We start from the raw sequence: 71,790 nt of genomic DNA, 5'->3' as shown, positions 1-71,790 counted from the left end.
ATTCCCATTCTCTGGAAGACAGGTGTATGTACACCGCGAAATAATTTCTCTCCAGTTCACTGCATCCTCATCCTCTGGTAGATCAAGTTGCAAGTCTACTCTCACATACACATATTTAGACGTAAATTTTTTGGGTCTCTTTTACAGGATGTTTGTTCATATTTGTGTATGAAGTGTCTTTTCCTGTAGTAATTACAGAGATAATCATGTCAGCCAAACCAGACTCTGACCTCTCAGTCCCTTTTTCTACAGTGTATGCACTGCCTTTGCATTTTAGCTTTCCATGTCTGTTCAATGAGGACTTAAGTCTAAAGAGGTTACTGAATGTACATGCTTGCTGTAGTGATTAGCTGAAGAATCACAGGGTTTTTCTTTTCCTTTGGAACAGTAATGCTGCAGCCTTTTGACTATGACCCAAATGAGAAGAGTAAACACAAGTTTATGGTACAAACAACCTATGCACCACCAAATATTACAGATATGGAGGCAGTGGTAAGTAAAATTGGATTAAAATGGCTGATGTATTTTTTTCCTTAAAAAATTTGCCTTAACTATAAATGATTCACATTGTTGCAATTCCTTTTTGAAGAAGAATTGGGTTTTCTCTGAACAAATGTGACTTCAAATGTGATTCAGAGTTTTTAATATGAAATACAAGGTCAGTTCTTAGAACTTGCCTGTATTGATTAACATAGAGGTTACTGAATGGAAATAGGAGTGAGTCTAAGGTAAGGTCAGTTCAGTGTTAAAATATGGGCATATTATATCTTATATATGCAGCTAATTTAAAAGGGATAAACAGGTTGAATTTGAAGGAATCAAGAGTATATTCAAACAACAAGCCTGAAGCTGTATGTAAATGGGTTCATGTGGTATGAAAAGTGTTTAAGTGAAATGTTGAATGGGATTGTAATGAATTAAAACATTTTCAAGATGAAGATGTGTCTCCCTACAAGATACCAAGTCCTGGCTAAACACAGCACAAATGATAGATTTATTTTCTATTTTAATAGGGCATATTGTAGCTTCAGTTCTTAGGCTGGGTTGGTCTGATGCAAGATCCATAAAGAAGATATGTAGGTTTGTGCTTGTTCGTTCAGAAGTAAGGTGACTGTTTCTGATTTTACTGGCTGGCAGCAATGGGAATGAAGCCCTCAGTTGTCAGAACATGCCTTTTAGGGTGTATGTGGACTCATGTAAGTATGTCCTGAGGTGGAGGTCAACGTTGCACATGCTTCTGACTTTACAAACTATTTTAAGTAGTGCCTGGGTTCATACAGGTACAATTGGTGTACACTTAAGGCAGAGAAGGAGAGGGGAAACAAAGGATAAAGATGAGATTTTATAAATTGCTGAAATCCAAGAGACCTTTTGGGCTCTGTCCCCTTATATGAAGGCAGGGACTGCCATGATGACATCAATCACTGGAAGCAGTGGAAAACCTAGATTTTGTGAAGCTTTGGAGACATGAGTGTTAACATCTGTCTGCCTTTTTGAACTGGTTTGTTTTTCTTCATATGCTTTAGGAGCTCTTGGTTATGTTTGGTAAATGAAGCATGCCTATTTGGTGAGGATGTAAAAACCAACTTCAGAAATACCTTTCAAATAACTGCTTTCTTAGTCAGTTCAGGGTATACAGTACTGAGAAACAGATCTTGCAGAAAATTGCTAATTGTAGTTAAAAGTTACTATATAACTAATACTGCTGGGAAAAAAAAAAGGCATGTTATGAAAAACCTGAATATTTGAATCTGTAACACCTATAAGGTAACAGGAGGACCTTTTAGAAAAGTTGCTGCAGACTTCAGACCAGTGTCTGAGCCTAAGAATTTAAGGCAACTACATGAAGTGCATGCTTTGAAAGTTAATTGTCAGTTGAGTAGAGAGATTCCAGCATAGTTTAGTTATTTAAATATACTGAGAACCATTAAAATTTAAATGTTTTTTATAAACAGCTTTGAAAAATTCTCTAGGCCCAAATTGTCACATTATATGCAATAAAAGGAGAAGGCAGGTAAAAGTCTAAAATTTGAAGAACTAAAGAAATTTACTCTAGAACACATGTAGAGTCACTAAAAGGTGTCTTTCAGTCTTTTATTTAAAAATCAGTGCTTCCAAGATGTGATGCAAGAGGTACATTTACCAAGGCCATAATAGGGATAGAACTTTCTTCTCAAATTGACTCAGATGCTACTTTTCTCATTGTGTGTTAAGAAACCACTGTATTGTCTCCTCCCTGTTTCATACAAACCTCTGATGGATCCATCCTTGCATTCAGTTTACTCTTTTTCATTTCCAGTCTTGAATAACCATCTCTAGCTTTTGTTACTTCAGAGTCGTGTGTGTGAACAAAAAGCATTGTTCATAAGCAAGTCTGAAAATTGCAGGGAGGGTAAGCATGGTATTCAGCTGTATGGAAGGTCAGTGCTAAGAGCAAGCTCATGAACTGTTGAGATGTTTGCATAAGTCCAGCATGTTAAATAACTGTATTAATTGTTTTCTTAGTGGAAAGAAGCGAAACCTGATGAGTTGATGGACTCCAAATTGAGGTGTGTGTTTGAAATGCCCAACGAAAATGATAAACTGGTAAGTAAGGAATAAAAAACTGTCATACACTGACTGGTAGGATCTCACAGAAATTTCAGGGTTTTTTTTTAACTTACTTGATTTAATGACTAAATGAATCTATGGAATTTGTACTAAATTAGACAGGAGTGGTGTTCAGTATATAACTTTTTAAGGATTCATAGAATCATGGAACAGCCCAGGTTTAAAGGGACCTTGAAATACTGTCTGGTCCAAGATGTAGTCTGAAAGGGAGCACTCTCTCCAACCACATCTTAAAAAACTCCAGCAATGGAGAGCAGTGCCAAAAAACTATATTTTTTGTTATTTTTGTACTTTATAGTTTTCAGCTGCAGTTTTCAGATCTCAGTTTAATCTTGGAGGGAAGGGAATGTAGGGATTTCTTTGTGGTCAGGGTTTTTGGGGTTGGTTTATTGTTTTTTCTTTCTTTTTTGGAAAGGATAATTTGTGAGATGAAGGTGTAAGCTTCCTAAGTGTCTGTTAAACAGTAAAAGTGTAAAGGTTTTTTATTTATTATCATTTTTATAATATAATAAATATGTTATATTTATTAGCATTTATTATCAAGGCACTTAGTTGTCTACTTTCTAGCTTTAATTTTATAAAGTGTGTAATGTAGTGAGAGAAATGTAATGGGTTATACAAAATTTCCTCCTTTTGTGCTTCCTCCTAAGAAACTGTCCCTAGGGACAGAGGAGCTTGTTCTTTAATTAAAAAGTCATCTCTTTTACAGCCACTTTTAAGGGGCTTTAGGCCCTTCTAGGGCCCACTCCTTAAGGCCATTTTTCTTAGAATGCAAGAGCTCTCCATCCTCATGTGTAAGAAATCAAGGAAGGCAGGCTGGAAAATGGCATGGCTGAGCAAGGATCTGCTCCTTGCATTGAGTGAGGAGGCAGTTCACAGCCAGTGGAAGCTGGACTTGTGACTTGGGAAGTACAGGGATATGGTTTAGGGGTGTGTAGGAGTGGGATCAGGGAAACTAAGGCACAGATTAAATGGGATGTGACAAGGGATGTGAAGATAACAAGAAGGGACTCCATAAGTGTGTAGTGTGTTAGAAAACAAAGACAAGGAGAGTGAACCCCCCTGATAAACAAGGAGAAACTGGAGAGGAAGGAGAACTGGTGACAACAAATATGGAGGAGGCTGAGGTACTCACTGACTTCCTTGCCTCAATCTTCACTGGCAGTCAGGCTTGCCAGGTCTTGGGGGTTCTCATGGCTGAAAAGCTGGACATGAACCTACAGTTTGTGCTCACAGTCCAGGAAGCCAATTGCATCTGGGACTGCACCACAAGAAATGTGGCCAGCAGGTGAAGGGAAGAGATTGTCCCTCCTTCTACTCTGCCCTTACGAGACCCCATCTGAAGTCCTGAGTCCATCTCTGGGTTCCCCAGCATAAGAAGCATGTGGGCCGGCTGGAGCACCTCTCCTGTGAAGACAGGCAGAGAGAACTGTAGTTGTTCAGTCTGGAGAAGGCTCCATGGACACCTCATTGCAGCAACTTTTAACACAAGCAGATACTGATAGCCCAAGGGAGAATAATTTTCAACTAAAAGTGGAAAGATTTGGGTTAGATGTTTGGAGGAAATTCTTTGCTCAGGAGGTAGTGAGGCACTGGAACAGGTTTCCAGAGAAGTTGTGGATGTCCCATCCTTGAGGGTGTTCAAGGCTGTGTTGTATCAAGCTTTGAGCAATCTGGTCTGGTGAAAATTGTCCCTGCCTGTAGTGGCGGGGGGGAGGAGGTTGGAACTAGATCTTTGAGGTTCCTTCCCACCCAAACTATTCTATGATTGTGTGATTTTAGCAGAGCTGTGGGAATTAGATTGTTAATTTTAATATTGTTCTTTTCACAGCTTTTTGTGACTCCTCACAATTAGTAATATGTATTTCAGATGCTGTCAGACTTAATTTTCATGTTTGTGCAGCACTTTATTTTCCTTCACTAAAAGGTATTATAAGCACAAAACATTTGTGTCACACATACTTCATAGGAATTGGTGACATGACCTGTTCTGATTTTACTTCCTTTTGTTTCTTAATATTGCAGGATTACTTTCTTGCTTTTATTTCCCCCCCCCCCCCCAAGTTCAAATGCTCTTTGGTGTGTTTTATGCCCTCTTTTGGATGCCTTCTGGGCCAGTGTTAAGCAGCTAAAGTATTAATTTGTGTCTCAGTAGAGTGTAGTACCAGGTAAACAGTGCAATCTCCTCTTACTTTTTTAATACTTGAGCTAATCAGAATTGAACTGTCAGTGTGTCTGTTCAGTTTACTGTAAATATAAACCTCATTGAACTATATTTGTAGCTTCATTGTTTCACTTTTAAGCTGTGGATGATTTTTCTCTAGGTAAGTAAATTCTCAAATCGTTCTTAATGTTTGTAGAATGATATAGATGCAAGCAAATCCGCCCCAGTACTGAACACATCTAAGCAGGATGGACCGATGCCAAAACCACATAGTGTTTCACTTAATGATACTGAAACAAGGAAGCTCGTGGAGGAGTGCAAAAGACTTCAGGCAGAGATTATGAAGCTGACAGATGAAAATCGGCACCTGAGAGTAAGTTCTGTGTCCATGTTTATACTGAAGTTGCTTCACTCTTCTTGATTGAAAGGTCTGGTTTATAATTAGGGCAAAAGATGTATATTCCAGCAAGTAGATAAAGCTGTTAAATGTCAAGATTGATTCATGATATGAGTTTACTGTCCTGTACATAATGTATATTTTGAACTTGTCAGTGATTGAGACTTCGTGGTTGTCATGGAGGAGACATTGAAGCTGCATAATTTTCTTCTTAAATGAAGTGGTTCTATTTAAGGTGATCTTAGTTACTTTAAGTCTAAGTCAAAGCTATTGAATTAGTAGCTTTATAAAAGTGCTTTATTTTTCATTAATGATGAGTGAGATCTAGAGCAGTCACATTTTGTATTACAAACAGCTAGTGAACAAGAGCAATTGTTTGGCCGGAGGAGGTAAGCAAACACTACTTTCTTGTACCTTTATGTAAAGGGGTCATTTCAGTGACTGGTAACTAGTCAATACATGACTTTGTGTCTTTTCTATATATTTGCTTTTGGAAGAGTTCTGACAATTTCATTGGTCATGGTAGCCTTTTAGAGAATCATGAAATAATATATCTCCATGCCTGTTATTCTGATGACATTGGCACTAAACAAAGCAGATGTTTCTCCTTAGCAATAAGGAATTACTGCTATTTAATTTTGACACATATTAAGTAAGAGCAGAATGCTTCATTGGGCCTAGCAAGATTTTTGGTACATTTTTTAAGCAGAGAGACTAGTGAATTATGGTTCCTATTTAAAATATGGTTTTCTATGTTCATGTTTTGGATTTTGGTATGATGTAATGTTGTATGTGTTGAGGGTGTTTTTTAAACTTTATTTAAATACTTACCAGTAAATACGGCCTTTTGAGTTCAGCTTTTACTATCCTAGTGGTATATTTATGGTTTTTTTCCATCTGTGTTTTTTCTTCCCCTCAGGATGAAGGCTTGAGGCTCAGAAAGGTAGCGCACTCGGATAAATCTGGATCACCCACAGCTTTGGCCCTCAGAGATAATGGCTCTAATTCTCTTCCTTCACTTCTTGTTGTAATTGCAGCCATTTTCATTGGATTCTTTCTAGGGAAGTTCATCTTGTAGAAAGAAGGAGTCAGAGAAGCATGCAAAACTGCAGCTTCCTTTTTTTTTTTTTGTTTTGTTTTGTTTTTGTTTATTTTTGTTTTCTCTTGGCCAGAAAAAGGTTTGTTTACCTACCACATCATGGGGTAGTATGGCCCGAGTGGCCGTTCTTGTGTACAGCATCATAACAGGCTTTGCCTTTAATGATCTCGCACGGTTAGAAAACACAATCTGAGAAGACAAACTGTTCAGCTGCTGGACAAAATTGTACATTCAGTCATCAATAGCAGGTATCAGTTGCACAGTCAGTCCTTTATGAAAATTCATAAATAAAGAATTGTTCTTTCTTTCTGTGGTTTTAATAAGAATTCAGAAATTGTTCAGAGTCTTGTAAATGTTATTTTAATAATCCTTTAAAATTTTATCTGTTGCTGTTACCTCTTGACAAATGATTTATTAGATTGCTAATCCCACTCATTCAGGAATATGACAAGAGGTATTCTGGGGGAAATGGTGCCTCTTACTGTGTAAATTTTCTCCTTACCTTACTTTGCTAATATCATGGCAGAATTTCTTTCTTATTCCTTGTGAGGCATTGTTGAGAGTTCTTCATCCTTAACAGTCCTGTCCCATAATATTTAACATGACAAAAGAAATAAAATTGTTAACAGATTTTTCTGCTGGGTAGCCTGTTTGTGTGTGTCGTGCTTTTAGAGGGGATTCTTAACAAGTTCATTGTTCATGGTAATTTGCTACTTGTAACAAATGGCTATTTTGAAGTTTATTTGCTTAAGTCTCTGGCTTTGACTGTTGTACTTGAAGCTTGGGAAAGAAAAAAAAAAGGTTTCCATTCCATTTGTTTAAAAAAGTGGACTGTTTTCTGGCTGCTTTCAGCTACAAAGAGGATGGTTATCAAACTTGGGACAGAATCAATCTGTTTTGGGACAGAATAATTTGGAAATCCAGCAGGTGCAAATGCCAGACATGAATGTTTTCAATACATTAACAATTTGCTTGGATTGTGCAGGAGCGTAATAATCAACCTTCTGTTCCATCTTTGGATCTTCTGGGTGTCTTCCAGGAGTCAGCATTATTCTTTGATTTCTTAAGGGTACTTAATTCACATGTATTAACTTACTCAGTTTATAATTCTGTCTTAGCAGATACTAAAAAATGCAAGTCGAATCATTCAGACACCTGTACTGAATTCCATGATGCAGAAGAGTTGATATTTGCTGAGTTGCTCACCTTTGGCTCAGTTGCTCACCTTTGGGAAATAAAAATCATTTTATGCAACTCTTGGCAGATCTACCTGTTTTAACCATGTATAGCTAAGTTTTAAAAAATGCATTTCTGGGGTCTGAAATGCTTCCCTGCACTTAATCTTATGTCTTGCCTCATCTCTGAATATGTCATAAAAACAAACAGTAGTATTGAAACAAAATATTATCTGTACTTCTGAGTAAGCATAATCCAATACAGGGAATTACTTGTAAACTTGAAAAATTGTGGAAGAGGTATACTCCTGTAAGCAAAATTGTGTATGCTTTTGGACAGCTTGACTTGATGTGGTGCAGCTAAGTGTGTTAGACCTTGGTATATGCACACCTTATGTAGCTGAGAAAAATGTTCTGGGAAAGATGTACGTTATCTTGGTTGCCTTTGATTTCTGCTGCTTTTTTTTTTTTTTTTTTTTAATTCCATCATGTTCTGTCATAGCTCTCTGTGATAAACTTTTTTTATAAAATCTTGCACACGTACAAGGAAGATGATGGAGAAAATGCAAATACTGCTTATCTTTTCACTTAAGCATGCAAGCACTGATGTTTCCAGTTACATGTTCCAGTGTCTGCATTCAAGTCTCCTTCCATCCCAGTGACTGGAAAAAACTGTGTTAAGGTTTCAATTATTTTGGTTCCGCTGGTTCAGAATGGTGTATTTCTTCTGATTTTTTTCTCTAACAGAACATTTTCACATCAAACTTTCATAGCCTGTTCCAAACTGATTACGTGGAAAATAACGAAAGCAATATTGTGCAGGATGTAGTTTGCTTCAGATAGAGCAGTCATTCCTGCGTTGAAGGGAGAAAAAACCACACAAAACCCTCTGGAAGATCTTAAAATGTTTACAGCGTGGTGTGCGGAGGTTTTCAAAGGTGTTAGCACTTAGAGGACTTTAAACCAGAAAAAAAGTCATTGCTCAATGCAGCTGACTCAGGTTTTGATGTCTGGCAGCAGAAATATGGTAAAAGTAATGCTAAAATCAGAATGAAGTAACTTTTTTTCATAAATAAGAAAAAAGTTGATGGTAAAACTTTGGTTGTGGTTTAAGTGATGTTTTCAAGTGTACAGCACTCTTGTAACCCAAGTTCTCAGTAATGCTCTAAGGAGACTGTCTTGGTTTCCCGTAATCCCTTCATAGCTGTATATAAAATGTAATGCTAAAACTATTTTGCTCTCAGGAGTCCCTTTGGATGAGATCAGCTGTATTCAGTGAATTATGTAATATGGATTAAATTGTTTGTCTTTGTTCCTGAAATGGTTAGAACTTCTTGCTTTGTCTGCCTGCTTACTTGTGTATGTAAGCACAGGGATATACAGTCTCTCCACCTGCTCCTGGTGAGATGAGCAGACGGTGATGCCCCTAAAGTCGTGTCAGGGTAAATGCCTAATTTCAGTTAAATACACATTGCAGGTTGCTCTTCTGATTTCTCAAAAGGGCAAGATGATACAAGTATACAATATCAAAGTACTTATTTAAAATTTTCTATGAATATAGCACTTTAAAAAAAGAGTAGTATGGTTCAGGGGAAAAAAATAAACAGCAAACTAGAAGATACAGCTTCTGTAGTAATTCTGGGCACCAAATTTAACCCACTTAAATATATATATATATATATATAAAGTTCATTTAAGAAAAAGTTATTTGTATCAATGCACAAGTTATTTGTGTGTTTCTACTCATTCTCTAAAAGCTGTTGACAGACACTATTGCCCAGGCTTGCATGTTTCTGCTGCTATGTTTGAAGCCAACTTACTTAAAAGAAGCAACCAAACATTAGCTTGGAACTTCATTATCCTCCTGGGAGGAGGGAGGGTGGAGGGAGGAGTTGAAAGGTGACATTTTGCCAAAGGGGAGAAGACAAAGCCAATAAGCAAAACTTATCTTTCAGGCCTTCTTCAAAATTATTAAAGGTTGAAGTGTTAATAAACTATTAAAAATGTAGCGGTGTCCTTTTTATTTTGGAACTTCTCCCTGACTCCATTCTGTGGACTGCTGCTAGAGAAGAGGTGTATCTGGTCCCATGGGCGGTGTTACTGCCCTGCTCTAGGTTCTGCTGGTAAAGGCAAGAGACTGTCTTGGATGAAGAGTCGGTGTTGGAATGAAGAACAGGTGCCTCGATCCAGGCAGCACTGGGGATGCTGATGGGTCTGTCAGATTTATAAGAATCATCTTGACAAATTTTGTTTTTGGGAGTCCACTGGTTTTTACGTGTGAACTGACTTGCTGGAGCAAACACTTGTTTCAGTCTGTAGCAAAAGATGGAATGAGAGCTACGCAGTTATAGAGCAACCCTAATAAATATTGGCTGTAACACTGCAACGCCCTCCAAGTTTGCAGGCGGGATTGAAATTCCGTAGCCTGTCTTTTTAGCTGCATTGCTGTGAAGGTAATAGTTCACTGCCTTGCCTGCTACTCTGGTTCCTGTGGAATGGCTTTGTGGGGGGTGTCCTGGAAGGCCCATCTGTGTGTAGCACTCACGCCTGCTGCACTCACCCAGTAGGGAGCCTCTGTCCTTGCTGATCCTGGGCCTCTGTGGTAGCTTTAGAGTGGTGGCACATTGGAGTGTTGGACAAGAGGGGGAGCTAAGTGCAGGAGTCAGTTTTCACAAGGGTTTGAGCTCCTTCCTGTGGGAAGTACTGAAACTAATGATGATAAAATGAAGTAGGTTATTTCTGGTCCAAATATGTTTCCCAGGGACACTCAAATAGTGTAACCAAGTGTCTGACTGAAATTGGTGTGTTGTGTTTTTCTGTTTCAATGTGTGTTATGTTTGTTGAGGAATTGCTGATTCTGACAGGGCTGCATAAGCAGAGGTAGTGCTGGCGTTGTCGCCTCTTATTTATTTGCCCAGTATGTGACAAGTGATCATGTAGAACAGAGGTCTTGTGCAAAGACAAAACAGTTGATTCTTATCTTTTATCTGGCATTGTCATTACTGCCAGGGGATGGTAAGGTCAGTGTCTGTGCCTCATTTGTTGGAAGAAGGGTTTATGTGTTTGTGTGGTGAACTAGATCTGGAAACTGCTTCGGATGAAATTACTGTTTCATCCACTAGAAATTATGTTTTAACTGAATCCTGGTATAAGCATCTCCACCACAATGCAGTGCCATTTTATTTAAAACTTGGTACCAGTGTATGTAGTGTTGGTAACACTGCCAGCAGGGTATTGAATCCCTGTTAGTACTGCAGCTACTCTCTTGCTGGCAGTGGTGGAAGGCTGATGTTCTCCCTCTTCCTTAGAAAAGACTTAAAAGGATGTTTGTGGTAGCCAGGCAGAGAGTTGTGAGGCAGACAGCGATAATTACAGCAAAGCAGTCTGAGCTCAAGTACTTCAAATAAGTGAAACAGTGATTGAAGGGTGGCTGAAATAGTTATTGTTACCTTTTGAATTGGTTGATAAGAAAAAAAAAAACATTGTAAGTTGTTTTATGTAGTTGTGGTGGTTTGTTTTTTTTTTTTTTTTAAGTTAGGCTGCTGATCATCCAAGTTCTGCAGGGGAAAAAAAACCCTACAAACAACCAACCAACCAATTGCCATAGTCTAGGAGTAATTATTTCAGGATTTTATGGAAAGTTTTTACTAATATTGGTGCAGGCTCACATGCAGAGATGAATTTGGAGAGACTGTTACTGGGGATCAGTATCTAGGCTTTTCTCACGGTGGGTAGTAGTTAAATAGCAGTCTTTGTGAGTGTCTTGGTCTGCCTTGTTAAGGATGGTTGGTTATCCTGGCTTTTGAGATAGGGAAACTGAGGCATGAATGTTGAGGCAAATGACTAGGTAGTTTAAGCACAGCCCTTTTTCTCTAGCATACATTCTGCCCTGCTTCTCATCAAGTATTCCTTGAGCCACATCCAAGTCTTTTTTTTGTTTGTTGGATTTCAAAAATGCTGCTCCATGTTGCTTAGACATCTGTAACAGTATTTTGAAGCAGCTTCCTAAAGACTTAGCTGCTGCTTTGTCTGCTCCTGAAGCCAAGTGTTGAACGGACAGAAAATATAACTGTTAGGTGTTTAGAAGTGGAATGTGCTCACTTGAATTATAATGCCTGACCTCAGCCAAAGATAGTCGAGGGGGGAAAAAAGGAGAAAAATATGCTAAGCATTTGGGTGTGTTGCGTTTGTAGTCATGAAACATAAAAATCAGTCTGTGTTGCAAAAAACTTCTGTGGACCCAGTTCTGTTTGCACTTAACAAGTAAAAGAAAGCAAACTGTCCTAAATGTGTACAGCTGCCCTGTTAGTGGAGGAGTATATGTCATTGAATTGGGTTTCTGTGGCAAGGCTTTGGTAGTGGGGGGGCTGCAGGGGTGGCTTCTGTGAGAAGCTGCCAGAAGCTTCCTGGTGTCCTACAGAGCCAACGCCAGCTGGCTACAAGACGGACCTAGCACTGGTGAGTCTATCAGTGGTGGTGGTGGTGACTCTGGGGTGACATGGCTATGAAGGGGAAAAGGTACTGCACAGGAGCAGATTGCAGCCAGAGTGGAGAATATGTGCGAGAAAGAGCCTTGCAGACGCCAGTGCGTCAGTGCAGAAGGAGGGGGAGGAACTGCTCCAGGCACCAGTGCTGACTCCCCTGCAGCCCGTGGGGCAGCCCCTGGTGCGGCAGCTGTGCCCCTGCAGCCCATGGGGATTCACGGGGGTGCAGAAATCCACCTGCAGCCCATGGAGGACTGGAGCAGGACTGCCACGCTGGAGCAGATGGATGCTTGAAGAGGCTGTGACCTTGACCTTGTGGGAGCCCTGAAGTGGAGCATGCTCCTGGCAGGACCTATGGACCCATGGAGAGAGGAGCCAGTGCTGAAGGTTTTCTGGCAGCACTTGTGACCATGCTGGCGTGGTCTGCTTCTGGAGGACTACACCCTGTGGAAGGGGCTCATGTTGGAGTAGTTTGTGAAGAACTGCAGCCCATGGGAAGGACACATTAGAGAAGTTTGTGAAGGACTGTCTCATGTGAGGGACCCCATGCTGGAACAGGGAAAGAGTCTGTGAGTCCTTCCTTGAAGGAGTGGCAGAGACAATGTGTGATGAACTGATCACAACTTCCATTCCCCATCCCCCTGCGCTGTTTGGAGGGAGAGAATCAGGAATAAAATCAAGCCTGAGGAGAAGAGAGGGGTGGAGGGAAGGTGTTCTAAAATTTGGTTTTCTTTTTCATTATCCTACACTGATATGGTTGGCAATAAAGTAATTTGCCTAAATAGTCTGTTTTGCCCATGATGGTAATTGGTGTGTGACCTCTACCTGTCTTTATCTCAACTTATGAGCCTTTCATTGTACTTTCTCTCTGAGGGGAGTGATAGTGCAGCTTTGGTCAGCATCTGGCATCCTGCCTTGGTCAACTCACCACAGTTGCTCTTCCTATGGAAGTGGAGAAGTATTTTTCCTTTGCTGCTTTGATAGCCCAAACACAGATGATACAGACTGTTACCGTTATATTTTTTTGAAAAATCCCTTCACCAGGATTTCTTCTTCTGGGAAGCTGAGAAACCTCAGAGAAAAATGAAAACAATAATTATCTCATTTGCTTCTCCTGTGTTTTGCTGCTTTGGAATGTGTTTAGACATTGTTTACCAGCAGGTGGTTGCTTCATTGGTTTAATGTGAATTGGTTTTACTTATTGGCTAATCACGGCCAAGCTGTGTTAAGACTCTGAAGAGAGAGTCATGAGTTTTTCATTAGTATCTTTTAGTTTTCTGTATCCTTTCTGTATTCTTTAGTATAGTTTAGTATAGTATTCTTTAATATAATACAGTATCATAAAATGATAAATTAGCCTTCTAAAAACATAGAATCAATTTCATCCTTCCTTCTTCTGGGAACCCCACAAATACAAGAACAGGCAGCTACTTCTGATACTTCAGCACTTCTTTTTTTTTTTTAAAAAAAGCACTTCTTTTTTTAAAAACTAAACATGGTTGACTCTTGCAAGCAAAGAGGCTCCAGAATCCATCTGACTCAGAGGTTAAGCCCACTGATGTGTTTTCTATCACAATTAGTAAATGTTGCTACTGCTGTTTTCAGACTGCAGTAGATTTCTGCACTAGTATGAAGGTTGGTCTGAGGAATATTAGTAATGAGAGTAATTATCTCTGTTTCTTAATGGTTGAGAGACATTACTTAAAATCCTTGTGTAGTTTATGGAACCATGTTGTGGAAAGTCTTACGAAGAAAGTCTACAGAAAACAAAACCTGAACCTTGGGTCCAGCCCTCTGGAACTGCAATCAGAAGTACTAAGAGTGCAGCTTTGATAATGAAGTGAGTGGTTCTTAGAAGAAGAATCTTACGTAGTGGCTATTTTTCACTGCTTGCCTTAATCTCCTCTGGTTAGTTTAAAATTTTGAAGTGATAAATGTGAGCTACGTGTCCCACACCTCGGGAGTGGTTGGTGTCAAGTGAAGAAAATGAGAGTATGGTAGGAGGAGATGGTCATGACGAAAGTGAGGTGGGCTGCATCAGCAGTGGCTTTGTGGCTTTGTGATGGCTTTGTAGTCTCAGGATGCCTGGACTGTTAGAAAGGTCTGTATGTGCTGCCTTCTCTACAGACATACGCTGGAAACTGCCCTGCCTTCTCCAGGCATGGGAATTTCTGTCCAATTTTAGGGTGTAAAGCCTCAAACATGGTGGTTGCCCTTGTAAACAGGAGAATGCCAGGAGAAGGATTTTCATTTTATTCATGCCCAGGATTGTCTAACCTCAGATTTCCTCTGCAGCCTTCAGCTTCATGGCAGTGCTTTCTGACTGCACGGAATACCTTGAAATACTTTAGCCCTTGGGCCTCTCATTTCACATCCCAGCTTCAAGAAAATGAGAACAGATTGCCTTCCTGATTAGATGAAATAATCTCTTCATCCTGCCTCCACAGGAGCCAGGTTACAATGGCAAAGGAAGGTCAGCGTATTTGTGGAAAAACCTGACTTAAAAGAGACAAGATTTATGTGATTGCATCATTTTTATGCTGCTGTTCCCTATGTGAATTTGAAATCTAGTTCAAGCCACATTTGATAGAGAGGTGTATGTTTCACAGATACCAATTACCTCCAATTAAAGGAAGATTAGAGCTCGGATGAAAGACATTTAAATTGAGTCTCCCAGCCTGGGCAAGCCTGCATGGCAAGCTGGAAAGATACCTGCTCTTCTTGCTGCTGTTGGCATCCTTGCCAAGCTGTGGGCACGGGCACAGATCAAACACCCTGGCAGCTGCTGCAGCGGCCCCGCTCTTGTCAGCAGTGGGGTGAGAGATGAGTGGACTACAAGGGAGCAGGTTGGCAGGAGCAATGGGAGCTGTCACCAGACTAAGCTCATGGATGGGGTGTGGAGGTGAGACTGCTTGATCTACCAGGGAGTGGGAATGGGTGACCCAAGAAACCTGTAAAAAACCTGAAAAATGCTAAAAAATGGAAGAAAGTATAATCCTGCATGTTATGCATCCTCACTGCTCTGCTCAGGCACTTCAGGAACACTAATGGTTCAGTGATTGCAAACAGATCAGAGGAGTCTGCTGTTCAGAGTAGCAAAAACCGAGCTCAAAGCTTCTTGTAGATCAGAGCTTTTTTATAAATCGTGGGTTTCTAAATCCACTTAGTGAGGTGTGTAAACGTTGCATTTGTGGAAGTAGAGGTTTAGAAATGAAGCAGCTAATCAAAAGTAAACCAGCAGCATATGGAAGGGATCTCCTGATTTCCTTGGCTACTGCTCAGGGAGAGCAGCAGGGAAGAGTAGGGTGTGACCAGAGTCCTCTGGTGCTCTGCACACACAACACAGCACACACCAGCATTAGCTGCCCTGTGGGCAGGGATGACAAGGGGGTTATGCAAAACCATTTTTTGTGTTTGTGTACATATTTACATCCAAGCTGTGAACACCAATCTTTCTGTATGTGGGCTGGTGGTTGCAGCAGACTGGCTTTCTAGAGGGCTTTGCATTGTATCATACATTTGTAATTGCTTCAGTTACCTCTAATCAATTTTCTTCCTTCAGCTGCTCCTAATTTTTGAGTTGCTTTAGTAGTGCTGATTTTGAGGGTGGCCGCGTGCAAACACACTTCCTTCCTTCTTGCCAGATTGGAGCCATTTCATCTGAAACCCCTCTGAAGTGCAGTCTGAGCCTCTGCCAGTGTTGAGACCTTCAAAGAGAAACATGAGGCTTAAGCAGGAGAAGGTTCACACAAGGTGGATTTCCAACATCCAGGAGCAATTGCTACTGTTTTTTGTAGTGCACAGGTCTCTGCTGTAAATGCAAAAACAATTTTATATTTAAGTAATTTAAATATAGGTTTTTTTACAGGAGATCCTTCCTGGTCTCACGCCTGATGGCCCCTAAGTCCTGTATACTCCCTTCTGTGTCACTATACATGGATTATTATATCCTCATCATGGAAACTAAAGCACTTACTTTTATAACAGGGTGAGACAATAATAATGTAAGATTTAAAATTATAGTGCATCTGTCAAAATTCTGTAATTTCCCCCCATATTTAGTGTATTTGAGAGTTTATGTAGCTCTTAGTTTTAGTTGAGTGTGTGATACTTCTCATTAAAAATTTCAGTAATTCCCTGGATAAAGTACTTTCACATTCGCTGTGTATGTATCATTACAATTTTCAGTTGCTACTTATATATACATTTCTGGACAGATTTTGAATATGGACAGATGGTCATATGTTGAGGCAATGCAAGACTGCCAGTTTAGTAACAATATTTTCCTCCTATGGAAAATGCATAAATGCAGAACTGATTGGTACAGCTTAGACCATGTAACCATTTCCCCTGTATTCCCTTGCAGAGTGTAGAGAAGGGGATTGTTTAGGGCATAGGTTCAGCAAGTTTTGCCCTGATCATATGGCACTGGGCATGCAAAGGGGATTCAATGAAGGCTGCAGGGGCAAAGCTTCATTCTGGCATTTCCTAGCTTTTGAAAGCGTATCTTCACATTTTTCTGAGTGTAATTCCTGATTTCTTTTATCACTACTGCTTTCATGGATGGTGCGCCCCTCCGGTAAGGCGACAGCATCATGCGTCATGTGGAATGAAATTGTAGCGTTAGTCTGAGCCTCAGGGAAAACTTGTGAGCTGGCTTTAAAAGATGGATGCTTTATTTGCTGTACGCTAAAACCTTGGCCTCCGTAGAGAAACTGGCTTTGTTACTCATTCAAGCTTTTTGTGGTTTTTTTTTTGTTTTTGTTTTTGTTTTTGTTTTGCTCCATGTGCTCGATAAAGCGGACAGAGCCGGACGGCTTGAGCTCCCCTCTCCCTCTCTCTCCTCTCCCTCGCCGTGTTGCCGCTGGATTTTGGCGGGATTGACGCTGGGAGGGGAACCGGTGTTCCGCAGGCTCCCGCCGCCAGGTGGCGCTGTGCCCCCGGCCCGCGCCGCTCCCGGGCGGATCCAGAGCCCCGCTCCCGCCTCCCGCCAGCCCGGCCCGGGCGGATCCAAAGCCCCGCTCCCGCCTCCCGCCGGCCCGGCCAGGGCGGATCCAGAGCCCCGCTCCCGCCAGCCCGGCCCGGGCGCTCCTCCTCACCCAGCTCCCGCCAGCCCGGCCCGGGAGGATCCAGAGCCCAGCTCCCGCCAGCCCGGCTCGGGCGCTCCTCCTCACCCCGCTCTCGCCCTCCCAGAAAACGGCGGGGGTCTGGGGGCTTGGGTGTCTCTTGTTTGTAGTGTTTGTTGGAAGATGCAATTGTTTCCAGAAATGGCTTGGAGAATCCTAGAATGGCTTGGGGTGGAGGGGACCTTAAAAATCATCTTCTTCCAGGTTGCTCAAAGCCCTGTTCAGCCTGGCCTTGAACGCTTCCAGGAACGGGGCATCCTCAGATTGTCACACAACCTGTTGCCAGAGTGCAACAGGTGCCTCACCACTCTCACAGTAAAAAACTTCTTCCTAATATCCAATCTAAAATCGACCCTCCTTCAGCTTAAAGCCTTTGGCCCTTTCCCTATTGCAGCAAGCCTTGCTAAAAAGTGTGTACCTGTCTTTCTGATAGACCTCTTTTAGGTATTGAAACGCAGTAATAACGTGTCCCTGGAGTCTTCTCTGAAGGCCAAATCTCTCAGCCTTTCCTCACAAGAGAAGTGCTCCAGCTCTGATCATCTTCATGGCTCTTGCCTGGACCTGCTCCAACAAGTCCATATCTTTCTTGTGCTGAGGACTCTGGTGCTAGATGCAGCGCTCCAGGTGCAGGGGGGCTCTCATATTGAGCAGTTAATAAAGCTGATGCCCGTACATAATTTAGATTATTTTTTTGGTCTTTGGTTGGCGCTAAGAGCAAAGGGATTCAGTAGTTGGGCAGTTATTTAAATAAATTAATAATGCATGTGTCTGTCCAGCAAGCACCTGTCCTTTGAATGAAAGTACATATGTCTGATGCTGTTATTTTTACTGTGTGTTAATCTAGGAGGTATAATGCTCAACATTTCCAAGTATAAACTTTTTCTCCCAGCATTTTTCATTTATTTATTTGAAGACAGCATTACCCTGTGCAGCTTGCTTTCTCATTTTCCAACAGACCATCTTGGAAACGGCGGCGGACAAGGAGCACTGTGGTTCTCATGGGAAAGGATGTCTGCCTGCTTTAAGGTGGTGATCATGGGCAGTTCCCATTATTGGATGACATACAGGAATTAATTGCTGTCCTCAGGGCTTGGTAGTACCTTAGTTAGAATCCATCCCGTGGACTGGTCCTGTACCCTGGAACAGACTTGTGAAGAAGATAGATGGGCAGAGGGTGCCTGATAAATAATTGCTCAGGCCAACAGCACTGCTGCCTTGGCTGTTAAGGGTACCCATGGTATGGTTTCTCAGAACTGTGTTTGTCTCTGCCTGATTCAGAAGTGGAGTCTCTTATTATTATTTATTGCTGGTAGAAAACGGGAATGAAAAAATCCAAAGTGATTGCACCAGAGAAGACTAAAAGGATGAAAGTACTTGTAGAAAGAGTAAAAATTATGGAAAATTAATGAAACAGAATGAACCAGAATGAGTGGTGCTGGTTTTTTGTTCCCTGTACTTCCCCGTTCTGTCAGGACTGAGTAAATTATGCCAAGTAGAATTGTGCAGAATTTTGCAATAAATTGCCTGAATTCATCCATACTTACTGCTTTGTGAGGAAGGGAGGCTACTTCAGAGGCTGTGGCTACTGCACTTGGAGTACCTTATAATTTTGGGCACATTTCCTGAAAACAGAACTCATCTTTCAAGGATCTCCTGAGTCACTTTGAAAAACTCGGGAACCAGTAAACTCCAAAGCTTTTGATCATGGTGGTGGAAAGCCCAAAGACTGCATTTTGCCTTTGTGCGTGAGGCAGGAAGGAGTGAAACTGCAGAGCACTGAGCAAAGGTACTTCAGTTATCCCGTGTCTTGCTTTCCCTTTATGGTTTGTTTCAGGTTTTCCTTTCTTTTCAAGAAGTGTCTCTTCCCTCCCTGCTCCTTGCCCTTAAAGCATCTGGGATGCAATAGCAGAGTAGCAATAGTGGTTTGTTTCTCATCTCACTTAGGAAAAACACTTGGTTTCTGTTGAACCATACCCTTTGTCCTGACACAGCTGTTCTCACCACACCCTCTCGTTACTCACTGGGCACCTCCAGCCACGATTTTATTCAGAAAACCTGAAGATGTGCTGTGACCCCCAAATCCCATATCTGTATCCAACAGAACTGCTCCTAGTGACAGATGTGTTCTGAAACAAAAAAAATGTATATGTAGTAAAATATGAGCTTTTCTGTGCACAAGTTACTCAACTTAGTCAGGTTTTTGGCTGTTTCTGTTAGACACCTAACATTTTTTTTACACTTAGAGAGTCAAAAGAACAGGAAACTAACATGTAGAGGAGGCAAAGAATCCTTAATTTTACAGTTAGGCTTTTTTTTTTTTTTATTTCAATCAATAGTTTAACAAGTGCTTAAACTTCCCCAGCAGTTTAATCTGGAACATAGTTGAGAAGAAAAATATCTTCTATAACTTTACAAAAATAAAAAGATTTTTTTTTCTTTTAAAATCCTGCACTTTAGGCAAGCACGCTCCGACTCAAGCAAGATTGACATTATATCCTAAAATACAGACTTCTGTTCATAGAAATGACATTCTACCCCAGGACAGCAGGCACAATATGTAAATGGCATAGAAACAGAGCAAGAACACTTGTTATGACTTTTCTGATCCCTTTTGTCCTATTTCTTGAATAGAGCCTCTTAAAACAATTTGCCTAAGAATTTCTTTAGGTTGCCATTTCTTCTGTCAGGTGGGTCCTTGAGTAGGATATTACTGAGGGAAAAGCTTTCACCTGTCTTGGCAACATTGGTAGCAGCTGAAGATATCAACATTAATGGATTCTTTTTTGTTTTTTTTTTTTTTTTTAACCTTCTGCATTTCAGCAAGGGACAAATCACCCAGCTTGCAGGTCTTCCACTGCTAAACCACTTGCAGCTTAACTTCTTCAGCAGCCAGGGCTGCCAGCACATGAGGTCAGGTTGGAGAAATAAAATGAATGGAATATATTGTGTCACATATGTATGTGGTGCTGTGCAGCACTTAATTTAGTGAGTGATGAAACCAAAAGAGGGGGTTAGCTTAGCTCCTCGTTCTATGCCTGCAAGCAAGGAGAAGCCTCACAGAAAATACAGACTAGCACATAAACTATGCACTCTGAAGACTTACAGCTTTGTCCAACTTGACTTGTATTGGCTAAAAGAAAAAAACATATAGGCACATGGAGGTAAGCTGGTGCAGCAAATGCTAAGAACCCAGATAATAAAATTGTTTCTGTCAACACTACAAATAAACTACAGAAGTCCCCAATCAGATTTCATGTAATGCATTGTGAAGACCTTTTAAAAATACTTCCTTTTTAAGTGTCTTTAAACAACAGGGGGAAAAAGAACATTTATTGTACAATTTGTACAGTGAGTTACGTTTCCATGTATTCTAACCATAAACCTTTTTAAACCTAGACCTTTGCAAGTCTGTGATTCAAAACAGCCGAGACATAAATGTGCTTTTAGAGGTTCTAACCAGACAGATCTTTCTCTTGAAACTGTTGCAACATTTTTGACATTAGACAATTTACAAAGGAGCCACAAGGCACTAACAAACTGTAGATGATTGCCCCAATGAGTATAGAAAATCATGCTGTGGAACAGCTCCTTTGGTCTTTGCTTTCATCCTGCATCACAAGCATGTGCAGATGTCAGCTGGGATCGAGTGTGTGTGGCACTTGCACAGGCAAGTGACATAGTCTGACAACTTCTAACCATGGATATTTTTTCAGAGATAGGACCACATGGGAATGGTTGATGGTGGTAAAAGCAGCTTGTCTTGTGTGATCCAAGGAATGCCACACAGTACCCATCCTTTTAAATAAAAACTAGTGTGAATTCACTCCTGCTGCTAGATCTCAAATAGAAGTCAGAAATGAAGCAGGTACTTCAGGGACTTGTTTGACTGTAACAGCTCAGTAACCCAGTTAGAGATATGCTGGTGGCACTCTGCTGACTACAAAACTCAATCTAGAGAAAACCAAACTCCATGCTGGTTTGTAACTACTCTGTCAGGGGCATCCTGTCTCCTTCTTGACCCTCTAGTTAAAACTGTGCCCCCCACCAGCAACTGATCCAGAGCTGGCTCTTCAAGTAGGTTTCACTGCATGGAGCAAAAAATACATCAAGAAATGCTGATCAGAACTGCTGTTGTTCATAGGGCTCAATTCACCATGGTGACTTGGCTTTCAGATCCTTCCAACAGGCTGAAGGAGGATCTGACATCAAATGGATGGATAAACACTTTCTCTGGTGACTACTGAGCCAACCAGAGCTCCATTCCTGACTCTTAAGTATCAGTTTTCTGTGACTTTTCATTTTTCTGAGGAAAAAATACGAAAGATGTGGTCTGACTCAGCAGCACATCTATCTATGATACTGCTCCTTCCTTCTGTCTTCCTGCTGTCTCAAAACTAGGTGAACTCATTCTGTTCCAACTCTGAGGAAATTCACATCCATGTTTGCAAGGAATGCTTTTGCTATAGTAGTCAGTATGAGGACTCACTATGTAAAGATTTTCATTCAAAACATACTTTTCCTAGGATACTGAAAATAATACATTAAAGGTTCTTTTTCTGACACAATACTGGGCTGGGCAGCTAGCAGCTGCTTATGCTGTGAAGAAACACTACAATTTTCTCCTTATGTTTTTTACAGATGTTCCTGCTCTTCCTGTGAGCCAAAATGTGTACATGAGTAAAAGCCACAGCCCAAACACAAGATTGTGCTCTAAGTTCACTCCCCATTAAAGCTGAGGAGCATGGTTCATCTATGAACTTCAAACTCCTTGCTGGTCTTAAACATCTCCCCTACTGCTTCCAGAGTCTGCTCTGATTTGCATCAGGGCACAAAAGGATATATTCACCACTGAGGGAAACCTGAGAGTTTCCAGGGCAGGCTCTAGTTGACAAATGCTCTCTGAGGGCTGTGTCTCTCCACCTTCCCAGCAGTGTCTCCCCAAAACAATGCTGATTTAAGATTTATGAAACTGTGGCATGTATTGGGACACTTCAGCAAGGAGGAAAGGAAGGACATGGTTGCATTAGTGCATCTCTTGCTCCTCCCTCTCTAAGACTGGGCCAATGTTCCTCCATCTGAGGGCGTTTCCAGCTGCTTTCTTGCTCTACCAGGAGCCACACCATGCTTGCTGCTGTAACCCTTTTCCCTGTTCTTACACGAGGTCACATGACTAACAAAATTCTGCTGAATAGGGCTGCAGAACACATGAGATCCCATTTGCTTTACTCTGCCCACCCAGCTGACCCAAGCACTGCATGTGGAGTATGTAAGGCCTCAGGAATACGGAAAGAGAAGTCTTTCCTGCAGCCTACTATTGGCAGCTTACCTGCACTCTGTGCATCCGACAGGAAAATTGCTGCTGCTGGCTGGCTTTGAGGGGGCTTCGTTGTAACTACTCTCTAGATACAAAGGGAGGCCTCGAAGCAATTACACAGCTAAGTTAATTGAATGAGAAAATACTAAACCACTGGTTATTTTTACAACTTAATGATTGTAAAAATAGCTTAAATTACTCTGAGTATTTTTTTTTTAATTAGGGGTATCAACCATTTAGCACTTTTTGAACAGAGGGCTGTTGATTTGCTGATTCTTTCTGTATTATGAGCTGTGAGATAATGGCAAGATAAATCTTTGTGGGTTTCCTCCTTATATACATATCTACATCAGAGCTGTGAAGTCAGAGGGGGAAGCTGCTATCACAGTACTGGCACAACACCGAGCCCTTCCCCAGAGCTAAATTCTGATGAGAAATCAGGCTTTGGGGATAAGAGTACCACAACAGTAAGAAGGCAGAGATGACTGAAGCAGGATCATAGAGTTCATCCCGGCAGTTAAAAAAAATAAAAAAAAGGGAGACCCCCTCCCTCCCCCCAGAAGTCTGCAGTCCTAAAGTGCAATTACTTTTGTGCAGTCGTGTCAGGCCAGGGATCAGACTGGATGAAGTTCAAAGCACAAACATCAAACGAGTGCCGTTCAGGATTCGAGGAGGAAGAGGGAAGTAAGGAAAAGAACAACAGTTCTCAGGCATTCAAGTGCATCAAGAAAATAAATGTCCTTTTCTGTCTGAAGAAAAACAACCCCCAGTCTGGTGGAATCCTGGCTTTGTAGTCATGAAAAATAAGTTTTCCTCGCTTCTAGCTGAGAATGTCCCAATATGACACAGTACAAATAAACAACAAAGCAAGAGCTGGGGTGCTGGGATATTTTTCCGGTGCCCTGCTGCTATACAGCCTGATTTTATTCTCCTCGGGTGACTCTTCAGATCTGGGTACTGATGAGGCACACTGAATTAAAGGCATCTGGTAGGAAGTGGCTCTTTTCTCGGGTCGGTCGGGGCTGGAGCCGTCGCTCGGTCTCTGGCCATTGTAGAGCAGGTACCTGCCCCAGGCATCCTGCTCCATCTTGAAGATTTCGTACTCGGTGTGAGGTAGGCGGATGCCGAGCGCGATGCAGCCGTTCGTGTGGGTGACGTCCTGCTGAACCCCAACCTGCCAGGATCCCTGTGCTCCACACTCATTCCCGTTGAAGACATTGAGCAGCGAGGCTGTGGATATATCCATGGGAGTGACCTTCATGTGATTCACTGTGAGAGAGGAAGAGGGGAGCTGTTAGCAGAGGGACAAAAAGAAAAGCAAAGCCAACATGCAGATTGGGGCACACCTCTTAAATCAAAAATGTCTCCCCTTGTTCCTTCTTAGACTAGTTTTTCACATTACAGGTGTGGCCAGCAAATCTAGGAGTATCATTTTATGTCTTTGTCTGTGCAAAACTTGCTTTTTGCAAAGAAAAACCCCCCTCCAACTCAGTTGAAGAAAACCTGATGGCCACGTATCTCAGCCAGAGATTAAGCAGAGCTTTTCATAAATTCCAGACAATCCTTTACAGATAAAGCCTAGTTGGTTATACTAGGAGATAAGGAAAAGAGGAAACAATAAAACTTTGCTCATGTTTTATTACTGTCTGTATTAATTCGTAAGTGAAGCATTTATCATATTTTTCATCATTTCTTAACATTTGCTAGCTACCCTGTAAACCTAATAAAATAATTAGTTCCCACTGGGAAATCTGTAAAACAGCACAGTTGCACTATCATCCTATATTACCTGTCCTTTTTTGCATGAATTATAAAATATAGATGACCTACAGAAAGATGTTTTTTCTCATCTCTCAACATTGGCTGCAGCTTGCTGTATCAAATGTAGAACTGCTGCAGCTTCTTTAGTTCTAACCTGCTTGTATTTCAAAGGAGTTTAAGGCATATAAAGTTTCATTTTCCAGCCAAGTTAAAGTTGAGAAAAGCCAAAATGAATGAGCCTGCAGAAGCGGAATAGAGATTTTTCCTGGTGTGTGTTTGACATTGTGTATCAAGAAAAGGGGATCTGAATGGATTGGTGCTGACCAAAACAGAAGCAAATAACCATCCCTCATGCCTCCCAACATACCAAAATCCCAAATTCTCTTGCAGATCATTTTATAGTAAGATTTGTTGTGAGCTTTTCCTGAGCTTTTATAAACAGCCATTTGACTCTATGGCTCTGCAATTCACATTATTTACTCTAGCTGGAGTAAAAAGTAATTTATAGAAATTGAACCTAAAAGTTTCACCTAAGCCAAATTAGTGACCTTGATCTGTAAGGTACGTTGGCACAACATAAACCAGAAATGCAAACTGGATTTCATGCCAGGAGCTGAGCTGGGATATGCTGCACATGCACCTCTAAATAGCCAAAGTTCTGACAGGCAAGGGTATCTCCCATCTCCTACAAAAAAATCTCAGATAAATAAATTATTCTAGTTGGATGCTTTTCTAAATTAGACCCATGCGTGATGCTTTACACTTCTAATGTGGTAACTGAAATAAGGAGAAGAGCCTACAGAGGGCTTGAGGCTATCAGAGGCTCCGCTGGGGCTGGTGCCGTGGTGGGATGTTGTGTTTTGGAGATGTTTGCTTGTGGGAGTGGCTCAGGCCCCTGAGCTCTTTTTAAGCAAGGTTCCATGGGGCTGTTTGCATGAGAAAGCTTCTCAGCCATGGGTGGTGTCACCACGGAGAGCTGCTTTCCAAAGTACCTCATGGGTTTGGGTTGGATACATTTTGTCTTTGCTCTGGCATCTTTAATCAGAACTGTCTTTAGGGACACTCTTATTTGCTTGAGGGCCCCTTGGGAGCACATGAAAAGATGCATGCTGCTGCATCTGCCTTCCACAGAAAATTATTTATACCACTTCAGATCTGAAATGCCTTCTGAAGATGCTTTTGTCTCTCTACTGAAGGAGCCCTAGGACACAGATCTAACCACTTCTCTTAGAGGCTTGACGTCTGGCCACTGGACTTCACGATCACTAAGTAATGTGGAGTCTTATTTTCTTATACTTAAGAAAAGTATAAGAACTTAAAGACCTCTGTCTCAAATGAGTATTGCTTCAGCAGTGTGAAATGCCATGCAGCTGTATAGTTTGGCCGGGCATTCCCACAATGCCTGCAAACTTCCCAAGAAATTATGAACTCCTGCAAATCCCAGAATGAAATCATCAGCAACCAAATCATTATGAGCAAACTGCACTGGTCCATAACTACATCCCTCCCCACTGTATTAAGCAACTCTACCTTTGAACACAAACTCCGTGCCACCCATGACTTTGGACGAGTGGACTCCCCGGCTGTAGCGTCCCTTGGCATAGATGGTGAAGGTGGGGTGCTTGCAGATGGGGTCGGAGTAGTGGTAGTAGTGGCCCTCCCAGGTGTTGTTGTTGTCGTGGAAGATGAAGTGCCGAGTCAGGAAGAGCACCTCCGGCCGCACCTCACAGCGCTGGCTCACCCACTCTCCGTGCAGCCCGATGGTCAGGTCTGCCTTGGGGGGCAGGATGGGTGGGTGGTGCTCATCCGAGCGGTAGATGATCCTGCAGGCGATGCACATGTGGTCGTGGTTCTGAAACAAAGCAGAGAGAAACCCTCAGTAGGCATCACCTGGGCAATGCATCAGGCCAGCCACTTCATGCTGAAGTGACACCAGCTCCACATTTTAAGGAATGCATTGTCATTTCTGATCTTGTTAGTGGCACTATTTGGTTTTGTATTTGTAAGACTGCACAGCAGAGGAGCACGTAAGAAATTAATTCCCTTGTCTGCATTTATCTGAAATTAACATTTTAGTTCAGGATCCAGAAAATGCTGACTTTATCCTTCAAATCATACAAGAAGATGGCAGATGGCAATTTACCCCGGCCCCAAAAGAGTATCTGGGGTGTCTTAGGAGGGGTCTGCAGGCTCCAAGTCTGTGGCAGGAGTGGAGAAATTTCAGGCTGAGGCTTCCACCTCCAGAGCAACACCATTTACAGCTACTTTGCATAGACCATTATTCTGCATCCTAGGGACATAGAACTGCAGCCATTTCATTGATTTCCTATTTGTGAAAAGACTTCGGATGACTATCTGGTCTGGGACGGGGCAAATATAAACCCTGTTTAATATGTGTAAAAGAAATATATTGTGGGTGTTGTAAGTTGTTCTCTAAAGCTACCTACAGTCATTTTATTGGAGGAATTCAGGGCACTAATGAAGATTGTGTGAATGTCACTGCTAAAGTGAGCTGGAGCTGAAGGCAGTGAGTGGAGAAATGCTGACTTCATAGCAGCTCATGTGGACTTTAAAGTAAGAGCAGTGAATATGAGCATTTATGTTACAGAGGGTACTCAGAGAGGCCTCAGAAAAGAGGGCTGGAAAGGTGTACATAGAAAAACTATTTCTGTAAATCTCCCAGATGGCTGCATGTTGAGCTTTAGCTCTTAACTCGATGCACCTCAGGAAAACACCTCACAGCTTGAATGTGGTGGATGTGAGTAACCTGCCAGTGCGTCTCCCTCTCTCCAGGAAGGATCGAGGAGAGTCCTTGAGAGATGAAAGCACAGGATCTGTGTTGGTTGATCTGAACCACTGCTGCCCAACAGCCCTGCTCTGAGGAGGAAGGAGGTTGGACTTGGTGACCTCCCGAGGGTCTTTCCACCCCTAAACACATGGTTTTCTGGAGACCACATGTGTTGACATGCTCTTAAAGTGGATGTAGTCCTTTCCCACTGTGGAGCTTGTTACCAAATTTTAAGATGTGTTTTTTTCAGCTAAATTCTGCAAGCAGGTTAGTACCTTAGTGAAATACAAAGAACATTTAATTGAGTAATTTAACTGCAACTGGTGAAGTTAGTGCAGATATACCTACAGAAAATATCTTTCAATTGTAATAGAAATAATGTTGTGGTATTTTTTTTTTTTTCTGGAGATGAAGATGCAGTGCCTTTTAACCACACATTTCCGTCCTGCCATGGGGCAGACTGGCTGCAATGTTCCCTGACACATTAAGGGCACTGATGACAGTAACTTTATGGCTGTGATTGCCCCACTCACATAAAGTGAAGCCAGAAAGCAAGAAAAAGACAGTGCTATAAAACTAAAAATAGCTTATATAAGTTGAACCCATCAATAGTAGGAGAGAATTTCTGCTACAGTCCCTTCTCTCCTGAAGTGAATTTGAAAGCTTCTATCATCTCCCAGAGGAGACCCTGGCAGAGCAGTACAGTGGTTTGGTTTATATTCACATTTTCCTGCCAGGAGTCCATCCTCCAAAAACAGTTTGTGAGCCAAAGCAATTGAACCTGGGAACCAGTGATTTCTGTTGCCCTTGTTCAAAATCTGAAGAGAACCAAACAACAACTCAGCCTGTTTTCTTTTTTGGTCACCACTGGCCACCATTACACTGTGAGCAGAGGTGACCCCTTTGGCAAACTCGAGGAAGGTCCCTGTTAACTCTCTATTACTTGTCTGCAGATCACCTGGCTCTTAGACTGTGGTCCTGAACTACTGTAGCTCTGTGCAGCCCTTCTGATTCTGAAGGCTTTGCACCTGTGAGGGTCTGGCCAGTTGGGCTGCTGAGGAATATCCATCCTGATGTCTTCTAGTCACTGACGGTGTGCCCAAATGAAGGGGCTGAGGTAACCAGAAACTTTTTGCATCAAACTGCGAGTGCAGCAGGGAGAGAGGTTGGGGTGGTGAGGGAGGAAGCAGAAACATCCCTTTCACAGCTGTGAGACACCAGCTGGCTCCAGCCCCTCACTGGATGTACTCAGAATCCATTGCTTTCTTCAGGCCAGCATTTGAATCTAAGCCCACATAAACCTTTTTTGCTGTGATACTATCTTTCACAAAGTTATAAACTTCTTAGTGGAAGAATATGCCACGTATGAACTCCCTCAGTATGATTTTTTGCCCAAGTAATGGGCAAGGGAATAAGCAAAGCTAGTTCTGTTATGAGGCAATTTGACTTAATTATGGAGTAATTTATGTTTAACAATTGACTGTATATTTCGCTCTTGCTTTTTTAGGTCAGCTGCTCTTGGCTCTTAATTACACTATCTGAGGCTTTGCAAATCACTCCCTTTCCATGTGTATCAGGGAAAGATTATTTTCTAAAAACAGGCATTCAAACAAAATAGGGAACAGAGACAGAGGATGTTCGAGCCCAAACAGGATTAAGAGCTCTCTAATAAAAAGCTCATTGGGGCATGACATAAACTAAAAAGCAATAAAACAAGCACAGGACAGGATGAACATCGGTTCTGTGTTTTGATTATCTTAGGTGCACAGTGCAGTATTTTTAATAGTGGGGCCTTGCTAGAAGGACTGGCTCTAAAATAGCTGGAAGATTCCTTCCCATGATGGGTGGTTCCTTGCAGCTCTGCAGTGCCAAAGCCATAGTGACAACATTTCTCATCCTTCCAGGTGTTTCTTTAAAGCCAATTTCTGAACTAATCCACAAAGCCATGTGTGCCAAAACAAGCCTGAATCTCTGGCTGAAAACTCAATTCCTGTAGCTGGGGAGAAAATAGCTTAGGATCTAAAAATTCCCATCACCATTTTTTCTTATCACTCTGTCCTGCTGTCTCAGCTGAAGTGGTAATAAGGCCAGAGAGCTCTGGAAGCCAAGCAAGGGGGATTCCAATTAAAAAAAGCAAACAAAGATGAGGTTCCTTCATCTTTTTCCCAATTGCTATAGATAGTCAGAAACATAAACCCTCCCAGCACAATTTAATTTTCTCTTAAGTTCTGTGGAATTCTATGGCTGCCTAAGACTAATTATCTGACACTGACTATGCCACATAGCATGTGACTGGCTCTGTCATGTTGTACCCAGCATATCCTTGTTGCGGGGAGACATGAGATGAGGCACCAGGCATCGGATTTCCTCAAGCACGGGCTCAGGCTTGAACTGTGTGTGCAGTACAGATATAACCATAATCCTGGGATATGGTAGGGGCCAACAGCCACAAAAGCTGGGGTAAGAAAGCCCTGCCGTGTGAATGCATGTATTACTGTGAGGGGAAGTGCTGAAGAAGAGGGGAGACAGCAAGGTATGGCCTTGCACACCTCCTGAATACCACGTGTCACGGGCAGGACTCGGTGGGACTGGAACGAGTCATGCCTGGTCAGGATGCTTTAAACCTCACCACCCAAAGAATCACAGGACCAGGTGTTAGTGTTTGTAACTAGTGCTCCCAGGATGAGTATAAATGGAAATTCTTGGGAGAACATCAATTCAAGGAAAGCTTCCAGCTCAACAAAAAAAGTTGGATGGCTTTGCTTCACATTGCCAAGGAGCCAAGTCCACAGGAAGGACACATTTATGAATTGCTCAGGATAGTATCAGGCTCTCTCCTCCACCACTGTAGATAACTGCAGATCAAGACAACACTTTAAAAAACGACCACAAATTCTCTCCAGTACAAAAGTGATAATTTGCAGGCTTTGCATGACCTCATATGAAGCTGAGTTGACTAATGTGCATTAGCCTGGCTCTGGGGAGTTGACAAGTACGGCTGACACAGTTATAACACAGCCTGCCAAATGGAATGAAGAAAAACGAAGATTTAGAACTTTAATTAAAAATCTTGAGGCAAGTAAGATGCTGGAGAGAGCGGTAACTCCTTTGCAGAGTTGTCAGATGGATATTTCTTTTGGTGGGGAACAGAGGTGCTGCAAGCAGGAAGGAGGGTGGAGATATGCTCAGATTTATCTGCAAATGCCATACCATATATTCTAAGATATTGAGGAATGGTTTTTATTAACTGCTCTTATGAAGGGAAAGATAGTGAAGGAATCTCAAGGCACTACCATTACACAACTGTCTGATCTATGATGTTGATTCTGTTGCACAACCCTGCATAAAACTGAAATAAACAAAACCAATATAAAATGCAAAAGTCTTCTGGTTGTTCTTTTCTGGTATAAATGATTTTAGCGTGGGCAAAAGACAAGAAAAAAAAGAGAAAACCAGACTTCTCAGATGAATGTGCTTGCATGTCATCTGTCCCATTGAAATGATACTAAATTATGGTGACATGAATGTTTTATGAAGTATTAACAAAAAAAATTCCTGGAAAACCCGAAGGGACAGCTTGAATGTCCATTTTCAACAGTAAAGTATTCCCAAATAAAGCAGCCTTACGTATTTATTATGCCCTTAAAAAGCATCCTATCTAGCCCTCTAAACCATAGAATATTACCACTGAGTCTTCCCTGCCCTTTTACAAAAGATGAAGCCACTGTGTTAGATGCCAACTGTAAGGAAGGTGTCAGTAGTTTAGATACATATGCTGAGTTGACCTGAAGGCCTGGGCTAGGCTAAACAGTAAATTTTGATCCCTGGTGCTGCATTTGAGTTGTGGCAGGCTTTTCCTGCAGCTGCAGAGCAGACAGTGGTAAGTGCAGATGTGGCACCTTCAAAGGCGCAGGGCTACAGCTGACAGCGCTGCCGAGCATGGCAAGGGCCAACCTCAGCTAAAAGCTGCTTGCTTCCTCATCTCTGTAGGGCACCACACACTGTTATTGTTCATAAACCTGGAATTAACCCACTTGAGCATTCTTCTGAATATTCCTACCTTGCTTCCCCTCATAATTTTCTTAACCAAGACTCCTTTTCCAGTAATAATGGACAAAAGGCACCCTTCAAGTGTTGCCTTAATCTAGAAGTCTAGTGGCACTACTTGGGCAACAAAGGAGTTTTGTCTGCCAAAATTATACTTTTTATTCGAGTTTTGCATATTTCTCTGAGGCGCTTCACATGTTTAACATCTACTTATTAACTTACGATTGCATTTCCCTGGGAGCTTCACAAGTACATAGCATTCCCCTAGAGATGAAGTCACTGTGTTTCAAAGAGATGAAGACTCAAATTTTTGGAAAGCATAGAAAACCCTGCACACTTTGGTCTTTCTTGGCTAAAGGAAAGCCCAAGCACCAGTCTCTCTCCATACATTGAATCTATATCAACTGCAAATTCCAGGTGCTGCTGGAAGTCAGGTCCCAGAGGTAAATAAAGTTGTAATAGAGAATTGATTCATTGGAGTCACATTTTAAAGGGAAAACATCTTACTGAAAGAGTGTGTCCAGCAACTGACTGAGCATGACAAAGAGTGAAGGTTATCCTAGTGCTTTTTAAGTTTCTTGTGATGTTCCAGACCACGTCAGCCTTATTCCTAAGTAATGATCTAACCAGAATGACCGGTCATCACAGTCCTGCTCTGATATTTCCAGTTACTCTGTCACATGATAAAACAGCACAAGGAGTTCTTTGTTTACAAAGCAATATTGCTGAGGCAATTACTTGTGAAATAAGTCTCCCAGTACTGCTATTATACACGTTTTCTGTAGTTTAGAGCAGACGTTTCTGAAGACATTTTCTGTCCTGCACAGAGAACGAATACTGCATTCAAGTCCTCCTTCATGCTACAAGTCCCCATATACCTTTGTGATATTACAATTAACCAGGCAGCCTCCTTGGTGTTGTCCCAGTTGGGAACATCTTGTGTAATATATGTGATGATGGCCAAGCAGTTCCCCCATCCTGCCCTTCCCAGCCATGTGCTCTCTCATGCTGGCTGAAGAAGCTCCATGTGTGATAGCCTGAATCACTCGATAAACTTGCAATGTCAAGAGACATCAAAGATGTTCATCTCCATTCATCAGCCAGTCCCAACTAGTATCTTGAGCCAGGTTAGAAAACAGCCAAGATAAATCTATGTAGTGACCTATTCATCATCTGCACTCAAGAACTTCCATATATTTTACCAGAGGAATTTGTTTAAGGTATGTTCTTATCTAAGAGAATTCGTAAAGCCTTAAGAGATGACATATTATATGTTTTTATAAGCTCCCTGATTCTATATGAACACTTGAGATATGGTAATCTGTGAATTTATTCAGATTTGTAGCTCAGCATAAAGCTGTCTGGTTTTTGGACAGCCCTTTTGATTTACCATCCCGTGGTGAAATCGCTGCAGGAATTTGGAAAAGGTCCAATTCTATTTGTTTAAAGTCCTGATCGTGTGGCTTTGGCATTCCTAACATATCCAGCAATCATTTGTTTTTAATTACCGTTCATTTCAACCACATAAGTAATGAATGTGGCTACCACATCCAACCTACAGGCTGTGTAAACTCTTGGGCTGGGTGGAACTTTCTTCTATATAGAGGCTTAACTATAAATTTGACTCAAAATGTGAATCCTCTTAACTTATTTTAGGCAGGCCTTTATGAGTCTAAAATATAAATAAATAAAAAGGAAATGAAAAAAGCCTTAAATGAAAGATTCCACACAATACACCTGATTCACTTCAGAAGCAATTTCCTGGCCTCCCCAACCTCTTGGTATGACTGTAGAAACCTTAAAAAAACAAGTTGATTTAACGTTTCTATTTATTCATGGTGTCCAGTTTCCAGAGGAGTCTGTGACTTGTAGTTTTAAACTCAGTTTAGCATTTAAACTCATTTTCAGCTGGGTCCCAGTGGAGCAACAATTAAAAAAGGAAAAGAGTTCAAAAAGGAAGGGTTATAACCTTTCAATGGTATGTTTGCCTGGACTTCAAGAAAAAAAGGAAAAAAAAGCACTTCTGTTACTATTCTTCCTGCATTTGGCAAACAGTAGGTCAGAGTGCCTGTTGAGAACCTGCTGGTATAGGGATCTTCATGCTTAGGTGCAAACCAACAAACCCACATCCTGGAATCCTTCATGGCAGCTGAAGCAAAGCTGAAGCTGAAGCATTTTTTATGGTATTGCTATTTATATCACGCTGAAAGCCTAGTACCAGCAGGTCCAGCTTCTCTTCGCTAACCTGTCTGAAGAAACACACCTCTCTTATGCAGAATTTGGTCCCTAAAATTTGAATATTGTATTTTAGAGCCACTGTATTTTAGAGAGAAAAAGGGATGCTACCGTAGCAGAACACGGAGGCAGGAAAATCATTACCTAAAATTACAGCAGGCCTGGACAACAATCTTAATTTTCTAAAGCTGTCTGAAAGTACATCTGACTGCTCTGACTGTAAAGAAATTACTACAAGGTGGAAGTGCAGGCATTTACTATCTTATATATCAGCCCAGAATAAGACACCTAGATCAGACCAGAAAAAATATTCAGCTACAGTGGTTTAAATCAAGATTTCGTCTCTGTTTCAAGTGGTTGGAAAAAGATCTACAATGTTTTCTAGAACAGATACAATATAGCTGGTGTCTGATAATTTCTATCTACAGATACCTGCAAGGAAGAGATCTAGCAAACAACCCTCACACCCAAATCAGTAAAGGGAAAGATGATGTGGTTAATTAAAGAAAACCAAAATTTTGCAGAGGATGTGCTGTGGTACATCTTCTGCTGCTGAAACTCTCTATTTTGGGAAGGTAAATTCAAAAAGAAAATTCAAATTTGTCCTTGGTAACTTGAAGACAGCACAAGAATGACAGAAATTACCGCAGTTTTCATAAAGTTTTTATAAAGCAAAACAGTTGACTGTGGATTAAAATGATCCTTAGGCCAGGCTACAAAGCAATTAAAGGCAGATCACATAATGCTGTGTTTCCTGCTATTGCTGATAAGCTGTAACTGATTTTTGAACCATTTGTGATGAGATGATTAAAAATGGTGATAACCCATTAGCTGGAAGTGATGCTGTGGCAATGCCCAGCTGGAGCACACTGATGGCAGCAGCTCCTGGCAATGTGGTTCCAATTGCTGCCTGCCTTTGAAATGTCACCAGGAAAGATCTATAACAGCCTTCCTGCTGCAGGCCATCAGTGTCTGTGCTTCCTGTTCGAGTTTTATTTAGCTTACTATGGGTTGATCAATCCCTGATGAAGCTGAGGGCACTATGAGGCCCCTTTGAAATCTGAATTATCAAATGGAATTAGAGCCCCATTCAAAATTCACCTGTTTTTCATTTCATTAATGTGTGTGCCTATGTCTGGATCCATGACCTGTGCAGTCCATCAGTTTTTGTCCCTTCATGCTGCCCCTTCCATGTGTTTACCTTCCAATTTCCTTGTCTCCTCTTCAGGTTATGGATCACCCAACTTCCACATGCTGATATTCATATTTGACTTCGTCTCTCCCTGGTTCCTCCCCACAGCTATAGAAGTATGCACTGATGCCTGTCCCTCTTCTGCTATCTCCGTTCTGTATGAAACCTTCCTCTCAGCTGCTAGCCTAGAGCCATGGTCCCAGCCAACTACTCCCACTTCTGCCTACAAGTCTCTGATTCCATCTTCAGAGAGGCCTTTATTGAGTTTACTTCATGAAATTTCTTTTTTTGCATATTTGCAGTCACATAAACCGCAGCGAAGTTACTATTCTCGCAAAGTAAGTTCTGTTATCTTCTGTTAATTATGGCTGTAATCAACCCCCTGTATTAGAAGCAAATGTAGATTTTTAGGTTACATCAGTGCACTTAGAAGAACTGAGTGACTTGGGTTTTGTCAGCAATATCTTAAAAAGAGGACACGTGCAAACCCCCACACACGTACCTTGGCATTTTGAAGAGGAGGTTGGTAACTAGAGGGCCGATAGTACCTCCTCTGAGTCGCATCAGTGTGAATGTCTCCGAGGAACAGCTCCTCCACAAGGTGGTCTAAATTGTGGTGCAGGTACTGCTTCTCCACACGGATCAGCTGGAGCTCGTGCATGGCAAAATTCAGAGCTTTGGTGCATTCACAGCCGTTCTCTTCTCTCAGCAAATCATAGCTCACATCCTGCTCCCAGGGACTATCTTCTGGGACAAATCCAGGACATGTCTGGTTCACCAACTCACTTAGTTTTTTGGCTACTGCTTCGTTGTGGCATATGATTTGTACGTTGCGGAGCTGATAGTCGGCCTCGGTGCCGCCGCGGATGATCCAGGACGCCTGCCGGAGGCGAATTTTGCCGCGTATGACTAAGGTGTAGATGGGGTTCGTGCAGCGATTGCCACCGTAGTAGAACTGATAGGCCTTGAAGGTGTTGTTGTGGTAGAACCTGTAAGATCTTGTGATGAACTCTGGGCCCGCTCTAACTTCGCAGCTGTGGGAGGAAGGAAGGTGTGGAAACAAAATTTTAGCACAGATTTGGCACATCCTGTATACTATGGGCAACATGACCCACATGGGTCCACAGAGACACCTGGGTGCTTAATTCCCTCCAGCAGGAATAAGAGTAAATAGGAACTAGGCATCTGTGGCCTGCCAATTATCCAACAATTCCCTCTGCTGCTGTTAACACACTGCTTCATGGTGATCATATCTAAAGGCTTTATCTTGTAGGCTTAAATACTTTGAATTGTGTTTTGCTTTTGCCTTTTGTCTAGGGACCACCATGTGACTCAATTCTTTGTTGAAAATGGTAGCAGCTTATTAAACATCTATTGCTCTCTTTTGCACGGTAGATTTAGCAGAATGAGTGATAACATCAGAAAGTGAAACGTCATATGTGCAGGGAACAGCAAAAAGAGCTGGCTTATAAGCTGCTCTAGAAGCTTCTCTGTGTAACTGCATAACCTCTGGTCTACTATGGATATGCAAGATGATATCCTGAGCTTTTCCACTCAAAAATTCAACGGGGGGGCAGATAATGCAAACTTCTGATTGTTAATGCAAAACTTCTACTTGGCTTGAATTTGGACCATGAAATATTCAGGTTCTGTCAGTTCTTTCTCTTTCTTCCCAATGACCCCCTGCCCCCTTTTTTTTCCGCTGGAAGTGTAAATGGCAGTTAAATTCCACTTCCTGTAGGAAGCACTTCTGTGCCTTCAAACTTGTTCCCCTTGTCACCTCTACACTGCTTAATATAAACAGAACTGTAGAATTGTTAAGGTTGGAAAAGACCACTAAGACCATTGAGTCCAGCCATTAACCAGCACCACAGTGTCCACCACCAGGCCACATCCCAAGTGCCACATCCACATGTCTTTTGAACACTTCCAGGGATGTTAACTCTACCACTTCTCCAGACAGCCCATTCCAATGCCTGACCATGCTTACAGTGAAGAAATTTTTCTTAATATCTAATCTAAACCTCCCCTGGTGTAACTTGAGACCATTTCCTCTCATCCTGAAATACACTCCTTTCTGTTAAAAAAACCCAGTCTTTCCTACTACAAGTCACTTCCAATGAGCATGTGAATATTGCCTGCTGAGACACAGAAAGCAAAACAGCTCTCTGAAACACAAGTCATCAGGTATAAAGAGTAACAGAACTAGTGAAATACAGCTTCTTAATTTGTTTTGCTAATAAAACCTGTGCTAGACCCATGTTCTGAAAACAAGGACCCATTCAATGGATCTAATGCATGGAGACAAATATAGTACAATGTTATGTTTGAATGAGCATCCATTTTGGCAGCTTGGTAGGCTCCTTCCTATTCAGAGAGATTTAAAGATATTTCACAGCATGCTGTTTAAAATCCAGACAATAAATTGATTAATCAAGACAGTTTATGGCATGCTATTTTAATGTATATAATGCTGCTCCTTCTCCTTTTATGCATAAACATATAGAGATTATCTGGAATTTAGAGCATCACCATATTAAAAAAAATATTTCTGCTGCTGAAAGTGGGAATATTCATCCTTCCTTCTCTGCTTTTTTACCATCTTCTCATCCCCATCCCAAGCTTCTTGTTTTATCTTTCCTTACCCAGTAGAGACCCAGTGGCCCTCAATATTGGGAGGCATTTGTACGGTGATCCGGGCTCCATTGTGAAGGTGTTTCAGCATATGATGGCACTGTGACTCCTTGAAAGCCCTCCAGGCACTCTTCTCCAAGGACCGAGGGTGGGTCCTGCTGTCCGGGTGAAGAAGAGCAGAACCTTCTCCCAGCCCTGTGACAGAAAGTGTAAATTACATCATGAGACCCTGCTGAGTAGGGCTTCAATGTGATAAAGGACATTGTGGCCATCTTGTGTTGAATGACACTTGTTCACATTGTTATGCGTCTGGGCAAATACTGTTTACATTTATTTTCTCATATGAAAACAAAGAAAAAAATTAATGGGAAGCTCTTCCTTTCTGTCACACCACTCATAATCCACTAAATAAATTTATGAAATAAACTGGGGAAAAGAGCTTGAACTGAAGTGCTGTGTTTCCACACCCAGGAGATGTGGCTCTGAAACTGAACTTTATAGACACCTCTGCAATCTCTGGTCAGGACAATCAAAAACCTAGACTTTCAAACTCTCAGAAAGTTGAGTCCAGATCCGGACACAAACTTTGCGGTTTCAGCCCACCTCTAATTTGAACGCTTCTATAATAAACTTGCAAATAAAGACTACTCTTTAAAGTCAAGGGAAAACAGATATTAAAAGCAAAGCCTCTGCACACAGGAAGCCTCTGTGATGACTGAGGTGGTCAATTAAAGGCAGATCCTTCTATTTTTATTTTAAAGGCGAAAAGGAATTTCAAAAGCTAACTTTATCTCCAGCACACAGTAATTTTGGTTTCTAGTAATGTATGCATACAAAATCTACCAGCATGCTCTCTACACAATATTAATTGAACAAAATGAATACATAGCTTCAAAAGGAATGTGCCTTTACTCTTTTTAAAAGACATAGCCTTAGATATGTTGGAAAAACATGGATCAAAAGAAAACCCCACATCTAGGGGTTAAAAGGTGACAAACATGAACCTTACATAACGTGTTGGAAACTGTATTACATTGCCAGAAGGAATTTGAGCACCAGAGGGCTACAAAATGGATAAGGGGTGGGGTGGAGGGGCTGTTTGAGTGCCTGGGAAGTTGGGGCAGCCATCTCAGGAAAGGGATGTCTCACTGTATTCAACCCCATATCTTCTGCTGCCTTCTCAGCTGACCTGGATAAGAAATGAGGCTGTTGGGGATCACCAGTGAGAGCCACCCAGTACAGGATCCTGTGCTTTATGCCCCAGGCCCCATCTGACATTTGGGCACATGCCTAGTGTTAGGTAGACACTTAAGCCTTTCCCATTTCCTATTTAAAACAAAACAAAACAAAAACAAAACAAAACAAAACAAAAAAAGGTGATTCATTATGTTGGCTAGGTCTTAGATCTTCTGGAAGAAACTTGGGTAACACCTGGGAAAATGGCATTGCCAAAATTATAAATACACGTCAGCCATTTAAAACCAGCCATTCCTCAACTAAACAGAAGCAAAGACTTGTCCAGGAGACAGGGTAAAAAATGATCAGAAAGAATACAATAAATACCTTAACCTAAACAGTGCTCACCATTGAACAACACCAGGATTTAATGAGATTAATGAATACAAGCTCACAAAATCTTTTCAGGAAAATCTGATATTATGTTGCAGGTTACAAACAATTCTTCAGTGTGAATGAGAATTTATGGCCTTGCTTTCTATAGGGTAATAAATACAAGGGATATTTTGATATTTGAGCACACTGCCTGAGATGCCCTTACAGAAGCCTGATTTCAGGGATTCAGTATAGCTCCCTTTCTGGAAGTAAGAGAGTTCTCAGGTATTTCTACATTGCTGAGCAGAGTCACTCATGCTAGCACCAAACAACTCCCATTCTGCAGCCAGAAATGGTATAGACATGACAGGGTGATGCTCTGCTAGAACTGACTACATCCTTGGAGAGGCAGGACTGACTAGGTTGGGTCTGTGCTTCATGTCCATGCAAGGAACATGGCAGAGGTTGTAGCCACCAGTGCTATCTTTCAACATGGTGTCTCCTGCAGACAAATTATCTCACACTGAAAAAACACTTTGAAAATTCGCATTTCCTTTTGAAGTTGTTAAACATTTGAAATTTGCCATCAGAAGAAGGTCTTGAAATTGTTCAACTGGCTATTTTCAACATATATTTATTATACCTCTTGCTTTTATGCAGTTGCATTTTGCCTAGTTCATGTCATATGACTCATGAATATAGATGCATTTAGAAATGATTTATTCATTTAGACATACTTGGGGATTTAATTTCTTCAAGCAAAAATCCTTCTTTGGGACGACACACGTGCAAAAACATCAACAAAACACATCAACAAAAAAAATGCAGTAACCACATCAGACATTCCCAATTATTTCCTGAAGGAAATAATGAAAAGAAGAAGTTTTTGAAAAGGAGTCAAACTTTATGCAGTATTATACAGTGTCTTCTTTGATACAGCTCAGAAGCAGTTGTGTCTCAGCTCTCCATGTCACATGAGTGTAGCTCTGTCTGCAACTTGCAAATGATAAACTGCAGCTAGGGAATAGAAGGGAGATTTGCATCGACAGGCCTAGAGGAAAAAGGGTATTTGTTTGGGACTCTATCCATCCAACTGTGAAAAATGAAGGTAAGAACAAATTGAGGTAATCAAGAGAGGTATGAGAACATAATGAAGGCTGCAGAGACACAAGGAGAGATGTAGAAAACACACACATAGAATGGTTTGGGTTGGAAGAGACATTAAAAATTATCCAGTTCCACTTCCCCCTAATCATGGGCAGAGACACCTTTCACAGGATCAGACTGGTCAAGGCCCCAGCCATCCTGGCCTTGAACACTTCCAGGGATGAGGCATCTACAACTTTCCTAGGCAACTTGTTTCACTGCCTCATCACCCTCACAGTAAAGACTTTCTTCCTAAAGAAAGAAAGGATTAGATTTAGATCTAACCTAAACCTGCCTTCTTTCAGTTTAAAGCTGTTCCCCTTGTTCTACCACTATATGCCTTTGTAAAAAGTCCTTCTCCAGCTCTCTTGCAGGATCTCTTTAGGTACTGGAAGATGCTCTAAGATTTCCCCAAAGCCTTCTCTTCTGCAGGATGAACAACCCCAGCTCTATCAGCCTGTTGTCACAGGAAAGGTGTTCCAGCCCTGTGAGTATCTTCGTGGCCTCCTTTGGACTTGCTCCAGCATGTCCACGTGCTTCTTATGCTGGGGACACCAGAATGGGACACAGTACTTGAAGTGGGATCTCCCCAGAGCAGAGCAGAGGGACAGAATCCCCTGCTTTGCCCTGCTGCCCACCCTGCTTTGGATGCAGCCTGGGATGTTTGGCTTTCTGGGCTCTGAGCGCACATATTGAGCTTCTCATCAAGCAACACCTCCAAGTCTTCATCCTTGGGGCTGCTCTCAATAATGCTAAGGACCAGAATATCAGCACATGAAATACAGAATCAAATTAAGAGACAGCAATGGGACCTTTACCTATGTTTGCCATGCTGGAGCAAGGAAATACTTAATTTAGTGCAAACTTCTTCCTTACAAAGAAGTAATTTCAACACTTCTGTAGTTACTGACATATGGCTGTAGATACAGCTGCCACACAAAGGAGATGTAACTTCCCCTTGTACCATCTGCAGGTCAAACACTGAGACCAGTGATATGCTTCCCACACAGAACAGTAAATCAAACACCATCTTCTGTGTTTTTCTTCACAGCAGGTGCTCAGAGGCAGTGCAGTGCCCCCCTGCTCCACCCTTGGCAGTGCACACGAGGTGTTCTGCAAAACTGAGGAACTGCAGGGATGATTCTCTTATTTTAAAAGATCCATTTGGCCATGTTAAATGACACATTGCTGGAAAGGCGCAAGGTTAAAACATGCATTCACAAAACTGGGAAAAGAATTCAATGACTCTTTAGAAGCCCACTTTGGATAGTAGATGCAGTTGCAACATAGTTGGAGCCATTACTTTCATTCAGAGAGATCCAAGTCTGCTATTCTCTACAGCATTGACAGATGGTAGGTTTCAGTGTCTCCATGACTGAGTATCTCAGACTCAACTGAGAATATTTCAGACTCTCTCTCTGATTAACTGTTTGAATTTTTGTGTGTTATGAAGGAATATTACCCACTTGTCAAAAGACATAAACCCCAAATCCACCCACTATGTTACTACTCAAAAGTGTGACAGAATTCAAACCAACAAACAAAAAAATCTTTGGATGAGACCAATAACAATAATTTTGTGAAGCCTCTGGTTGGCTCTCACTTTAGCTGCACCACAACCAGAGATTGGTATGATTGTATCCCCCACCCCACAGCGTTTGTTTTCACAAAAGAGCAAGTCCAAAAGGAAAAGGAAAATTCCAAAATCCACCTGAAATACCAGGTGGCAAAACAAAAGCATGTTATGATGAGCTGATATCCAGCTTCCCTTTCAAAATCAAGCCCTAGCAGTGACACAGCTTTATCATGAGACTAACTGAATACAGCATAAGAGGGCTACAGCTCACTGGGGATCCCTGCCCAGACCCTCAGAGATCACACACATCTTTGAGGGTCTGTGATCTCAGATCACACTTTACAGGGGCAGGATCCAACATCCATCTGAGTGAGAAAGTGGAGGTCTGTACCACTGCCATGCCAGTAAGACGTGGATAGGAGCATGCACCACACCAGACAGAGGGCTTCAGGCTCTCATGTTCACCTATAAACCTGTATCTGATGTGGGAACAACCATCCAAGATAAAAATAATTGTTAAGGGAAGATAGGTTTCTTTCAAGTTCTTCAAAGATTTCTGCACATAGCTGCGAGTAAAATACAAATCTTAAAAGGGCAATCTGTTGGCAGCCTGTTACCCAAAGGTGTTTCAAAAATGGTTATGACAAAGCTCTCTGCCAACATTTTTGCAAAAAACTGCAAGATGCTAGAATGAATGTTTTGGTTTTCTGAAAAATGGCATGCAAATACTGTGCAATTGCAACAAAGATAATACGTAGAGTTTGCTTGAACACAGAAAGTTTTAATTTAATTTGTGCCTGAACACCCAGGCCAAATTCTGTTCAGAGCTATGCCAGACTGCTAAAGTAGAAGGCAAATAATCTTAAACTGCTTAGATTTTATCAGTTTAATGAATGTCTCTACCTCAGAATCTAAACCACAGCTTCGAACAATTCCAAGTGTAGTGCTTTAAACCAGTCTCAAAGCTACCAGGTGTTCAGCAGGTTCATCCTTTGCTAGATAGTTGAAGAGATGTTACCTCAGAGTAGGATTCAAACCTGGATTTAGACCGGGATTGCTCAGCAGGAACCACTTAACTTTTTTTTTTTTTAACATCTAGTGATGTAAATACAGAAGAACAACATTTTATTATGAAGTAAAACAACCTCAAGTGATAGTATAAGTTCAAAATAAGCAACGGCTTCATCTCTGACAGAAACATTTTAACATTCATGCTTTACTCCTGCAGCAATCTCTTTTCAAGTTAGAACTTGTCTGCAACTGGAAAAACCTTACAACAGATAAAGAATAATTGGCTGGATTAACTTTATAGCTCTCCTTATCTGGGCAGTTGCCCTGCACAATTAAATAAATAGACATTTGGATCATGCTCTTTCTTGATGTGGGATAGTGTCAGATAATGCCTATGACAGGCTTTTAGCTCCAGTGCAAGCTTACATAATTGCCATGGAGAATATACTGTCCTGTTACCAAGCCACGAGCTGTGTTTACCAGTGTTTTCCCTGCACTTGAAACTTCAAAGAGTCCTCGCAAGACTGGGGCCCAAATTAGCTACTACAAACAAAAGGGTTGGGAAAGGAAAGCCGGGTTTTATGGCCAGGGAAGCAGACAGGACAATGACTTCCTTTCACATGTATCTGTTGCCTCTCTTGTGCACACAGAGTTTCCAAGTGCAGCTTTCGAAGAGAGGCAAAATGAACGCTCAGAGCACAGAAGATCCTGAGGAGAGACCCAAAGGATGTTTACATGGGACAGCTAAAAAATAACCCCCTCAAAGCTGACAGGCCCAGCACAGAGGAACCCTGTTACCCTACAGCTTGGTCCTTATTTAATGCCCTCTCTTGGAAGAGGTCAGAGAACCAGGAGCCAAGCAGTTACACAGCCCATAACCTCTGCTTAGCTGAAGTTCTTAATTGGGATGGCTGCTGCTGCCTGTGCAAGGTGAAATGGCACTGCCTAGAGTGAGGGTTTCTTTATGAAACCCTGAAGGGTTAAAGTCCATCTTCCTTCAGGGCAGTGGGAACTCTGCCCCTGACAGGAACGGGTGCAGTGCTGGGATGTCAGTGTAGTTCAGTATCAATGGCAGTTTGGTCTTGCCCTCTTTGCAAGAAACATCTGCTCTCTGTCAGAGCATCTGCTCCGTCCTGTACCCACACCTTGGCACTGGGGTTTATTCACGCAGAACTGCCCCCAACTCCCCTGGGACTTGTGTCTGGGTGAAGACAGCGCTAAACAAACTCACTACATAAAATCCTTCCCTCTATCAGCCCTAAATAATCACTTCACTAATGAAATGCTACCCTTGCCTTGAATAGCTGAAGGTATTTGCCTCTAGTGTGGTTGAGGCAACTTTTGGGCCCCATTGGGTGCCAACCTACTTTCTACAGACACCCTACAGAGCACAAAAAAGTTGCCCTTTCTGTTGATGACATCAACATCTTACGACTGTTAGCCCACAGTCAAGCTACAAAAATGACTGAAATGGAATTTACGTCCATCTTCCAACTCTCCCTGCAAATTCTCCAGCTCTTACACTAAGCAGTGTGTCTTCTCATCTTTTTATTGTCTTCTAGATTTTGAAATGCATTATTTAACTGAGGAAACAGACCACATATGTCCCTAGCACAGAGCACAATATATGTTCATTCTATGGCTATGGGTATTATATCTCCTGATGCATTACTTATTATTTTCCTGAAAAAGTTTTGAAATAAAACACTTAAGCAACATTGCCAGAGAACTTTTAAAAGCATAAACAGTTTTGCTCTGAAAAGCCTATCAGTCGTGTTTTCATCATCTTTATTAGTACCATTTCCATGATGTTATCAACTAATTGTTTTAAAGTTTCTAACTCATTACTCTAACAGTAGCATAATCAGAAATACACTATTTTTTAATCATCTGTATTTATATACAAAAAGTTATTTTTACAAAATAAATTAGCCAAATTTGTTTTGAATCCACTTGAACGTAGCTCTTATTATTCAGGTTTTTTGGAGTTGAATGATCTTAGTGTTTGACATCTGAAACTTCTGTGGCTTTTTGTCTAAGGAAAGAAAACAGTGATAATGGACAACTTCCAGCTGCAAATCGATAAAAGACAAAATCCCCCCCCAAAATTTTTTTTTTTTTTTTTTTTTTTTTTTTTTTTTTTTTTTTTTTTTTTATGACACTGTTCATGTACAGGTTTTATTTTGATTAATGAAGACTAGTTTTCCCAAATTTCCACTCAGTGACATTAAAGCAGGCATTTCTTAATGTAATGAAAGCAGAAGCTCTAGCCTTACAGGATATTTTAACTTGTGTCACAAAGCTTTAAGCCCTAAAAAGCCTCAACCACCCACCCACACTCACTCACTTTTAACCCTCAAATTGCCATACGCAATAGAAATCCAGAAAGAAAACACTGCATGCTGCAAAGAGGCTTAACACTGCAATCCCCTGGGATTGCTGGTTATTCTTACACATTAGCAATTTGGGATAGCCGTGGATTGAAGGATGCTTCTACTGACTTTATGGCATGGACAGAAAAGCTCTAGATCAGGTTAAAGCCAACATGGTAAACACATTTCCATGGGCTACTTTTCAGTGCCACTGATAAAATTTTCAAGTTTGTAAAAGGGCAGTAGTTTCCAAACTCTTGAAACTCTGATCCAAACTGTGAACTGCTACATTACCAAGGTACTTGTCTTTATATACAAGGCAGTGAGTTGTATCTTTCTACAAGAACTTTGGTTTATGTTATTTGGTGAAATATAACTGCAGATGGAAGAAATGGATGACTTTCCTTCATCATCCTCTTTTGGCAGCTGCTGTTTTGATCTGATCACTGGCCCTGATTTGTTTCCTGCTCCAGCCAGCATTCAGCTCTGCTCTGTAATTCCAAGCAGATGAGCCAGGGAGTCCAACCCTGCAATTACACCTCCTCTCTTTACCCTCTAACTTCAAGTCTCCCATTTCAACTTTTACATCTCAGATCAAGAGTTTAAAGAACACCTCTGGCGTCCTGTCAGGTCTGGCTCAGCTAAACATGTTTCTACGCTCTCCGGATCTCATAGCTGAGCTGTGAGAAGAGTATAAACCCCCTCCTGGGGATCAGAGCCTCCTACTCTTTCTTTCTCTAAACAAAATATACCATCAAAAGCCCATGCTCTTTATTATTTATTAAATACCATAGTGTGTGCTTAGCACTTGTACAAACATAGAGAGAGACAATCCCTGCTTCACAAAATCAACCCCAGGAATAGCTTTGAAATCCTTAACCCCAGCTCACAGATCTCCCACTGAATCCATGTAGGTCACTTGCATTCTAACAGTTAAAAAAATTCCTCTTTTTACGACTAAGCTTGGAGTCCTAAGAAATTTAACTGACAGACACTGGATGCTATAAAGGACTTCAGAACTGGGAACACTCTCCAAAATGATGCTGTAACTGAGTGGCTTGAGTCACACTTTCAGAAGGATATCATACCCAGATTTTTCAAATCTGGCTGCCAAATGTTAGACATACCTAAGCAGCTCATTAAACTGCGTCCTTTTCAGAAGTTTCTCTTGAAGAACACTGCCTTTCTGGAAAGATGGGTTATCTGTTTAAAGGCCTAAAAATGAATTTACAAGCTCAACTTTCAAGTTTAAATACGCTGACTTTTCTCACTAAAATTTTGCCTACTGTGCAGTTTCAGAGAGATGTCAGGCCAGGGTTAAACTGAAAGGCTGTCAAAACAGGACTGTGTGTAATAACACCGAGAATTTTTGTGCTCTGCAGCAAAACAATTTTAGTTGCGCACAAGATCCGGTGCTGGCACACTTTGCTACCGAAGGCTTCCCAGGTAACATCTCCACGCCAAAAAACGCTTCCCGATAAGAGGAAGAACGTGGGCCCCGCAGGGTGTCTCGGCCAAACGCGCCGGAGTTCGGCAGCGCCAGCTCTTGCCGGCGCTGAGTAAAGAAACTTTGTGTGAGGAGCCCGGACCAACTGCTCCATCCAAGGAGTCCCAGGCTGCAACACAATCCGCCGACACACGCTCGGGAGCGGGGCGCTTTCGGCGTGGTTTTACCCACGCCGGCGGCTGCCGCTCGCACCACGCGTGTCGCTCAGGGGTGCCGCTAACACGGGGGTCAGGCAGAGCCAGCGGGGTCTGCTCGCTTCCCATCCTCCGCCCCGGGCAGGCGGGACCCAGTGCCCGCGGCCACGACGGCGGAGCGCTCCCACCCGCGCCCGTCTGCCCCCGCCAGGGCGGCTCTGGGGCCCCCCCGCACCCCAGCCGCTTTTCGGGGCACCCCGCGGACGGAGCCGCCGGCACCGCACTCACCGTGCAGCAGCAGGGCTGGGAACAGGTACCGCATGAGGCTGCCGTACGGGGCGGACATCTCCCCGGCTCGCAGCGCTCCTCGCCCGCTCCTGCGCTCCGGCCGCCGCCACCCCGCCCCGCACTCACATCTCCGGCGCCGCCGCCGCCGCCGCTCCGCTCCTCAGGGCTCCCGCCCCGCACGCCGCTGACCCGGCAGGGCTCCGGCTCGGCCGCCGCCGCTCGGTGCCCGAGGATGCCCGCACCGCCGCCGCCGCGTCCCTGCTCGTCTCCGCGCAGCGCGGCGACGGCTCCGCTTCATATTTCCCCTTGCAGCAGGAGGAGGAGGAGTGGTCGGGAGGTGGGGACTCCTCCCGGGGCGGGGAGGGGGCGGCCCCGCCGCTGGGCTGGCGGCAGCCCCGGACGGCGCTCCCACGGCGGGGGAAGGGGCGCAGGGGACCTGCCGGGCGGATCCGCGGGGGCGGGAGCGGCACGGAGCGGACACCGCGCTGTGTGGGCGCCGGGCATCCCGGGGCTTTGCCATCGGGCGGCGGCTGGGATGTGCACGTGGCGGGCTGAGGCTCGGGAGAGAGAGGCTGCGGGCAGGGAGGTGCCGGCTGGGCTGCGGCTCCTGGGGCCGGCAGGAATCTCTCTTCCCTGGGGGTGCGAAGCGGGACTTAGGTCTCTTCGACCGTAAGCTGAAGAGAAAAAAAGTTGGTGTGCGTCCTCTCTTCGAAAGGAAACCTCTGTGTAGTTACTGCTTTGCATGTAAATACGGCATTTTATGAGCTAAAAGTGCGTGTCAGGGATGCTTTGGTGCTGCACTCTCCTGCATGCATCCCTCCATGTCTCTTGTTGATTAGTTTTGCTTTTTTCTCTAGTCTTCGGCCCTGGTCATGCAAACACACGTGGACTTAATGCACCTATGAGTGACTCGTGCCTGAGTTTAATCACGGGACTTTTCATTTGTGATGTCCTCTGGATGTCATATTTTCCAGTTTGTGTTTGGCCTTGTGTGCTCAGCAGTAGGGCCTCATGGCAAAGAATGTGTAACAAATTGGAGGAAATGTTGAGAAAATCAACATAACTACGTTTTGAACAGCTTAACTGAGCTAAAGTGTTTACATGCTGCATACTTAAAAAGAAATACAAACAATGTTGATTCCTTCCAAGCCCCTTGAGAGGGAAGAATAAACTTAATCTTCCTTACTTATATAGGGAGGAAACTGAGACAGAAGCAAGTAAGTGGTGAGTCAGAGTCAGTGCTCCGGTGCCTTGGATTCTCAGGGTTACGCTTGCGCCTTCACACAAATGTCTTTCCAGCCGGAAAGGGTGGTTTCCGGAGCACTTGGTGGTGGTCTGCACAAGCCTCTAGTGATCAGATATCATCGTCTCAATGACCTGGATAGACGTGGACAGAGAAAGGCAACATCCTCCAAGAAACAGGTGTCCATGGACACGATCAAGTAACACTGGGTAAGGCTGTAAAAATGCCTTACCCCACGTTGGTTGCTCATCGTCTTCTCCTGTCGTTGCGACAGAGGTGTTTGTCAGGCGTGCGTGTGAAGGGAGGTGATTCATGCTGTAGACACAATGCATTGGGAAAAAGTGTTGTGTATCCAGGTCAAAATTCTGATTTTGAGACAATTGTAACAATTGTCAATATAACAATTGTTACAATTCTACAATAGCAGAGACACCCAAATAATTTTTCTTTATCTGCAGGTTCAGTAAGTGAGTCAGATACAATGAGCAAGGAAAACAACAATATCCACTCCAAATACTGTACAAACATCTGCATTACTGAATCTTGAGGACCTGTGATGTACTTCAGATCTGTGTCTGCTGGGCTGCCTCCCCTAAGAGAAGTCACTGTCAGGGTTGTCAGTAACATAATGCTGGGTGTGCAAATGGGTGTTAGAAGGAGAAGGGAAAGGTGATGTGTGTGGGAAAGTGGATTGTTGGTTGAGCAGGTTATTACTAAGGGATCCTGCCTGGTGGAAGAAGCCAATCTGAAGAGTCTCGTGTGTTTGGCACACATATGGGTATTATAGCATGTAGGAAGTCTCCTAATGTGACTTCTGCTGTTTAACTGAACATAAAATGCAGGCCAGTGTCACTGTGAGCAGTAATGAAGGATTAGGGGTTTTGAATGTAATTGCATAAAAGCAGCAGCATCCAAAAGGAGAGGCTTCTTATAGGCACAATCTGTTTTACCATCCCCAGATCAAGCAACATAATAATTTGCAAAAAGATGAGGCAGAGAATCGCCTGCAAAAAATTATTTCTTACAAAAGGCGGTTATCCCAGAAGGTCATGGTTTCTCCCCTGGGAAGTGACAGCCCCCCATGGCAGCAAACAGCTTTTCATAAGAGGAAAGGGCAATGCCTTCACTGCTCCACTGGACAACTTTGTAAATTGGGCTCTGCTTGTGATTTACTGTCAGGGCAGCTTCAGATGTGGTAATGAAATAAAATGAAATCAATACCCAGTGAGTTCAGATATGGGAGAACTTGCAAAAGACAGCACAAACTAGACTTTGTTTTTTCTTGTCTTCTTTTTTTTTTCCCTTAATTTTTTGTCATTTTAAGGCTATGTGTTTTATCAGCCCGATGCATGTCATTTTTCCTTAAATCTACCCAGTCCTACTTGTTTCATTGCCATGCCCCTCTTCAAAACGTGCTGTAATGGGAAGCAGTGACAAATAACAGCTCTCTGCACTTTGATCTAGGCAGCATGTCGCATCAGTACTCATTAAAAATGGCATTAACCAATCCAACCATGACTTTCTGAACTGGAGTTCCTGGGGTGTATGCCTAATTTAGGTATAATGTAATATCATTCACAAAGGCATTTTTCATGCATATTCTCAAAAATACCATAGACGTCAAAGCATTTCAAAAAGGAAGTTGTCAGCAGAAGTTTGCACAGAAAGGAGCTGTTTTGAAACAAAAAAGCCAAACCCCAAACCCGATGGGAAATGCACTTTGTGGCTGAGGCCCTCTGCAAAAAGTATTAAAATAGGAGGAAAACTAACTTGTTGGACTTGTTGTGTGACACTTCAAAGATCTAGGCATATCTGCATAGCGCTTGTCTAGGTAAAGTGCCGACTGGTTGGCTGGCTGCCAATGCCAATCTGGTGGTGAAAGATACTTAAAAGAGGGAGAGGATGGGAAAGAATGGAGGCAGTGAGTGTGTGGGACACTTTATGCTATGGAGAAGAATAGGATGGGGCAGCACAGCTAGGATTTACTAATGGCTATATTATGTTTTTAAAAAGAAGGGACCTAAAGATTTATTGAAAAGGAGTGGAGTGACTAATTCACAAAGAATCAAGCGTCTGTCAGATTTCTGTGAATTGCCCATGGCAAATTAATCAAAATAAGCAGAGAGAAGTTTTTTTACACATCCAGCTTGAGTTAGAAGCCACAAGATGAGCCTGGAGACTGTTTGATACAGAGAAATATTCACTATGTGGCTTCTTATTTTGGCTTCAGCTGCTTGAGGAAGAAGTTAATCTGTTTAACAATTTTAAAGAAATGGTAATTGTTTTGTTTCTTCTTTCAATCTGAACTGAAAATGCCATACTTTATGGGGTATAGCATAAATGGGGTTTATCCATTACTTCCTCTATTGGTTTTAAATATTTAGAATAAGGTGTTTAAGCTGTTAATTTTTTTTCCTTATTCTTTGTGAAAAGAGTAATTGAAAGAACCACTGGCAATATTTCCTGAATATTTGGCTCCCAAATTGTGCAGACTACTTCACCTTCCCCTACCAGAGATTTTTTTCTTCAGTGCAGCTACTGAAGACAGTGGAATTTTATGGTTGTTTTAAGGGATGCTGAATCTGGGTTTAGTTTTGTCAAACATGTACTTGTGGTAAGGCTGTCCTGGAAACTAAGGCTCTGAGGTGGAGCAGATTACCACAGAGGTCTATCCTTTATTGCTTTTCCTTGTTTAGGTAGATAACTAGTCTGATAAGTGTGTTTTGGAAATGAATTTATTTTAGTCATCCAAGACACAATGCTCATGTTAAAGTCCTGTTACCTGGAAACAAACACAGAAAGTATAGACCAAGCATAGTAAAATGAAGTTATTGTGGCCCTTGTCAATTGGCTCTTTTCTCTTTTTTTCAGATACACAAAGAGGTGTGCATGCACATAAAAACACAGAGCCCATCTGCCAGAACAGACTTGATGGTTTCACAATAAAGAGGTTGGTTATCTGAATAAGTTTTTTTTTTTTTAGTTTTTCTAGAATGGTTTCAGAAGTAGATGGAAGTAAAGGTATAAAATGATGTAAGAGTAGACCCTGCAGAACTTGGACCATCCCAGACTGAAAAAAATCAAAGATGTAAAGAGGTCAAACATAGCCAATGGCTTTTCATAAAATAAGCTCTCTCCTTCTTGTTTCCCTACTTGCTTCTGGCATTTAAAATGTGATTTTGATTTGACAATTCAGAGGCAAAGAGGAACTTCTCTGTGTAGAATTACTTTACTACAACCACAAATTTCATGGTACTGTTGCTATAACCAGAGTTTGAGAGCCAGGTCCAGCTCCCAGTGAGCTTGGCTGGGGTCTTGTCATTGACCAGCGAAGGATGGATCAGGCCTTGGGTGAGGATGTTGGAAACACCAGCTGGAACAGCCAGTGCCCGTAGGTTGGTGACATTCATCTGGAAGTACAGCAAACAGGGGCCAAAGGTATTTCTTCACCCAGCACACAGGCAGCCATCCTAACCCTCTGCAGCACTGCCATCCATTCATGGCACTCAAATACCATGAAAATGGGTGTGGTAAAAATGTCTTCATAAATGTTGTTTAAACCTCCTGTTGTTTGCACAGTGGCTTAGTGATATTGTGACTTAAGGAAAAGAAAACCACCTCAAACAGCTAAACCAGCAGATTGAAAATCTGTTGCAATCTGGACAAAAAATGCCCTTCTTATATCTTGTTGCTCTGAAGAGCCACGTGACGGGTCAGAGAAATAAATTTTGATTGCTGAAGACAAAGGGAACTTCTGGAAAAATTTAAATGCATGTAAAGTGTTGTTCATTACTGCTTATATTTTGTCAGACTGAAATTGAACTTTGATTTTGATTAATTTCTTTGAGAAAATGGAAATTTTGGCAATTATGTATAAACTATCTAGAGAAGCAGATTTCATTTCCAAACTGAAAAATGGAGTAATGTGATCCGACAAGCTTGTGTTTAAAAGTCTCAAGTAGCATCTAATGCACCTGGGAGCTACATTCCTAGTTTGTATTCTTCTTGTAGCCCTTTTGGGGCCAATGCTTCTCCAGGTTAATAACATCCTTTGGGAAATGGGATTTTCATCCCTTACAGAGCACTGCCCGTGGTCTTCATTTCACTTGGCAAACTTTTGCGGCCGGGGATGGACAAAGAGTAGGAAACTGAACCTGTTCCAGGCAGCCCTGTTAAAAATAGAGCTGTTCCCTAGCGAGGGGAGGAGGAAGCCCTCCTGCCCTTCTGACCACACCTGAGCCACGTGGCCAGCTGGACTGGGTAGAACTTGAGTGTTGCCTTGAGGGAGCAAGTGGAACATTTTCTTTCATGGTTTTGTTCAGTGTTTGTTTTTGGTGATGGGTTGGTTGCAGTGTGCCTTAGATACACAAATGGCCAAACAGAAATTGAAAGCATGACCGTGTTTTACAGTGCCCCTGGGTTTTTGTAGCAGACCTTTGGTCGACTTGTGTCCAGTCTCATTCTTGTGCTAAGGTTGGTTATTTCTCAGTGTGATGTTGTGGCAGCCGCTTTCAATCTTGATCTTGCAATGCAGGTCTGACAGTCCTGGTGTTCTGCAGATATCTCAAACATACCCATGCTGCAGGCAATTTTTCTTTGTTCATTACAAAACTGACTTTTGTTCAAAGCATTCACTGAATTTTAGACTCAGGCTCTCAAAACCACTCATATGTTCAAGCACAAGTGCATTTTATCAAATCTCCTTCCCAAAGAGGGCTAGCCAACACTTTCAGCAATGACATAACTGAAGGTGTCAGCATGGCCACCAAGGGAACAGCTGACTCCAAAGAAATGTAGAAGCATTTATTTTCCCAAGTAGTTTGCAAGTAAGGAGGAGGAAAAGAAGTAAGCAACAAGTCTTGGAGAGATGATTTCTAGTCTTGGCAGCTGATGTGGAACAGGGGCCTGGGGCAAGCCTCTGCTCTGGTTTGATGTGCAAAGCCGGTGCAAGCCACTTGGTTTCTCAGGGCCTCAGTTTCCCTAACAGTGGGGAAAAGTAACTAATCTGTGAATAACATCATGAACTAAAAGAAATGTTTGTACAGTAAGAACTGTAACTTAGGGTGAGAGCTCACATGCAGATAGAATGACATTAATATGGCTTTCAGTAAGAAATATCACAGAATGGTTGAGTTTGGAAAGGACCTGTACTGTTCATCTGGTCCAGCTTCTCTGCTCAAGCAGGGGCACCCAGAGCCCGTTGCCCAAGACCGTGTTCAGATGGCTTTTGAATATCTCCAAGGTGGGAGACTCCATAACTTATACAGGACAGCATGTATATACATTGTCCCATTCCAAATCAACTGCAGTAAGTTTGAATTCCTTCCATCATTTCCATCTACTTACCAATGTAAAATGTGTGTTATGTACATGTATTTGTATGGGTGATGTATGTACATATACAGTATGTATATATGTATAAAATATGTCTATTTTCTATATGCATAAAATCTTTGAAACATCTGGATAGTGCATTATCCATGCATATGTGCTTCAAGTCCATATGCAGCCAGCCAGCTTGCTGACTGCCTGAATTAAACTGTAGCCTTCCCAGACAATTCTGTCTGCAGCTGTAAGGTGTTCTATAGGTTACCTAAAAGCTGCCAGGTTCTGTAGAAAAACTCTTTATCTACTAACAAAATGTTACCAGCATCTTCTTGGAGAGAAACTCCAAATTTCTCAGACCAGTGGCTAAATTACAGGTACTTTAGGTAATAAAAGGAGTGGAGAAGAAGAAAGGGAAAAGCACTAACCAGATGAATTCTAGCTGATTTCTTTCCTCTCTTATGTCTGTGCTTGGTACAAGAAGTAGGAATATAACAGACAGGATTTTGTAGGACAGGCCTGTGTTTTCTGTGGCTGATGCTATTTAGGGTCCAGAAAATAGTGAGTAACTGCTCAGAGTAGCAGAGGGCTGCTCTGTCCCCTTTTGTGTCTGTGCCTCTCACAGGCAACTGTGCCAAGCAGATGCGTGGTCTCTGTGTCCAGAGAACCACAGAATCACAGAATCAATTAGGTTGGAAAATACCTCTGAGATCATCAAGTCCAACTTTTGACCCATCATTGTCTTGTCAATTAGACCATGTCACTGAATGCCACATCCAGTTGTTCCTTAAATACTTCCAGGGACGATGACTCTACCATCCCCATTCCAATGCTTAACAGCCTTCTACTTGAGGAGGGTCTTCCTGATGTCTGACCTGAAGCTTCCCTGGTGCAGGATGAGGCTGTGTATGTCCTCTTGTCCTTTCACTGGTGGCCTGGGAGAAGAGGCTGATCCCCACCTGGCTACATCCTCCTTTCAGATAACTGTAGAGAGAGATGTGGTCTTCCCTGGGCCTTGTCTTCTCCTGGCTCAAGAACCCCAGTTCTCTCAGCTGCTTCTTGTAGGACTTGCTCTCCAGACCCTTCACCATCTTCTCTGGATGTGCACAAGCACCTCAATGTCTTTCTCGTATTGAAGGGCCTGGAACCAGACACAGGAGTTGAGGTGTGGCCTCACCAGTGCCGAGTACAGGGGGACAATCACTGCCCTGGTCATACCTCCTCCCTCCTCTCCGGCCTTTTATGTTTGGACAAAGTTATGATTATCTTGTGGCAAACAGCACACAGGTACTTTTTCTTCCCGCACTGGAAGGAATAACAGCAGGACAGAAGCCCTTTATCCCATCCACTGTTTGTGGTCCTGGGAGCTCCAGCACCCATTTCCCAGACCTCCTTTCAGCCCCTTCCCTTTGCACTGCTTCCTGGCCTTGCACCAGCAGGGATCATGGACCTGTGGAGAGTTACAAAACACACCTGGCAAAAGGGACATTATCACACCTGCATTGCCTTGTGTGGTAAGGGGCTGCACATGTGGGATGCTCCAGGAGGGAAACAGGGAGCAAAGATGTGGACCATGGAGTAGGTAGCCAAGGTGTGCTGACCCTTGCACTGCTGTTTCTCTGTCGGACGCATGTGTGCACAAATAAACACCCGGTGTGCAGGTGACCTGTGGAACTGCTTTCCCATTGGAATAATTGCAGCTACTCCAATTACACGTGATTACACGTGTGTGCGACTTACTCCTGGCAGATAATTCAGTGATTGTACAGCTATCAAGTTGCTAAAAATATCCCCTTCAGCCCGATCTTTAATTGCTGAAACTGTTTCCCATCACATTACAGGAAGAAAAAGTACATTTGGTAGTAATTGTCTGACATGAAGGCGTCTACACAAAGAGTTCTCTGGTCATCATGCAAGTGTGATAGACTCCCTGAGATATTTTTAAAGGAGATTTTTACAGAGGTTGCCTCCATTGTGAATCAAGGGGCAGACAGCTGCTGCTGCTGCTTGCACTTTGGTCTCTCCCAAATCTGGAGGAAGCTGATGTGGTCAAAGTGAGCAGCTGGTTGATGAGTCTGCATTGATGCTTGTCCTGGGAGTAGAGTTTTCTTCTGAGCATTGTTGTGTGTGACATGGGAGCAAGCTGCCTGTGTTGAATGGAACTGTTTGGAAGGAAGAGGAAGGGGTGAAGTTCATATCCATACATGTATTGTGGATTTTCATTCTTCCATAGGGGACACAGAGAGACATGTGCAGTGAATGGGAGCTGACATTTCACTTATAAAATGTAAAACGTCCTTCTCTAGCTACTGTCTATTTTTATAACTGTATACGATGAATATAGACAGTAACATGGCTAATGGTTTCTGGCAATGCCACAGGGTCCACATTCCTATGGGCTATCACCTCCAAGGAGTATGGGAGGAGGGGAAAAGGAGTACAGATGGCTGGATGTAAAGGACCCTCTGCAGTGTGCTCCACTACTCTCAGGCTCTCGAAACCAAGAACTCCAAAGAAGTGAATTTGATTGCTTACATGATTTGATGGCTTTCATGGTCTGCCATTACCAAACTGTTGTTACTCATTTTGTTACTGTCTGACATGAGTCTGTAGCTATTTATGAATATCTCAAGCCTTATTTGACATGCTTGTGCTTGGGTTTTGGGCATGTTAACAGCATAGAAGCTTGCTCTGAAGAGCTGTGCATTCCTTATTCACTGGCGAAACGCCCTAGATGTAAGCACTGGGAATGGTTCCTAGTGTGATATCCCGGGAACAAAGAGATGCATGGCAGTCCTTAAACAAAGGATGGCAATTAGCGTACATTTTGCCAACAGAGGTGACCCACTGTGCTCCCTTCCAACCATACCCATTCTGTATGATGATTCTTGATGATGACAGTATTTATCCTTTTACTTGTTATTTTTTCAAATTTTCAGCAAAACACTATCACCAAGTACCAGGTTGTTCCAGGTTTTGTCCAAGTTTATACAGTTCAGAAGTTTTCTTCTGCAGTCAGTGGGAGTTTCGCCTCTGATTTCAACAGAAGTGGGGTAGGTTGTAGGGCTAGAGACAAACCCTTTATAGTTCAGTCTGAAAGCAAGTGCAAACAACTAGAAGAAATCTCTTAATAATTTGCATGTTGAAACTTACATTGCATAAATGTGCCATTAATATCATTAATATCTTCCTGGAGATAAGATGCAATGAACTTCTTTGAAGACGAATTGCTCAACTCACCCTTGGCATGACTTCAGTGGAATCTCACCCACTTCTGACAGTGATTGATTTCGTCTGGAGCACTTTCCTCTGGGAGTCCAAGATGTCTATCTTTACAAATCCACACAACCTAACATCAGAGAACTCAGAAGCAGGACTCTCAAGTTCCAGTACTAGCTCAGCCATGAACTAGCATTATGCTGGTTATCTCATTTAATTTCTGTGGGCCTTGCCTTAATCATAAATCTCATAGACAAACTTATTTCTTGCAAAACTTATCAGAATCTCACTTTGAAAGGTGTACTCATGAAAAATTTAAATATCCACAAATTAAATGTTTCTAAAATAATTTGCAAGCAGAGAAGGAGATTCATTCCCACAAAAAGGAAAGGAGATGTTCCCTGAGGCTGTTGTATAAATTTTGGACGTGTCTAATATGGTAGAATAGCAAAGAAATATTCTTGGTGTGGAAAGGAGGCTCTGTCCTCAGCTTTCTCTGTTGTTGTATTGGTGCTTGTCTGTGTATATGAAAGTTAAAAGCATTACTTCTGTAGTGGAAATGTGGCAACAGTCCAGGTTTGAGCATGAGTTGTGATGGGCTGCTTTTAAAATTTGTCACATTTGACATGGAATGAAAAGTTCTCTATGCAAATGTTAGTTTTAGAAAACAATGCCAATGTTGTAATCCTTTATGTTAAATGAACAACTGGGTTTCTTTAACCCACTTTTTTTTTTTTTTTTTTTTTTTCTTTAACCACCCCCTTGATGCTGGCTCAGATCTGTCTTGGGTCTGAAGTGGCTTTAAGTGTTCATTTTCAAAGTCCAAAGTTTTAATGTTTTGGAGGTTTTGCATCTTGCCTCCAAGAAGGTATGAATGAGAGTGGGAATGGGCACATTTCCATAGTCTAAGTGTCAAGCAAATTTGCCTGCATTGCAGCAGTGCAACATGGACTTTAAAAGTGGAGTCCTTTGCCTCCTCTCTTTTCATACCTAGAATTTATGTGGTAGGTACTCAGGCTCCTTTTTCTCTCTGTGACGGTAACACCAAGGGATCTGTGGTCTAACCTGACCTCTTGCTAAACAGAAGGGCTTTATTTAATAGTGCAGTCACTTGCTGCTGAAGTTAAAAGAACCATTACTTGTCTAAACAGTCTCAGACACTTGGACACAGAAAGACAATTCAAAACATCCACAGGCAAAAAAATATTTTATTATAACGATAGAGGGAGTGGCACCTCAGAGATATGGTGGCATTTAACACTTAGAGAGATCTGTTAACAAGAGAAGTTTTATAAGCTGTTTGTAAAGAAATATTTATCTGCTGGGGAAGGACACTTAATAAATCGCTGCAGCTGAAGAAATGCTAGGTAGAATGGGGTACAGTTTATCATAAAAACTACAAACTACACTGTATTCTGTTGCTATTTCTCTGCTGCATGTGAATATTAGTGTTAAAATACTTAAGGTGTATCTTAAGGTCTACTCATATATATATATATGTATATATACATACAAACACACACACATATATATGCATCTATGCCAAATCTTTTTATATCTGAACTGTAGATTGTGTCACAAGATTAAACAGCTTGGTTTTGTAAAACTAAAATAAAACATCTGTTTGGAAAGGCCCTGGCATTGTAAGAAATTTTTTGCAGGCTCGATCTGCATTCAATGAACATTAACCCGCATCAGTTTTTATAATTATTTCAACTCAAATAATCTTATCACATATATTCAGAAACTGAAGGTAAAGGAACTATTGAACTTAAGCAAAGGCTTCTCCTGAATTGTAGTTGAAAAATTTGTGTAGCTTTCTCTGTGGTAGTCTGATGTTTTCACTGGCTTCTAATTTTCTGAGCTGCTTTACTCAGCTCCCTACTTTAAGGTGAAATATGTTTTTCAATGAGTTAAGCAAGAAATTATTAGTTTTTCACCACATCTGTGAAATGCAAGAGAAAAATTTTTCCTTACGTACCACAAAATCACAAAATCCTGCCTGTGAACCTAGTGAAGAGGCTTGGGGATAAAACAGGGGACCTGGGGATCTTAGCCCTTCTTATACAACCAAGCATCTTTAAGAAATATTTACTAAGCATACAGAAAAATGTTACTCCATCTTGAGGAATTAAAGTTAATGAGCATTTAGAAATAATCTATATTCTTTATCTCCGGTCTTACAATCAGGTCTTGGTACCCACCTTTCTGGGGATGCTCAGCACTGTTTTGTCTATAAGACATCCTTGCTTCTCAGACTGAAACAATTCCAGATTCTGTTCAGTTCTGTTTCCTGGTGAGCATAGGATATATTTACCCATCTGGGACAATCCCTTTATGATCTACCAGGGAAAAACACATTGTAATTGCCATGCTTTCTTACTGCTGTTGATACAGATTGGCTGCCTGATGTAGTGCTCAGCAGCAATGGAACAGCACAGCGGGTGGAGGCCTGCTTCTCCTCTGGAAATCAGATCACTTCATGTTGCACCATAATTTCTCAGTCCTTTCTGTATTCCCCTCAGATAAGATAACTCAGTTTTGAATGCTTGCTCTGGGAGCAGGGCAAGGACAAAGAAAACTGTTGTCTTTTCATCAACATACCACAATCTGTGTCAGAGCAAAGAAATGCGGGCTCTGGAAATTTTTTTACTTTATCTGCCTGAGTAGAAATGAAAGCAAAAAAATAGCAAATTGCAGTTGTGAAAATGTCACAGTTTTCCAGCTTTAATTGTCCCTCAGTAGAATGGACAAACTGGGAAGCATGAGCGATCCAGCTGTGTGAGTGTTTCAGCATGGAGCATGCTGGGTGTCAATGCTGTGTGCATTTCCCTTTTGCAAATAGGCTCAGTGAGGTGGAGGGGCTCTTGCAGCCATTCCCACTTTGTACAACTCCTTTTGCATAGCTTGTTGCACTCTTCCTTGGGGCCTTGGAAAGATCATAATTTATAAGCACCTCTGAGCTCTTAGTGGTCTCCAGTGTGGTCTCCTTCTAGGGGTGAGGCTGTTCAGTCTTCCACACAAGGCTGTGGATACAATCATGCTGCACCAGCTCCTGGACCTTTTAGATGTACAGACATAGAGGAAACAAACACCAAGAGAAGCTTTTAGAAGATCAGAGGTCTAAATGCATACCATATTGGTCTACACATGCAGGTGGGGGTCCTTTAACATCATTATGCATCCAAATAGTTGCACTAGGCTTCCAATGCTTGCCCTCCTATCCCTATTCTTGTGTTCCCTCAACCACACAGACTAAACAGTCAAAGCACAGAATTGCTGTTTTTCAGTTTTAGGCTCCCTTCTTTCCCATATGCTTTGTGTTTTGGTCAGGCAACTGGCTAAGACTTTAGAGGCTGCTTATTAGTATCCATGTAGATGTAATTTAACTGTCTTTTATTCCAGTCATGCTTTTATTTGAAATTTTAAAATACAGTGGTACAATACTAAAAAGAAACAAAGAAAAATAATTTCACATGTGATCCCTTTCAGAAAAGACAAATTATTCTATGAAATGGTGGACCACTGTGCAAAATAAATCAGGTTATTGAAGAATAAGAACTAAAAACTAAAACCAATGAATAATAAGTATCAGTGTCCAACAAATACAGACTAGGCACCACAGACAAAGTTTAGGCTCCATTCTTGTATGTTCTTATGTTCCTGAATAATCTAATATTTATGGGAATTGTTTATACCTGTGTCTGGAGGATGTGGTTCTGTGTGAACAACTCTGCTACTTGGAATAAAATGATGTATCCATTTCACTGTTAGAGCTGTAGGTAAGTGGCACTAAAGCACTGAATTAAATTCAATCAGATTAAAATGTTCTCATAATAACCTTAAGGAGTAGGTAAGACTTATCATGTACATTCAGGAAAAGATGAGGCACACCATAAATTTTCATGCACGTACTCTGTAGGCCAGGCAGCTAAATTAATTTTGAGTGAGGTCTGTTGCCTGTAAGTGTATTGGATCCAACAGTGGGGCACACGTGCTTTTAATGTGGAATGAAGCAAGATCTCATATCCACATAGTTTGTTTCTGATGAAATCTCATCTTATGCATTTGTAAACATTGCTGTTTTTCTCCTGGAGGCTCCTAACATTGTGCATAATTTCATCAATTTCTCTCGTAACCATTTCTGACACAGCACGTACTTGGGCATGCGGCACATGCACACGGAGTGTTTTGTGAGGCCAGCAGCAGCTGTGCTCTCACGAAAAGATGGATTTGCTTTTGCTAATAGGGATTTTTTGCTTTTGCTAATAGGGATTTTGGCCAGCATGTGTGGAAGTGGCAGAGCTGTGCCTCTTGGTAGGACACAGGCTGTCTCCTCCCGGCACCTCCGGGACCAGGACTATCCTGCCCTCCTGGTTGGAGCTGGGAAGGTCGGTCCAGCCTTCCTGGAGATGGGGTCTGTAATTTAACAAACAGGTCCTGAGAGAACTGAGCTGGATTTTCTACTTTTGGATGCTTCTTTCCATCTGGGAGAGCAGCCACTTCTTCTGTCCAGCACAAGCTGCTCTCTGGTTACCAAGTGATTCTGACCAGGGAATGATCTGCCCAAAAAATGAGCGCTCCTCAGCCCAGCCACTTTTTAGCAGGAGGAGATCATGCCCACACCAGAGTAGTGGTAGGAAGGACTGGCCAAGGGTTAGGTGGTATCCCAAGGGACATTCTCCTTGGGAAGAAAGAAGAGGGATGCCGAGCACCATGAGTCCTGGAGTGCAGGGAGTTCCAGCTGAAATGGACTTGCAATGCATCGTGTCAGTTACATTTTAAACAATTTTTGTTTGACACCTTTGTTGTCTTGTCAGTTTTCCAGAGTTGATTACAGAAAGGTAAAAATATTGATGGTAATTTTAATCTTTTTTTTTATGACTTTTTTCTTTTCAGTGCAAAAAAACCCATAAAGATAACAAAGAGAAGATCAGGACTTTTCTTGTGCTTTTGAAGTAGCAAATGTCAAAGCTTTTAAAAAGCAGTAAAAAAAGGAATCAGTTGGGATTGCTTAAAAAACACAAACATCAAAACTCTATGTTTACAAAAATCACATTTTTTTGATAGAAGAAAACCCTATTTAATTGAAAAAATGCCTGCCATCATGTTGACTGAATTATACAATGCTTTGGTGACAGTTGCAGAAATGAAACACATAAAATTTAGTTCTTCATGTCAAGCAGGTCACGTTGTCCCATACTTTTCCAAGCAGAGCTAATTTTTAGTGCAGGATGTCTCACTAGCATGAAAGGCCTATTTTGAGAGCCTTCTGAAAAGTTGACATTTGGAATGAGTCCAGGATAAGTGTTACTGACCCTTTTAAGGCTGAATATTTATTAAGTAAGCCCAGAGGATTTTTAACTTGATCCTGTCAAATTTAGCAACAAGATTTTTGTTGGATGTTCTGTTGTTGCTGTGTTGGTGTTTATGCTTTCAGTGTGTATAAATAAATTTAAAAGTATCTTTTTTCAACAAATGGTGGAATGTTTGCCTGTAAGTAAGCAAGACAAAATGTTCACAAGCCCTGAATTTTTAATCACAGTTAGACAAGCTTGAAAATACCATACTTCATCTTGACAATCAAGTATATTTACCTGTTTCCTCAATAATATCTCAAGCTTTCTCTGAAATGAATTTTTTTGATGGTTTTTCTTCTTCTTTTAATCCAATGTAGCTATTGAAATATCATACAGGCATTTATAATGTTTATCAGTAAAGCAGGATTATTTTTGTTTGTTTGTTTGTTTGCTTGTTTCAGTTTCCTCTGTTTATTTGGGTATTTGTTTGGTTTTTTTTGTTTTTGTTTTTGAAGTTGAAATATTTTGCTTTGGCTTTAAATTTACAGATTGTGTTCAGAGCAGCTTATCCCTTGGTCATTCTTCTCTGACAAGTTGTGCTGATTAAGTGCCCAAAGCATGGGGCATCAGGCGCTCTGTGGATTAATTTGTTCATTTTCTTTACACCTTCTGTACTTTGCAATGTAAATGCCTGTTTGTCACGCAATTTGTGCAGTTCTCCTTGACATCATCAGTACAGCTGTGTTTCCTTATCAATTGCAGGGATGCTCCTCAGGTGACTCCAGAGAAAATTTATCTCTAGAAAGGTCCTCTTCTGTGGCAAAGAGGAAGGACTGAAATGTTGCAAGCAGGGTGCTGAAAGCGAGCTGTTCTCACGAGAAGAGGGTTGGCAGGTAACTTGGATATGAGATGGTTTAACAAAAAACTCTTACTAGAAGTGGTTTTCAGCATCAGAGATAGAAAACAGGAGTGTAGGAATGGCAGTGCTGGTCAGACCAGACACCCATCTAACCTAGGGTCCTCTCTCTGGTGTTGGTGAGCCATGGGTGGCCAGGTAAGGTAAGAACAGTGTACTCTTCTGCCAGCCAGCAATTTGGGGCTCTATCTCCCCTGAGCGGGAAGTTGCATCTGTAAAATGCAGCAGTCCCCTGCAAACCTTTGTTCTGCGAATTTGTCTGGCTGTTTGCTGAAACTGCTGGTATCCACAGCATCCTGGGGCAAAGTGCTGCAGAGCTTAATAACATGTTATGTGAAGAACCTCTGCCTTTCCTTTGTTTTCCACCTGGTGCTCCTCTCTGCACGCCGTGCCCGGTTCCTGCCCCGAGGGTACAGCGCTCCCGTTGTGCCCAGTTTGCTCCCCTGTGACACACGTGTGTGATTTATGGACCTCTGTCCTACCCCCACTCCTCATTTCATTTCCAGTCTATTCTCTTTAGTGATTCCTGGTGGGGAAGCTGATCCACACCTTTGATCATCCTTGTGACCTTTTCCTGAACCTTCCCCAGTTCAAATATATCCTTTTTGGCTTCAGAGGAACAAAACTGCACAGGGCATTCAAGGTGCAGTCACATGAGAAATAATGCAGTGGCATAATAACAACTTTCAGTCTTTTCTTTAAAAACCCCACTGTTTTATCTTCCTTACTGATGACTTCTTGCTACAAAACCTGTATTTATGTGACAATAACCACATAAAGGATTGTACTCTAGAGGGATAATTGTCTCAGAGATCATAATTTTATATCAGTCTAGAGAACTAGACTAGACCAGCCTGGCTGAAGCATAGCAATAAAAAAAATAATAAAAAAGGTTTCTTTCCAGATGGACAGGATGATTTTTTTAAACTCCAGAATGAAAATAAACTCTTCTAGGGAAATTCACCAACATTTTCCTTCACATTTTTTTCCAAAGATTTTATTTGAAAGTTTCATTTATTTGTCTTTCTTTACTTTGTAAAGAAATATTATAGTGGTTTAGAGATGATTCAGAAAGTTTCAGGCCAGGAATCTTTAATTCAAGCGTTGCAAAAGGCTTTGAACTATTGAAATAAAATTAATCTAGAAGATCACAATGAGTGTTTGCAGTGCAGATTGTGCTGAGGAGATCCTTGGACTTCTTTGACTGTATCAGTGAAGTGGTCAGTGGATAAATTAAAATGAATTAATAAAATTTATTTGGACTTTGAAAGACCTTTAACAGCAGCTATTAAAAATTAAGTAGTCACTGATGTTGTTATTGCTGAAAAAGCAGGAAGGAATAAATTTCTATCAGTGATTAGTTTTCATTATTACAAAATCCTAAGAGCAGGGTCTGACAAGTTTCTGTATTACGGCCAATGTTTCGTGTATACAATAATAACTTGGAAAGGATGGTGAGCCCAGAGGCAGAAAGTCAGCAGATGGCCCCCAAATAATTTAGATGAGTCAAGATGAAAGATGTAGATAGGAAGACAAAAACTGGGAAAAATTTGGTGAAGCTTAAGAAATCTAGATAAATGAACTATTCATAGCAAATGAAGCTCAGTATGGCTAAATGCAATTTATAAATGCAGTATTAGTTATAAAAACAATGGAAAAACACAGTGCAAATGTATGGAAGTGCTCTGTACACTGTAGACAGTCCTATGTTACAGCAACTCAAGAAAACATTGAAAAATATCTGCTCAGCATGTAGCTGCTAAGCTGCTACAAGAAGCATATGCAGTAGGGAAAATCCTACCCAAAGAAGAAATAGAAACTATTCATGTAGTCAAATCGCTCCTTTTAAATTTAAGAAGTCCCTGAACCACATGGGTTTGGAAGACGAAACATTCATAAAGAACATAATTTTGAAGATGTTGCTTCTCGTTGCATAATTGTAGTCTTGGTAACTAGCTAGAAAAGTGCTCTGACTGGTGAAACCCCTTACTTTGACTAAATTAGGTTAATTATCATTATAAGTTGTTTGAAGATTATAAAGATAACTATCTTTTGGTCTACCAATTCTACTTGTAAGTTTGAGAAAGTTCTCACATCACAGCCTTAATTTACTTAAGACTCGTGGAATTGTTTCTCTTTTATGACTGACCTGTGTAGTAATATAATCCTGCTGATTGCCAAGTTAGGGGATAAAGCCCGTTTAAAATGTGTTTTTCCTCAATATGCAGCTTTCTGCATTTCTGCCTTGTACAAGCATTTGAGCTAGTGAAACCCAGTATAATATATATCCAGAGAAAGCAAACATAAAGGAGGAAAAAACAGCTGGGAAACATTTGTTTAGGAGGTTGATCAAATATTTGCACACTTTTTTTTCCTTCTCCCCAGTATTCACTTTCCTGTGCAGGCACAGAAGTAGTTTTCTTTATGTAGGCAGTGCTTTTAATGTAGACAATTCAACTAATTTTGCAGACAACAAGCAATCCATAAACTTCAATTACATTGGTGTGAGCTACCAGTGACATAGGTGCACTAGCCTGTGGTGTGAGGTAGACAGAGCATACCAATAAGAAGCCACCTCCCCTAGTTTTGATACTGTGCCAGTATTGAATCAAAGAGGAAATAAATGGCAAAAGTGGAATTTGACCAGCAGACTTGAATCAACATTTTCATTGCAATGAAGAATGTCCTGGATCTTTCTGTGGCTGCAAATGGCCAGGTGCTCCAGCCAGACCCTCTGAGTGATTCACTGGTCAGGGAGGGATTGCAGCACTCAGATCAGGAGTCCTGTGGTATCTTACAGACTCCTTCCAGCTTTTTCTAATGTCAAAGTAGGTGTGTAAGGCATCAGACAGCAGTCACTGTGGATTGCATGCGGGGCACTCAGTGAAGAGCTGCCTGTCTCTTTTTTCTCTTTCTTTCTTCTGTTCAGGTAGATTTGCTGCAGCTTGAGTCAAATGGATTCCATTTGTCAGTTTTCAGGCTTGATGCAGTATCTTGCCTTACATCTTGATTGACTTTTCACTCTGTGCTTTTTGCTCTGCAGCTGCTCACAATTCCTTACTGTAAGTTGTCACAGATGCAAACTTTGACTCACATGCTTGCAAAGTGAATCAGTGGCAACATCTGTTCCCCCAGAGGGATGGGTGCACCGGCCTCCAACCACCCACGGCGGCAGTGCCTATGGAAGCTGGTATTTCCTGGCTTGCATTCTGGCAGGCATGTTCATTAAGGGGGAAAAGAAAATCAGTCCACGCTTCTGTGCTTTTGTGCATAGGTGTGAGGATCTCCCCCGTGCTCAGAAAAACAGGGTCAGGGAGAGGGAGTCATGTGGCATTACTACTAACAGGCATCTCATCTGAAATCTTCAGTTGAATCCAAGATTCCCTCTATCATTACTGCTGTCAGAGATGGCATTTTTAATGTGTGGCAGATGTACCAACACACTGTAAGAAAATATTTGTTATTAAAAGAAAAACATTTTGTTGGATACATTTTCCCCTCTGTTGCTTTAGTGGGCCTGCATGCGTGTACCTTAAGCTGGCCTGTTTGGATCTTCCATGGAGAACTGAATGTGGATCCTTGTGGGATTCTACCAATCTACAGTGACATCTGCAGTCTGACTAATGAAACATAGTGGGATTCTGGGCAGTACAGAAGAGGAGATAGCAAGAAGAGGAAAGCATGTGTGAGGCTGATTAGGCATCAGTTTCAGTCCTAAATCATGACCTGGGTCTGCAGTTCCTCTGTGATTAGATGCATATTCTCCTTTAAAGACCACCTCAGAGAAAGTTCATGATATTAAAAACTCTCAGACTTCAATGGTAAAATGGGAGAAACCCAGAGATGAAGGGATACAGAGTCAGGAGCTGAGGCATTGTTTGAGGAAGGATTAAAAAGAAGGGAGGTTTACCAGAATGGCTTAGTTTCCCCCTTCCCTCTGTTGGTAACACAAGGAACACTACCAGAGATGAAGGGATACAGAGTCAGGAGCTGAGGCATTGTTTGAGGAAGGATTAAAAAGAAGGGAGGTTTACCAGAATGGCTTAGTTTCCCCTTCCCTCTGCTGGTAACACAAGGAACGCTGCAAATTGTGGGTGAAGTGACTGTGAAAGAGTTGTGGCAAGGTGTGGTTTCACAGCTCTTTGTGGCTGTACTCCTCCATGGAAGTCTGGGTGGTCAGTGGAAATGTGCCTTTGATCCTGAGAGATCACAGGCTGGGCACCCAGGCTGGCAACAGTGAGACATCTTGGCCTTCTTGTATTTTGAGGGTTTAAACTTCTTATTTCTGTAGTTTAAAGGACAGGAGTGCATAATGGCAAGACAATTATTCTCCCAGACAAAATCTTGGGTATAAATGCCTCCAATCCTGGTGTGAGGAAATACAGAGCAGGCAGCCCGAGATCTCTGTGGTTTGCTGGCAGCATCTGTGCTGAGGGAATCACAAGGGAGTTACCTCTTTACCAGGCTCTTAGAACACGGGGTTACAAACAAGAGGTCATGGTAATTAAGAGGTGGCTTGATGGGAAGTTGATTGCAGGAGTAGGACTGGCAATCAGAAGTGGGGTCATGAGCCTGGAAGTGCACTGGGAAGTGAGGTCACAAGAGGGAGAAGTTGAGAAACTGCCCTAAGATCTGCGTTTAAGTGCACTGCTGCCCTTGGCCTCTCTTGCATGTTCTCATCTCTGTGTCCATAATATTTCTAGTGAGCATTAACAACCCTCTTCCCGATGCATGAGGATATTCACTTGGATCCCATTTCTTTGGTATCGTTCAAAACACTTGCCAGCAGGCTGACAACAATCTCCTTTGTCAGCGTGAGGAAAAACCTGGGAACTCTGTGATCAAGGACTATTTCTCATTTTTATGAAAGCAACAGGAAAGGGTTGAGCCACAGGGGAGACATTTAGAGTCAAAGAATAGAACTTGCCTCAGCAAAGCTATGATGCATATACACACAACATCTAGTAGGGCTTAGAAGTCACAGTCTTGTAGCACCAGACCAGATTCTCTCTGAGAATGATATTGCATAAAAAAATAAAGGAGACTTAATAGCTATTTGAAATTTAAAAAAGGCTATTTGTTTATATGTGCTGTTCTCATGAGCCCTGTTTTTTCTCAGTCTTAATAAAGATAAAGTAAAATAATCTCTCATATTTTCCTTTGTTTTTCTATGTATTAATAGAGAAAACTAAAATTAAGCATGTAAAAAAGCTAGTGACATGCTTAGTTAATATTAAAGCATTAGAAAGGGAGCTGGCAAATTGTTCTATGCAAGCAATACATTAATTTTATGTGCTATCCTGCCCCATATTTGTGGCACTGTAATTTATGTTTTATTGGGAACATTTTCCTGAATGTGCAATAAGACCCTTACATGTACATATTAACAGTGTCCTCTTACAAGGAGGCCTTAGAGTGGGGTTTTGTGATCTTTAGGAGAAGCAAGCAAGATGCATTGATCCTTAAACAAAGTTTCTCTCTGTATCTCTGAAAGTTTAAATGTCACCTCTTAAGCAAGAAACAATAGAAGTATCTCAGGGTTTGCTGGTTTTATTTAAAATAATTATTTTAATTGAAATGTTGGATTGTGTTCTAATTCCTACACCAAAATGTCTTGCAGGCATAGAGAAGAGGAATTATTTGTGGAATGCATTATCAGCCAAGTCTCAACACACACGCTGGAAAGAATTGGCGTAGGCTCACCTGGTTTTGCATCCAGAGGAGTCTTGAAGTGTAGGAGTTTGGACTGGTTTTTCTTTTTAATTCTTTTCATTAATGCTACAAAACAACAGATGCAAATTTCCCACTGCCTGCTTGCTTTTCACATTTCTCAAAGTCAGAATAACTAGCTGTCAGCGGGACTTCTCTTGTTGCAAATGGTATCAGACAATGCTTCTCTCTTCTCCCCCTCCCCTCCCCTCTCCTCTTTTTTTCCCTTTTTTCACCTACCTTACAAAAATCATATTGTCTTCTACTTAAACATGCTTAGTACACCTTTTCCAGTTGCAGCAGTTTCTTTTGTAGTCTAGAATTCTTACAGAGGCTGAGGAAATTGGAACTGGTTGAACGTATCACTAAGGCTATGTGAAGAATGATTTTGTTTCCCTCTAGTGATGAGGTCAAAACACCAAACCAAACCAAACCAAACCAAACCAAAAACCCCAAACAAGCAAACAAACAGAAATAACAAACAAAAAATTATCAAGATTTTGGTTTGTATTAAAATAAATTTAGACTTTTAAATATTTTTTTTCTTCCCAAAGAAGAATGAAAACTCCCCAAATTATATTTTATGTTAAATGAAACCTGCTCAAGCCCAAATGAAACATTTATTTTCCCAAGCATTTGCAGGAAAAGCAAAGGAAATGAAGGGATAGAGTCACAAAACTGGAAAATTAAATGGAGAGTTGGACAGTTTTAGCTTAGTGCCAGAGAACTGTTCTGTCATTTTCAACTTTGTATGAATATTTATTAGAAAACAGAAATGAGCCCAGAGGACTGTTCCAACTTGCAGGCTACCTACACCTCCTCCTGTGTCTATTTCCCTTGAAGATTAAAAAAAAAAATCACCAAAAAGTAGACCAGAAGGGAGAATCTTCCTCCCATCCGCTCCTGGTAAAGACGAAGGGTGGGTTCACACACACCTTCTTTGCATGGCAAAACATTTAACCACTCCTGACATGTACAGCTCACCTTTCCTGTGCTACCAAGCCCCTGGAGCACAAAGCAGTGAATTTTAACTCAGATCTCTGTAGCAAGCATCCAAACCACCAGGTTTTAGTGGTGCTCCCTCAGTCACTTCTGCTGAAGCTCTTCTACCCTGTGTTTTAGATTTTTAGGAGGTAAGACAACTAGAGGAAGTGAATGTGGCTCCTTAGCCCACGGGGTAGGATGCTCAGCTGGAAGGTGAGAAACCTGCAGTTCAGGGTTTTTTAAGTTACTGATTGCTAGTGAAACAAGATAGCCTGGCAGATTGAGGTAGATGCCCAGCCCTGAACATGAGAAGAATTGATGTCATGGGTGAACTTCTGGGAAGTGAGGGCCATTGGTTACATCTCCTCTGGCAGGGAAGGGGAACCATTGTTTTCTCACATCCAGCCATGTTTTCCCACTGGTATAATACTAGCTAAAAGTACACCACAATTAATACTCTCCCAAATCTGCCTTTTTAAACTTTTCTTCAAGCCAAAATGATTTGGTGAATTTGACCAAAGCCTGCCCTTTGCTACATATATTACATGTCAGGTATCCCACCAAATAAAAAATGTCCTTGAACATGTGTGAATTTACAGTACAAGTCCAGAATAAACAGTGGGCTGAATTAAGCCTTTAAGGTGAAATTCACCTTTCCTTTCAGAAAGCTCTAGAAATCAAGACTATACATGGCATTTCTCTCAACACAGAGTTATAGCAGAGTAGTCTATAGGCAGCAAAGAAATTTGAATTGTAGATTTTATAGGGTAGATACCATATCTTCTAGCTATGGTTTTATGCTTGGACTAAGCCCTTGACTGAATAATCTTTGCTGAAGTTGCCTGCAGCATTTGGGTGTCTTTAGAGAGAATATTAAAGAATAAGAGGAAACAAAATACTTTACATGTGAAGATGAGCTGAGAGAGGCCAGGTTTAGCCTTGAATAGGTTTTTCAGAATTGTACATTTCTGTGGTAGCATATTCATGAACAAGGAACCTTCTTGTGTTTTCCTGATACAGACAAGGAAAAAGTCTGAGACCAAGCCAATCGCTCCAAATGGAATCAAGTTACTCATCCCTTAGATTGTGGAAGCTTGCAGTCTACTTCCAATTCAGCTTTAATTTTCCAATTTACTGCATTTTTGTAGAAAATGGTACCTGTGTATGTGACTTTGTTTATGCAGAGGAAGAACTTCTGTTGGCAACCTCAGCTTATGTTCACAATGTCTATTTCAATTGAGCAAGCTGCATTAATAGCAGTCAAGCGTTAGTGTTCAAGCAAAGGGTGACAGTGAAAATGAGATTTTTTTCTTCCCAATTCTTTACTAGAGCTAAAAAGTGAAAAGTAACTTTTAAAAAATGAGAAAGTTTCATTTTGTCTATAAAATTGTCAGGAAAATCAGACAAAAATGAAAAGAGAAAAGCAAGCTCTGACCCAAGTGTTCCATACAAGGTCTCTGCTGAAGTTTCACTTGGGTAGCTGAATTGAGGACACTGAAACAGACTCTTTCTATACTGGTGACACCTGATTGACCAATACTTGTTTGTATTTGTACTTGTCCTGTTTTGCCAGGACTCAACATCAGGACTTTCTTGTGGCATTAAAATACAAAATTTCAGTTCATTTCAGAACAGATAAAGATGAAAATGATCTTCTCCACATTTTACCACTGTGGCTGACTAAGTAGATAGATTACTTTATGTTTTATATAGTACATATGTGTACAAAATATGAAAATTTATGCTAAAAGTCACATAAAAAGTAATTTGTAATTGTACGATAAAGCTGAAAATAATTTAGAATTGATCAAAAACTTTCATTTGACAGAAAGTCAAATATTCAGTTTCCTTTGTAAGGTTTTAAACTCTTTTTTAAACTCCTTCAAAGTAATTGGACAACTTTAAACTAAAAATGCCATTTTAATACAAAAAAGGGAAAGAATACTGAAAATATAAAATGAGACACTTTGGCCTGTCATTCATCTTTCTAAGATCTCATTGTCAAAACTGTTAATTAAATTTCATCTATCCTTCCTCTGCCCCCTTGCAAAAGGTGTTTTTCAGCATGTAAAATACTCACAGAGGAAACATGACCTAATCTACCCTAGAGACCTCATGCTGCACTCCTTTCTCTAGTTTGCACGTTTTATTTGCCATTATTTGCATGCTCAAATAACTGCCCTGACGTTCACTTACCCACTGAGCTGTGCACAGAAATGTACAAGACACCTCAGAAGTTTAAACAGAAAGATCTGTGATAACAATATGCTATGGTTGCTGCCCTAATTTGAACAGCTGCCCTAATAAATTCCCAGAAGTGCAGTGAGCAGCGTTAACTGCAGCTCCAGTAATGCCATGCTATCCTGCCTTCAGTGACCTGCCTCCCATGGATCTTTCTCTTCTGCCTCCTCTTGATCAGCCCCCCTGGTGCTGCTGCATCTGCTCAACTTCAGGATGAGGTCTGTGTGCTTGCAGAGGAAATT

At 41.7% G+C, this 71,790-nt stretch overlaps 2 protein-coding genes across 2 annotated transcripts in view; one reads left to right on the top strand and one right to left on the bottom strand.

The window, feature by feature from the left end:
• Nucleotides 1-8,766, top strand: part of VAPA (VAMP associated protein A) — an 11,232-nt gene extending 2,466 nt beyond the window's left edge. Inside the window, exons 2-5 of the mRNA XM_041477637.1 lie at nucleotides 389-492; nucleotides 2,506-2,586; nucleotides 4,971-5,147; nucleotides 6,091-8,766. Coding sequence (XP_041333571.1) covers nucleotides 389-492; nucleotides 2,506-2,586; nucleotides 4,971-5,147; nucleotides 6,091-6,249 — 521 coding nt within the window. The 3' untranslated portion in view covers nucleotides 6,250-8,766. The remainder of the gene's footprint in view (nucleotides 1-388; nucleotides 493-2,505; nucleotides 2,587-4,970; nucleotides 5,148-6,090) is intronic.
• Nucleotides 8,767-22,559: 13,793 nt separating this feature from the next.
• Nucleotides 22,560-46,725, bottom strand: APCDD1 (APC down-regulated 1). Its single transcript, XM_041477754.1, has 5 exons — nucleotides 46,612-46,725; nucleotides 37,038-37,221; nucleotides 34,895-35,426; nucleotides 25,661-25,982; nucleotides 22,560-23,638 (listed from the first exon to the last, which is right to left on the bottom strand). Exons 1-5 carry the CDS (start codon nucleotides 46,667-46,669, stop codon nucleotides 23,190-23,192), a joined length of 1,545 nt encoding a protein of 514 aa, XP_041333688.1. The 5' UTR covers nucleotides 46,670-46,725; the 3' UTR covers nucleotides 22,560-23,189.
• Nucleotides 46,726-71,790: the final 25,065 nt, after the last annotated feature.

Source organism: Pyrgilauda ruficollis, unplaced genomic scaffold (genome assembly GCF_017590135.1).
Source record: "Pyrgilauda ruficollis isolate IOZ18807 unplaced genomic scaffold, ASM1759013v1 scaffold41, whole genome shotgun sequence".
NCBI classification, from domain to species: Eukaryota; Metazoa; Chordata; class Aves; order Passeriformes; family Passeridae; genus Pyrgilauda; species Pyrgilauda ruficollis.
Note: the sequence above shows the minus strand (reverse complement) of the source record. Positions and strands in the feature narration are given on the sequence as shown.

What these genes read in the sequence shown, in the direction of transcription:
- APCDD1 (XM_041477754.1), bottom strand. Translation starts at nt 46,669, where the DNA reads ATGTCCGCCCCGTACGGCAGCCTCATGCGGTACCTGTTCCCAGCCCTG. An exon ending in CCCAGCCCTGCTGCTGCACG is followed by an intron (nt 37,222 to 46,611) that starts GTGAGTGCGGTG and finishes TTTCTGTCACAG; the next exon opens with GGCTGGGAGAAGGTTCTGCT. An exon ending in CACGGAGTTTGTGTTCAAAG is followed by an intron (nt 23,639 to 25,660) that starts GTAGAGTTGCTT and finishes CCTCTCTCACAG; the next exon opens with TGAATCACATGAAGGTCACT.